The sequence below is a fragment of the Syngnathus typhle genome, linkage group LG10, assembly GCF_033458585.1.
Source record: "Syngnathus typhle isolate RoL2023-S1 ecotype Sweden linkage group LG10, RoL_Styp_1.0, whole genome shotgun sequence".
In the NCBI taxonomy this organism is placed as follows: Eukaryota; Metazoa; Chordata; class Actinopteri; order Syngnathiformes; family Syngnathidae; genus Syngnathus; species Syngnathus typhle.
The window spans coordinates 12,543,970-12,608,902 of NC_083747.1; the positions used below are offsets into that span (position 1 = coordinate 12,543,970).

The 64,933-nt window shown below is 46.7% G+C and overlaps 3 protein-coding genes across 10 annotated transcripts; 2 read left to right on the top strand and 1 right to left on the bottom strand.

Moving 5' to 3' along the window:
• The first annotated feature begins 8,518 nt into the window (after positions 1-8,518).
• cadm4 (cell adhesion molecule 4) lies at positions 8,519-42,695 on the top strand. 7 transcript variants are annotated; one of them, XM_061289445.1, is made up of 10 exons: positions 8,526-9,611; positions 14,612-14,758; positions 17,480-17,767; positions 17,842-18,003; positions 19,127-19,217; positions 24,604-24,776; positions 32,291-32,374; positions 35,215-35,343; positions 36,426-36,501; positions 36,647-38,172. In XM_061289445.1, exons 1-9 carry the CDS (start codon positions 9,521-9,523, stop codon positions 36,464-36,466), a joined length of 1,206 nt encoding a protein of 401 aa, XP_061145429.1. In that variant the 5' UTR covers positions 8,526-9,520; the 3' UTR covers positions 36,467-36,501; positions 36,647-38,172. The 7 variants fall into 7 exon arrangements, with proteins under 7 accessions (XP_061145431.1, XP_061145426.1, XP_061145428.1 ...); XM_061289441.1 differs by lacking the exon at positions 36,426-36,501 and having other exon boundaries at positions 8,701-8,903; positions 9,458-9,611; XM_061289442.1 differs by lacking the exons at positions 36,426-36,501; positions 36,647-38,172 and adding an exon at positions 39,305-42,695 and having other exon boundaries at positions 8,525-9,611.
• A 171-nt stretch (positions 42,696-42,866) lies between these two features.
• On the bottom strand, positions 42,867-46,367 carry LOC133161171 (adenosine receptor A1-like). 2 transcript variants are annotated; one of them, XM_061289451.1, is made up of 3 exons: positions 46,256-46,367; positions 45,041-45,380; positions 42,867-44,510 (listed from the first exon to the last, which is right to left on the bottom strand). In XM_061289451.1, exons 2-3 carry the CDS (start codon positions 45,376-45,378, stop codon positions 43,712-43,714), a joined length of 1,137 nt encoding a protein of 378 aa, XP_061145435.1. In that variant the 5' UTR covers positions 45,379-45,380; positions 46,256-46,367; the 3' UTR covers positions 42,867-43,711. The 2 variants fall into 2 exon arrangements, with proteins under 2 accessions (XP_061145435.1, XP_061145434.1); XM_061289450.1 differs by having other exon boundaries at positions 46,109-46,279.
• A 5,751-nt stretch (positions 46,368-52,118) lies between these two features.
• rps19 (ribosomal protein S19) lies at positions 52,119-55,089 on the top strand. Its single transcript, XM_061289680.1, has 6 exons — positions 52,119-52,204; positions 52,844-52,914; positions 53,055-53,155; positions 53,671-53,854; positions 54,000-54,054; positions 55,037-55,089. The coding sequence occupies exons 2-6, from the start codon at positions 52,844-52,846 to the stop codon at positions 55,064-55,066; spliced, it is 441 nt and encodes a 146-aa protein (XP_061145664.1). The 5' UTR covers positions 52,119-52,204; the 3' UTR covers positions 55,067-55,089.
• The last annotated feature ends 9,844 nt before the right edge of the window (positions 55,090-64,933 follow it).

Sequence of the window (64,933 nt, forward strand, 5' to 3'; positions counted from 1 at the left end):
CAAGTGAACTGTGATCAAACCAGACACCTTATGTCTCAGGGCGTTCCGTTACTCAAGTGATGTGGCAAGTTGCTCGTCATAGAAATAAACGCAACGACCCGACATAATCCACAGTTTAAAAAAAGTGTGTAGCGTCGTCGCCATGCAAAGGAGCACTAAGAGTCGTTTGCTCCTAAGCTGCGGTGACAGCAGCTCTTGTTAAGTGAGCAGCCTGCGGGTAGACTCAGCCAGAGGTACTGTCAGCAAGAAAAAGAAGAGGGGGGGAGCGTAGAGGGGGGAAAGGTCATGGTGGATAAAAACAGATCCATGTCAGGGTCACTCTGTTGCTACCTTGAACGCACCATCTGCTGCCCCATACTGATGAATGCTGACGTGTGTGCGTGTTGCATGCTGCGTGCGTGTGTTCATGTGTTTGTGTGCGTGTGTGCGTTTTCTGGCGTCACAGGCAGAGGAGGATAAAAGAGCGTCCTTCCTCTCTTCTCACGCTCCCTTGAGGAAAGCAAATGTCGTCTGACGAGAGGAGATGCTCACTCCACAACAAATCAGACTGGCTTTCGTCTTTGATTGCTTCTAATACGCTTCTTTTGTCTCTTGAAGATATAATTGAGCATCAAAGTATTGGCCCGCTGCAAAGCAGAAACTCCAATGTCAACTATCAGTCAGATAAGTCACACAATTTTAGACCTTTTCATGGAAATATGACCTATATGACATTGCCATTCTAACTTATTTGAAGTAACACTTGCCTGGTCAAAGCTATCGTATCAATGTATATCTCCTATATTCAAATTAGATTTTTGAGGCCCCTCGACAGGGAAAACATCCATGACCACAAATTCAAAATTCAATCAAGCAACACGTCTTAGTTAAATGACAGAAAACTTGGAACTTGGCGCACAGCGTTAATTTCACACTAGTGTGCATGCATTTAATTAGAACAGCTTCAGCGATCCGTCATTGTGTTCACTGGACCTCAAAATAGGAGAAATATGGCAACTACATGAGGGTACTTGGGGACAAAAGTTATGAAAAATAAAATCTTGAAATCCTCTTGATAACGGCAACTAATACGAGCGCCAACAAGGACCAACTGCTACCTAACGTAGTTTCGCAACACAGTGTCTTGATGGTCGTCAGAGATTTTTGCAACGTAGCAACAGCTAACAAACCATGTCGAGTGCTGTGGCGGTTGTGAAAGCATCATATAATTAAAGCTGAGTTGACATTTTTTCTCAAAACTTTTAAACACAACCGCTATGTCGGCCAGTGTTTATGAATTACAATCATTTGCATCCATGTTTGAATGCAAAGCATCACCATTAAATAGTCTCATCCCGTTTGCGCCTCATTTATTCATCCAAAACTCATCCGAAGATTTCTGCAATTAAAACGTTGCTGCTGATGCCGGCATGCGTTGCTCCCGACAAGGAAGCAAGAGAGAGAGAGAGAGAGACAGAGAGAGATTTAGTTCCTAACAGATGATAACTTTGAGTTTGTTGACATCTTTGACATTGTAGACAAAGCAGGAAAGTCACTACGGTGCTAACAGCCTAATAAAGCACTCATAAAGAGCTCATAAAGCACTTCATCCACAGCTAGCGTACCTGCATCATGTTTAATATGCAGCCGGAGTCGGCGAGGCTGCTCGGCGAGCCAAAAGAATGGCAAAGAGTTTGCCAGATAGCGGGCGCGCCCAAGCAAATCAAAGGAAAACGAAGTGCATTTGCATATTCAGATCAGCCCTTCCACTCAGCCCGTCTAATTATTTCATCTCCGTTTTTCACGCGCTGTACAATGCAAAGCAGCGGGCCGTGAGGAAAGTTTTCCCGTCCTTGCCGTTATCGCTCTCTCACGCTCTGCTCTACGTGACCCCCTCCCCGCCGCGGCCGCTCTGCATTATCCGGGTCATTACCATAGCGCTTTTTTCTCCTTTTTTTCTGTCCACTTGTTCGCATAGCTTGCCTTCCTTTCTGTGGCCTCATACAGAGCCAACAGAGTAGTTGGACCTGGTTTGATTCTGCTTGTTGCCAAGTGGTGGAAACGCGTCACGCCTTCCAGGTTTTGCGCCACATCTATTTCAGACTTTCAGCAGGTCCACATTTCCCTGCGACGCTCGTTCGTTTATGGCGTCCACTGGCCTTGCTGCCAGCTGGGCCTTTTTCTACCACACATCTTTTTTCCCAGGTCTCGATGTGTGCTGTGGCATAAAAGCTTGTTATGAGCTTCAGGTGTTAATTGGCTGTGAGGCAGCGCGTTAATATTCTCCTTGCAAAGCCCGCAAGCAGCAGCGGCGGCAAACTGATGAGTGCGGGGTTTCGCTCCACAGGAGAAGAGCGAGCGAGAGAAACAAAAGTGCAAAGGCCCCGTGTAAGGTCACAGCTGGCGAGGAGCAGATTAGGGGGAGAATAAAAAGAGGAAGAGACGGACAGGTCTGGAGGGGAGGAAAGAAAAATGTGATTAAAAAAAGCAAATAAATAAAAGATGTCTGCTGAGGCTCTTGGTGAGAGAGGAGATGATATCGGGCCAGAGCGAAATGGCCACTTTTGTTGAACGTTTGTGTGTTGGCAAGGTGGAGAGGTTCAATCGTTCCGCTTTCCCATGACATGATCCACAACGGAAAAGCGCTTCATTTTATTAATTCCTGGCACATCCAAAACATTCATGCACAAGGTGGTGTGTTTTTTTCTGACTGGGGGGATTAAAGGAAGAAAAAGCATACAGAATGATGCGGAAACGTTCCGCTGCTTTTGTTTTTCTTCCCATTTCCAAAAGCAGACGTTGCACTTTGAACGAAACTCTCGCCCTGTTTACTTCTGGCGGACGATATTTGAGGGTTTCCAAAGTTGAAGGCAAAACAAATAGGATGCTTAGCAAATTTCTTAGGCCAGACGATCATCGTTAAGAGATCTCCCAGCGCTGCAAACTGCTTTAATGGGGATTCTCCCAAATTCAGCATGCTCTACTTTTTACCCTTTTGAACGGTAATGAGGCCCAGTGGTTCTCAAAGTTTTACATCAAGTAGCAGCTAAAGTAATAACACCATTATGACCACCATTAAAATACAGCAGTGAAGTGTCAATCAAAAATGAGACAAAGATTTTGAGTCTTAAAATTTGATTGGAAGCCATTTTTATAGTGTGCCCACTTTTCACACAGCACAGAAAGAAAAGAATGTGCAAAGTAAAACTTAGATTGAAATTTCAAACTTCAAAGTTAAACACAAATATTTGTGGGGAACCTGACATCTGTTGAGACAACTCCTTTTCCAATAATCAGCAAATATTGAGGAAATCAGTGAAAAACTGTTGATTGACACTTATAGTTGGTGTTAACTGTCAAAGTAAACATAAAAAAAGAGCTACATTACATGTTACATTTTTCAAAAGCAAACTATGGTGACTTACAAACAGCCACCGCTAGCTTAATGCTAACACATAATGGAAAATCCCACTGTTAAGCTAATGGTTAGCAGTGATGATTGTGGTTGTACAACAACTCAGTAACTGATATTTAAACACAACCAGTGAAGCAAGCTATGTAGACAGATAATGTAAAACTACTTCCAGGCAAATATTCTTTATCCTCTTAACAAAAAAGAAAAGACTAAAATTACAGCTACTTCTTGAGGTGTAGACAAAATCTAGTTTTATTGGAAAAGGGAAAGTTGTTTTGCTATACGAGTGTTCGGAGTTAGGATTGTGACACAACAAAATAAATCCTGATATCAACACACCCGTATTAAAAAAAATAAAAATTGACGTCAGCGGTCCTGGAGAGGTAGCATGCTAGTTGAGGAAATAAGTGATGCTCCCAGAACGTGTTAGAACAGTGTGTGGAATGACAGCGCCCGCCGCAAAAGCGGTTAGCAGCATGTAGCACTGTTCGATTTCATTCGGTGGAGAAGCCAAGATGTCGTCTGTCACCTCCTGAGAGCTGTCATGTAATATATAAAATATGGCGCTAGCTAGCTCAAGCTGTGTAGACTTAGCTTTCTTCCACGGCGAGTGCGTTTAAGTGCGTAGCCCGCCCGCCCGCGGCTTTCCTCATTTGAGCAAACACAGAGACCTGTGGCAGCCTTTTACACCCATTTATATTGTTCACACAGATCAGTGGCCACCATCGCGCACGCGCGTACTAGCTCAGCAGGGCTAATAAATAAGTTTTTTCCTCAAGGTGGGGCGACCGCTCATAAATTGCCCAGCGGGAACATGCACGGAGGCCCTCCACCAAACACGACGGGCAATCTGTCGAAGTGCTTTGCTTTCAAAGAGGACAAACTCACGTATGCCGTTTTTTTCCCACTGACTGTAAGCTGCATTTGTAGGAGAACTTCCAGCATTCCCTCAAGTACATTCTTTGAGCAAAATTGTTTACTGGCAACCAAGTTTGATCATTTTGAGAAATTTGCCATGAAAATAAAGGATGTGAGAGGACCTTCTTCAGTCATTTAAACATCTCCAGTCTTTGCTTTTTTTTTCCCCACGTTAGCACAGAAAAAAAAGATCAAGCTGAATTAGTCGCGTGGATAAATCAAAGGGTGGCTCCGGCTCATGTTGGCTTCTGGTGGCACAGAGACAGAAAAACAGTGATGGATTTTCTGCATGAAGGCGCGTGCGTTTATCTAGGGTCTTGCTTGCTACTCCTAAATGAATGAAGCCAACACGAGGCAATCCTTTCAAGTGTAATAATAAGCTTGGGGTGACAAAATCTTTCAAACATTGCCTCGTGTCACGATAGCGTGTTGGATGCTAAATTGCGCCCGCCTTCATGCCGGCCTTGGGAGGAATGAGCTAAAATTGGCGCCCAACCCCCCCATGGCCGCCCCTTTTCCATAATTGTCACGTTTGATGTATGATGGGACGGGTCTAATAATAGGAAGCCCACAATGGCTATCGTCAATTCTTCACGCCTTTACTTCCGCTCCGCAGAACACGAGCAAAGCTGGTGCCAAGCCCGTCGAGCTCCAAAGAGAGAATTTAATCTCCTGCCTTATTGTAGACACACAAAAGAAGGTGAATCAGAGCTGGATGAAGACCAGGATAATCACTCGTACGCTCAAGTTTAAATTCTAATATCCGGCCCGGGGAAGAAGGAAGCAAAAAAAAAAAAGTTTAAGTCGGCCGAAGCGTCTGCCCGAATGTAGCCAAACATATCGATCAACGTGACCGGGAATGAGCCAGCGGCGCTGAGGAGCTGCGACTTTTCTAATTAGTGAGTTCACAGCAAATCCGCTCGGATTAGCCCGGCTCCGGGGTGGCGATTAACAGCGAGTCGGCCGCAAATCCCCCAAAATGAGCGAGAGATGGTGGACACGCATCTGCCGAGAAGGCAGAGCCTCCGCTCCCAATGTTGACCAAAATGTCTCCTTGCTTAAGTGTGGCTTAATGGGAGGATGAGGCGCTTCTCGGGAGGGTTGAGCAGGATTTTGTGCTAAAACATATTGTCAGTAGCACAAAGGCCACGCTATGTTATTATTATTAAATATAAGACGTCAAAGTTGGTGTGCTGCACTTTGTAATAAAACTAGAAATGACGTTTGTTTGATAAATATTAGTGATTCTGAATGCCACTTTTTCCAGTCCGGTAGTCGTACAAGCACTCACCGATACTGAGTGCCGATACCGCTAGAATTTTGTAAAAATGCATTTTCATTTAACACAACGACAAAAAACAAAGAACAAAGTTAATCATGTGCCAAACCTCCGTGATATACGTAGCACCAACTACTGCAGAGGAGGACTTATGCACTCCTGTCAGATTTTGTTTGCCTCAAGTAGCTGTGGCTGCCATTGGTAGCCTCCACAATACCGATACCTTAAAATAGGGCTGATCTTGGCTTGCATTACAAGAATAAATACAAATAAATTGTAATTATTAATTTACTTAGAGGAAATAATATCAGTAAAATTCATTATTATTATCACCAGGATTAGGAAGAAGTGGGGGGGGGGGGCATCGCTAGAGCACATCAGTTGTAAAGCACGCTAATACGCCGATGCCGCAGAGACGTCCTTGGGGGGGAATCTTTGATTTATCTAAACCTTGCCGCAACACATGGCCTCCCTCACACTTTGCCAGCTAATACACCCTCAAGACGCCACGCATGCTCACGCACTCGTACGTCCTCCGGGAAGGGAAAAGGATTCCAAGAAGCGCCTACAGGACAAAAAGAAATTTAATCTTGGATAAGCCCCCCCACCCCTCAACAGCACCAGCGTCCCCCCCTAGATAGAAACTCTACATTAGCGCTCTGCCTCTGGTTCACAGCTATCCCCCCCCCCCCCCCACACACACACACACTTTGGCCACATTCCCTTAGCATCTTTCCCTCTTTTTCTTAGCTCACTCCCCCTGACTCATCCTTAGCTAGCATCATCGTCCATCTGTTCCGGCGGTGGCCCGCAGTGTAAACATCTCTCATGTTTTCCTGCTTCCCTCATCGGAGTGTTTTGATGGCATCGCTCTTAAACGCCGGTGCCTCCTCGTTCGGCATGCCGGAGCAGGCAGGGATCCTCGTAAGACTGCCGGAGTGCTTCATATTTTGCGCACGCAGCCGACATAAGCCCCTCAAGTGCTTTGGCAACACTTATCCCAGCGTGGCAACATGGAGCCCATTAAAAGTTGGATTTGAACGAGGGGACGCGGGCAAGAAAGTAAGAGCAATTAAGGTGAGAGGCCACTGGGACTGGCGACAAAATTTGCCATTACTTTGCAACATCCACTGACGCAAAAAATAAAAAATAAAGATGGCAAACATATGTCACCATGTTGCCTGATTTGCTGGAAAACTCAAGTATTCATGTATATCACAAAAGTCTTTTGCGTCCTCTTGGTGCCTCAATAAAGTTAAAATGAGTTGAGGAGCTTCATCTGGACAAAAGTAGTCATTTGTCACCATCTTGGTGTCCAATAAAGTTTTTGTCGATGCTGTCACGTTGCGCCGTCTCTCTGCCGCCCTTGTTTTTAAGATCCCAGTCAACAGTACACACAAATCTATTGCCTTCTTGCTCTCCCCTGCAATTAATTGCAACTGCGGCGCTTTATTAAAAGGCGGCAGATAAAAACGTTTGACTTTATTGGACTTAATCATGGCGCACGTGTTTGTTCCTCATGCGCCCGCCAATCGGTCCACAATGAGAGGCGGTGTTGTAACTGTGTTGTTGTCTTTTAACGGGACAATGAAAGTCACCAGCCTGGCCTGCCTAGCTGGCTGGCGTCCATTGCTGGCTTTGTTCCGCCCGCTTTTGTTGTCGATTGCTGTAATGATTGGGGGGGTACACAGTTTGAGCTGTCGATGATAACTAGCTTCTCATTGTACTCATTTGATTATTGTTATTCATCTCATGTTTGGGTTCACTTACCAGTCTGTTTATTTTGTTATTATTTCAGTCCTCTGCATGGCGAGTGGCCAATGACTGACAGTCAACTATGCACTAGTCTGAAAAAAAAGTCTGTTTTTTGTTATTATTATGGTCCTCTGCATGGCTAGTGGCCAATGACTGCTTGGGCATCACTGACTCAAAATATCTTAAAAAATAGTTATTTACAGGGGGTCCTCGGTGTACGACGGCCTCGAGTTGTTATTTCGTGTTTACAACACACGTCTCATAGATTGTTATTTTATTTGTATTATTTTTCTGTATTTCATCTCATATATTTAAAGCCGGGCGGCTCGGTGGAGCACTGGTTAGCACGTCCGCCTCACAGTTTGGAGGGTGCGGGCTCGATTCCACTTCCGGCCCTCCCTGTGTGGAGTTTGTATGTTCTCCCCGTGCCTGCGTGGGTTTCCTCAGAGAAACCTCCCACCTCCTAGAGATGGGAGCCTCATGCATGGAAGGCTGATTGAGCATTCCAAATTGCCCGTAGGTGTGAATGCAGATGGTTGTCTGTCTCGGTGTGCCCTGGAATTGGCTGGCGACCAGTTCAGGGTGTCACCCGCCTACTGCCCAATGACTGCTGGGATAGGCTCCAGCATGCCTGAGACCTCCGTGGGGACAAGCGGTTCAGAAGATAGATGGATGGATATTTAAAATATTTTTTTCTGAGCGGTTTTGCACCGTTAGTGTCGTAAAGCCGTTGGAAGATTCGTAACGCGCGCCGAAAGAACACACCACAAGAAAGGCTGTGGACCGAGGAAGACGGCATTATTGTTTGCCTTTCATTATGGCTCCCAAGCAAGAAAAGGAAGGCCATCACCATGGAAGCGAAATTAGACATTGTAAAGTGATATAAAATGGGAGAAACATCGACAAATACGACTGTAGGGGTCTCTAAGTCATCGATTTCCAACAATGATGGGTGCCTAGGGACTGTAACTCCCACGATGAAGAGGGTCTCACTATAATGCTGAACTTTGAGTTTTGGAGACAGCCCACCACACAAATGAGGCTGTTTGTTGTCAGCTGCGGACGGCGCGCATCCCTGCCGGCGTCCGACAGAAAGAGGCACTGTTGACGCCTCTGTGGGCAAAAAGAGTGAAAGGGCTAAACAGTGGCCGATTGGCGCCCAGCTTCAGTCAACACTGGACACTCGGTCGGACGCGCACACACGGCGCCACTGTTTGCCGACCTGAAAGGCGAGCATTGTTGCATGGTCGCAAACACACACCGTCGACACTTCAACCTTCACAACAGTATGCAAAATATGCAGATGCCGAGCCCACGCTGGCACGTGGATTCGAGGCCGGCCGGGGTTATATAAACAAGTCGCCAGGCAGATAACGGCCAGATGGATACGATGAGCTGCGACGTCAGGAATATCGCTGCGTTTGGATATTAACGGGCCAAAAGTACAGCCAAGACGCCATTCGCCGCATGGACCGGCGGATAGGAAGCAAGATCGGCTTGACTATTTGAAGGGATCCGTTTGAAGTTTTGCTTTTCTTGCGACTCAGCATTTTACAAGTGAGCTCGACCATTTTGCAGGTTGTGGTCAGTTTGAGCTCGTGGTATTTGCGGCCGTCATCCGTCTGAGGTTTATTCCACCTGCTGTTTTACAAGACAAACTCGGAACGGTCTGCTCCAGAGATTTCTGCTCTTCCGCCCCGAATCGGATTTGCTTTAACCTTGCACTCTCCGCAAATGAGCCGCGGCGAGACGCCGTGTCTCAAGAGACGTTAGCGCCTCAAAGCAACGGCGAGACCCTTGCAGACCTCCATTGGAAAAACGGGGCTCGCGGCCCAGATTCTTCCGGCCTCCGCCAGAATGTTGCACACTGCCATCTCAGCACAGGCTGAAGTGCCATTTCGAGTCAAGAGTTGCGTTTGATGGCATAAAAAAAAAAAAACCACACAACAAAATTCAGTTGGCGCAGCTGTGTCACTTTGACATTGTTTGGACGCGTACTAAGCATCAAAGCGCCTCGCTCACCTCCTGGCGAGCTACTTTTTGTGAGCGCGGCAGTGCTGCTGAGTGTAAATTCGTGAATTTGTTGCTTTTTTTGTGCGTCGACTTGTTAGTCTACAGCAGAGCGGGCAGGCTCAGAGAGGAGCCATTGATTCCAAAGTGCGCATCAAATCACAATGACGCCCGTTCGGAGCTCTGTCTTCTGCCGCCGCCTGGCCCCCCTGTCGCTGGCCCTGGTCCTGGTCCCGCTCCTTCTGGGCTTAGCTCGTAAGTTTCACACGCACACACATGCGTCCCTATTGGAATAGACGAGCGCTATTGATTCTGCAAGGGGTCATTATGCGGCAAACGGGCCGGGGGAAGCGGCCACGTAATGCTGGCACGTACGTCTTCGATCCGTAGTAAGGCCTGGCTCGTACTGGAGCGGCCAATGTGTAATTACCGCCGGCCGAACTTTTATTTGCTTGGCTATGAATGTTGCTCTGCAGCAGGTATTGATAAAGTTCATCAATTTTATTTTATTTTTTTTCCAGACAAGTAGTTGCTATCATTCCAATTACATTTTGGTGGAGTGGAAAAACTTTTGGGCTCAAGTCCTGCACTTAATCTTTTTTACTTTCTTTTTTAAACCAACAGACACCAACAACATTCATAGCACGCAAATGCGACACGGGCCCGGTCAAAACCGAGATGAAACCCGGGCGCGCTCGGCTGTTTGTGCTAATCACCCGTCGACTGGGGTGAGCGTTTCATTTTGGTGCCGCAGATTAAATTTTACACCCTATTAGCTATTATACCCCTTGGTCACAGATGTTCACATATTGATTTGGTAGGTAACCAAGTGTCAAAGCCCTCAGCTGGGGCATCACTAAAGACAGCTATTCAAAACTCAAATTTCTCGCAAGAGATCATTATTATTTATGTCCTACAGATATTCTATCTTTGTTGGTTTAGCTCAATGCTAACGAACCATAGCACGGTGCTATAACCCTGAAAGCAAGAGACTGGAGCACAAACAGCAAAAAACATAACAAGAAATTCTTCACTGAGGCCTACCTGTTTTTATTTTTTGTGACCTTTATAGTTTGCTAGTGTGCTGTGAGCAAATGCAATCAACAGAAGGACATTGTCTGGCATTGTATAGATGGAGCCACGGCAGGCGTCGGGCGCTACGTGCGTGCCGAAGCTCGTTTGTTGGCAAAAATGCCAGCTTTGTGTTTGCCCTTCAAACGTGAACAGAACTCGATTTGTGCAATGGCATTCGGGGAATGCGACCAAACAATGTTAGTGCTGTAATACCATTGATGTCAAGTGGGTCCAAAGTCCACACATTCATCCATTGACCGCTGATTATCCGGTTCGGACTTTCGGGGTGAGTTGGAATCGCTCCCAAGCGGAAGGCTCTGGGCTGGACTGGATGTCAGTCACACGTGTGGGCGAGTTCCGGTAAAGGAAGTTGGAGAGAACCCACGCAAGAACTGACCCAATGCAGATTCAAACTTGGGGAGGACTGATGCAATTTAGGAGAGCGACTAAAAGAAAATGCTTTTAGTCACACGTGAGCAGAAACAATTTGATTCAGCTGATTCGCTTTGCTGTCTTGCTGGAGTCTGAGTGTTTAGAGAGGTTGTGCTTGTTGCAGATTAAGATGGGGGGGGCGAGAGGAGAGCTGCGTTACGAGGCCAGCGCAGAGCATGAAGATGAAAGCGGGATGGGCTGGGAAAAAAGAAGGCAGAAATACACTCGTTTTGTTCCGTCCTCTTGTCCCGTTCGCTCCTCTGTGCTCCTTCCTTCCGCTCTCCCGGCTCGCTGTGCGAGCGCGGCGATTATGCCACAGACTTGAGCTGCAGAACAAATCACGTTTAGCGTGAGCACAAGGCAGGCAGGCAGGCAATGATGCCCACTTGGTCCCTCACTTGCACCAGAAATGAACCAGCTAGGGAGAGGAAGGTGCGAAATAAAATGTGGGACCCATAGGAAGGCGTCTCTGCTTTTGCAATATGAATTGTTGTTAATTCTTTGTGCTTGTCAATTTTGGACCCACGTTTACCTAACTCCACTTCCAAGCTAGCTGTCCCAATACGTTTGACCACAACATGTTTTTAGATGCCTTTAATGGAGGAAATTCTGCGCTAAAAGTGCGGTTCTGGTCGGTGGGTTGGGTGGCGTTGAGGAGAGCCGAGAGTACGACAAAAGAATGAAAAATGTGTTAAGGGTGATGTTTTATTTATAGAGGGAGCCCCCCCCCCCTCACACACACTTTCCGACACCTTTCTTTGCTCTGCATTTGATTGGCAGAGTCTCCCCAAAGGAAGGAAAATGAGATGTGCGATGGCATAATAATTTTCGATGGGAGATGAGGCTGTGCCGTGCTGCCTGCATGAAAAAGATGTAAACTGTCATTAACCTGGAGCAAGCCTTCATTTTTGCGCTCCTGCCACTAAAGTGTTGGCTTGGCTCGCTTCGCTGACTCAAGGGATGACAGGAAAATTGGCCCTTTGGATGGAACCCCCCCCCTACATGGGTCTGACCAGGCTCTGCTATTGTTTGAAATTAAGAGCGGTAATAACACAAAGGGGCGCGCATTGTCGTCCCCTCTGCATCGATTCTCTTGTAAATCCTCGGCCCGCCCGCCGAGGCGACACGAGCTCCTGGCCAGCCTCCAGTGGAAAGATAATGAGAGATAATGAATAGAAAGGTAGCGCCGGTAGTGGGGGAGTGGGGTGCAACCCCCCGCCCCCCCTCCCTTCCTGAAGGGTTCATTTGGGACGCTCTGACGCAGCACATCTCTTATGTTGGCGCACTCTCAAGGAGGGAACCAGGCGAGGCGGTCACTCAGCTGGCTAACTCAGGAGACGGCTTCTAAAATTTACTGACACTGAACGGGCCAGCTGGCCACCGCCCAAATCCCCCCCAGGCCGCTTCCACATCTCAGCATCCCTCCATCATCCTGCAGCATCATCATTGTGTAAGCCACTTCTACAAGTCCGCTATTGGCTGTGCTGAAGATTTTATTAAATGGGGCTTAATATCACTTTGGCGCCATCTGGTGGCAGTTTAGGGCAAATAGCTATGTTGAAATGATTTAAAGCGCTCCATTTGGAGAGGCCATCGCTCTGTCAGGTGGAAAAGTAGTGCTTTGACACCTTGTCTCATCTGGTTTTCTTCCCACAGATGTTTCAACTGATGGTTGTATCGTGATACGACTCGTATCGTTACCCGCGCGTCATATGAGTTAGCCCAGTATTTTGTCCGAGTCGGAGAGCTGACATTTTGCCAGGTTCCTGGAACGCCCTAGTTATTTCTTCCCTTCTGTGCTTTGGAAAATCCCATGCATTTGATTTTGCCCCGCCAATAGATTTGACTGCACAGCCTGAAGGAATGAGCTTGTTAACATGCAGAGGCTCCAATAAGGAAATAAAAATAACATTATACAAGCCGCTGTACTAGATGCCGATGTATGCAATATCCTGCAGCATCGGCTCCAGAGATAGCCGTGCACAAATACTGCAGATATAAATAACACATCTTGAGCAGACTTTTATAGATACATAGAGATATTCGCTAACTATAAGCTAGCCAATCAGTTTGGTGGAGCATTTTGTTTTGACTTGTGAGCAAATACTTGAGATACGAGTTATTCGATTTGAAAGCCAAATATATAATATTTCATCGTTGTTGAGTTGTATCTGTTTTGCAATGAACCATTTTGAATCTTTTTGTCATCTTCCATCCCTGCTTTGCTTAATTTGTCAGGGTGTGAAGAATAATAGCTGCATTTATCCTTCAGCGTGCTGCTGATTAAAAATTATTTTGCCTTGGCTGAGGTTCTATTGAGTGACGTGCACTGGTTATTACCCGCAGGAAAGAACTTTTGTGTTTGTATTGCCGCTGTCAAGAAAGACGTTTTTTGGCGGCATTTCAGACAGGGTGAAATACCGCCCCCACTGGGCCGGAGGGAGAACCACATTGACGTTCTCTTTTTGGCTTGTGCAGTATTTTGTGAGAGGGGCGCATTTCATGGGAGGTCAGATTAATAGCCTGTGTCGTATGGGCCGCTTCCCTCCATCTTTCCTTCTTCTTCTCTTCGCTGGCGCTCCATCTATCGCTGCGCCTGATCACAAACTCATGATGTTTGATTTGGAAGCGCCGCTTGTTAAACTAAAGTGCTGTGCCAGCTGCTTTTAGCCACGCCGGCGCGAGGCATGTCACTTATATATTACCCGCCGCCAGCCTCCGATGCCACCAGCTGCATTATTGAACCCCCATCCGTCGCTTTCTATGAGCGTCTGATTGCGTTTCCTGCTCGGAGCGCATACGTAGCCCCGCCTCCGCGCCGCACCTGTGTTTGGGTGAAACGTCGCCTCTCTTCATTCATGCGCTTTGTTTATTCCGTATATCCGGTCACCTTGTGATCTTTGTCTGACAGGCGAGTTTAAGAAATATTTGTTTGCGTGAACAATTTGATTTGTGGTGTTGTGTTTCTCCTCTTGAAATAAACAAAGCCTCTTTGATTGATTCGCAAACCCTCTTAAGTCCCAATTAGAATCATTTATTTCCCTGTGTTTGATAAATAAAAATACTAAAAAATACTAGATGGCTATCCTTTTGTATCTTGAAACTGCGGCATCTAGTTTTGCTCATGAGAGCGGAAAAGGAATGGTGGCAGTCTGCTCTCCATCTTTTCATGAAATGTTGTTTCATTTTTACATCACACAAGCTTTCACCGCGCTTGCAAATCACTAGCGGGCGTGATCATTCGCTGAACAAAAATACCCTTGTTCAAATGCTAAAGAAAATTGTCGACGTTTGGAAATGTCAGCGGATTGCAGACCACTCACAAACATTCCTCTGATGAAAAGCATGTAGTATCCATTTTTATTTATCTGGGCGTGCACAAATCATTTTCAAACCGTAATTAACCAGTGCTGCTGTTACTCTACTTTATAAAAAGAAATTGCCGGAACCTTTTCATATGCATCCAGGTGCGATAATTTGCCGGCATTCGTAATGCCGTCTGTCACAAACGGGCTGCCTAGAAATAGCTGGCATCGTATCGATGAACAGTTGTCACACGACGACTGGCGTTTTCCTTTCGCAGCAAAGTCACGACGAACTTTAACGGACATTAGAACAGTATTGAAGAATCACCGTTCCATATCATATTTTTAACCGCACATGAGCGATTTTATTTGTCAAAGGCTCCGTTGAAATAGAAGGGAGTGGACAGTGAACTTATTCTTGCTCTTGTCTGTCTTCTCTTCTAGCATGTTGCCAGGCGGTGCAGGCGGAGAACGTCACGGTCCTAGAGGGCGGGACAGCCCAGATTTCCTGCCGCCTCCAGAACTACGACGGATCCATTGTGGTCATCCAGAACCCGCGTCGGCAGACGCTCTTCTTCAACGGCACGCGGGGTGCGTCTTTGTTATGCTCTGTCAGGTCACGCTCCGAGTGGTTGCGTCACATCGAGTCGCTGCATTGGTAAAATACATTGCCCCGCAATTTCTTTTTCACTTTTTTAGCAGTTGAAACAAATAGCAGGTCTGCGCTCGAGTGCGTGCACATCGCAAATGGCTTCACTTTTTCCCTCATTACAAAGATAAGCAACGAGTTAATTGAGGTGACTGTTTTATTTCGCAGCCAGCCAAACGACGCGAGTGCTTTTCAAAGGACGGCGGCTGCGCCGTTAACCCGCGATGATGAGTTGAGGAAGCGCCGCGGCTCTTTATTAGAACGCGGCCTTGCTGTTATGCTCAAATTGTTATGTGACCGCTGTTGGATTCCGTCAAGAGCCCCGGGCTCGGTAAACAGCGCTTTTCCCCTTTAATCACTTCTTCTCAGCAAGCTAATGTCGCCTCTGAGCCACTGCGGACGTGCATGGGCAAAATGATGATCCAAGCTGGAGGCCCGCAGTGCCTCGCGCGTTACCCGCCGTTCGCATTAAATGTCATTTGGTATATTATTTCTGTTAAAATCATCTTTCATCCCCAAACTGACCAGATTTGTATCACCATTTGCGTTTGTCATTTCGGCTTGAGGCGAAATTTCGGACAAATCTTTATATTGCGTGATCTTTCTTGAAAGGGTTTTTAATGTTTAATGCGGAGAAGTAATTGAATTGCCAAATGAATGTATATTCGTGAGTTTCTCTTGAATGGTTGCATGTTTTGTGCTGTTCCATCACATTGCGGCCGAACCCTAATCTTTCGCTCACCTTTCACATTTTAAAAATCGAAGTGAATGACCTTGATTTAGTACGTTATTGCATGGTTATGTTACGTCGCGTCGTTATCTTGGGCACATTTTGCAGTGTTGTTAAACCTGTTTTAGCTTAATGCTAACAAACCATGCAAACTGTCCCTCGTAAGCCCATCTACTGGAGCATGTGTTAATTTTTTTTAGCACTCTTAGCACTTTGTATGGGAAACAAGGAGAAAACGTTTTCATTCAACGCGCAATTCTTGGCAACGTATCGCATTTCTGGGTGTTTTCATATTCTTGCTCTCTCCCAATTTGTGTCTCATTCAAGTGCTTGTAGCGTGGTTGGGGTAAGTGGCTCCACGTCCTTGCCGGTAATGCGGCTGTTAAGTGAATTAACGCTGAAGACTCTCAGCGCGAGAACATGAATGCCAGACATTAAAACCCTCTGACGGCCCGAATGGACACTTCTCGCTTCCGCTAATCTTCCACAATTACACGTGTTGCACCGGCGCCTCTGACTTGTTGATATTTAGCATCCTGTCCGTGAAGTTGACAAGGCACTTTTTGGGTAAACCTCAACATGAGAGTTTAAGGGGAGCTGAGCCGCCGGTGAGCGGGTGGACTCGTAGCCTTCGGAGAGCAAAGCCTCGTCGAAGCAAGGAAGGCCGCTAAAGGATTTAAGAAGCGGGTCGGCGAAGGTGAAGCGAGGGAACGGATAACGAGGGGCTGACGGGAAATGATCGCGGTTATGCTCGCCAACGAGCCTCGTTGGGGAAGTTTGCCAGCGACGTGAAAGGCATCCCAACGAGTCCGCCGCAGGCTGTCCGGCCGTCCATCTGCCGCACCGCGCTGCGGGCCGTCGAGTGTGCTTAACTGTCCAAATAAGAGCGTTAAATTACACCTCCTACTTTACAAGCCAGCTAGCGAGCAGCGGCTGTGACGCTTCTTTCGTTTCCAAATTTTATGAGACGGGAGGGCAAATGGCTGCCGCAACGTGGCGAAGCCGACCGAACGGACACTACTCAGCATGCAAATGAGGCCCGACCGGAAAGACCGACGCTGACTCGGGCGGGAGTGTGACATTTAGTTGCCATTTAGCTTTTTGCTAACAACTGCTGCGTTTCCAGCAAGTCGTCCACTTAGGTCCACCTCAGTGTAACAAAAAAAGAAACTTCACTGTCAGGATGTGCGCTACATTTATTCTCGTGTCCTGCACTTAATGCTCGGCCTCATCTTGGACGTGAGTGGACCTCTTGGTGTGTCCTGGGTCCTTGGTCTTCTCCGTTTGGACGCTCCCAGAACTTGGAAACATTGTTTGCCGCCCAAGTGAAGCGCTTGGTTGAAATAGTCCATCCTCTTGGTCTCCATTTCTGTATTATTTTGCGTCTCTTCGCCTGCCACATTACCAAGCTTGATTAGTTTATTTTCCTTGCCCCGGCTTCTTCTCGCGCATACAAAAAGCAATATGTTCATGTTGGCGGCGGCGTGACGAATGCGGCTGCGAAGAATGCTCGGCGGCGGCGCGGCGGGAGACGCTGTCCCCCGAAGCTGAAATAAAGGCGGGTAGGGGTGGGGGGCAAGATGGAGCTGTCAATATCCAATCATCCCAAGGTATTTACGTGACTGTCGTCATCGAGCCACTGCCGCTCGCCTTTTGTCGTTGCCAGCCGCTTTTTGTCGTCTGCCCAACAAAAAGAAAATTGTTGCAAATTTGCCGCCTCTAATTTTCTTTTATCGGCGCCTTGTTTTCCCATTGTTCCGCCTTCAATGGCGCCGTTTAACCTGCTTCCAACTTTCCGAAAAGGTGTTGATTCACCCCAAAAAGTTGACAAATCGATCAAAAAGACATTGAAAGTGAGCCGCTAATTCCACCGACTGATGACTTTCCAAGTTCCTTGCTATTGTAATTAATAATTTGCCTCTCGGTGGTCCAGCCCTGAAGGACGACCGCTTTCAGATGGTGTTGTTCACGCCACGGCTGGTGCGCATCACACTGACCAACGTGAGCGTCTCGGACGAGGGCGGCTACTTCTGCCAGCTCTACACGGACGCCACGCACCACCAGGTGGCCACTCTGGCCGTCCTGGTGCCCCCGGAGACGCCGGCAGTGGAGGTCAAGCAGGAGGCGGTGGAGGGCGGCGAGGTGGAGCTCAGCTGCGTGTCGGCGCGCAGCAAGCCCGCCGCCGCCCTGCGCTGGATGCGCAACGGCCGCGAGATTCCAGGTAGGTAAAAGCTCCGGCGGACCGTGTCGTGTTTTTACACGTTGTACGTGAAGGCGCTCTCGGCTCTCCGACAGGCGTGGTCTCACAGCAGGACAACGGCAAGACGGTCAGCGTGTCCAGCACCATCCGCATCCCGGTGGAGAGGAAGGACAACGGGGCGGCTTTGAGCTGCGAGGCGCTCCACCCGGCGCTGACCAACCAAAAGAGAATCCGACATTACCGCCTGGATGTCTTCTGTGAGTTTGGCCACAGCAGACAGTTTGCTTCTGAAATCTATAAGATCCACCCTGTGATCAGTCGGTGCTATCCACCCTGTGATCAGTCGTTGCTAACAGAGATGTCCACCCTGTCGGATGGATATAATACGTATGTCGGAGAGCTCGCATATTTTGCTTTTTGCATTTCTCTTGAATTATTTTGAATTGAACATTGATGTTGCCGACCATTTTGACAATGTTCTCTTTCAAAGCATCGATTCGCTCATTTGCGTTGCGACGCCGCCACCGATGGTCATTTGTGTCAAGCTCGGATGCCTCGTTTGTGGTGGTTACAATGTAGCCAGTTCAAAGGCAAGGCGGGATCGTCTGCGCCCAAGCGGCTCTCATTAAAAGCCGATTCGTAGGGACGTTGTCGAGCGGGGAGCTTTCCTCTGCGGTTGAAACGCTCATAACATCAGACAATCAATAATCGGCTTTGAATAATTACACACTCTCATTATATCAAGGCAAATTGTACATGTGTGTTCATAAATTCCGAATGCCAGACAAGAAGGCCTCCATTCATATCTATAAGTTGCTTTTAGAGTCCCTCTAATGCAATTTTTTGATCTGCCGTGCTTGACATTTATTTTGTAGGTCGGATGTCGTGATGCACAGTGGGCCAAGCAGTTTTACTGTGACTCAGGATTATTTTCTAGGATCAATAAAAAAAAAATTCAAGCAGGAAAACAAATACACGAAGCGAGATGATAAAGGTTGCCGGAAAGCATCCGACATAGCTCACAGCCCAGGCAAAGGTTCTTTGTCCCCTGCAAAGAACTTTGAATATTACTGCTGCACTGTCAAGCTGAGAGAGGAGCTGCACAGTATGTTTTGACACACAAAAAAAGCCTAGAAACAACAGCAGGGAGTTGTCTCTAAGGCCAGTGTGTGTGTGTGTTTACCAGTGAATGCAAATATGCATTGATAGTATTTCATGTCGCTCCATGATAAACAATATTTATTATCGAAATAGGGAATAGCACAACATCTTTGCTTGTTGCTTGTCAGGCCGTCGCTGTGGAAACTGACGGCAAAGACGCAAGCTGCATTTTGTTTACCTTGTTCTCACTTTTCCTTTTTTTATTTTCTTTCCTCGCAGTCGCGCCGACCGTGAGGATCGTCCCTCCCACCGGCATCTTGCGAGAGGGCGACTCGCTGAGCCTGTCCTGCTCGGTGGTCGCCAACCCTCTGTAAGTTCTCCCCAGTGCGCCGTAGCACGTGGATCCAGCAAACTCCAGTTTTGCCTTGACTCCTTGTCCAAGGTGCCATTAATGAACTTTAGGCACTAATGTTCAAATAATTACTCTTGTGGCCCGGCCCGCCGTGACACTTGAGAGGAGGCTGCTGTGCCTTTGGGACTGGCCGTGATCGGCGTATTGACTTAAAGCCTTGGCTTAAGCTGCAACAGAAGCTCGTTGCAAGTGTGTGATAGGCGGGCGGCCTGTTACACACACACACACACCCATTACAACCCTCAGTGACAACCCGTTCAATCCCTGTCAAGTTTTAAAGACCAATTAGGTGTTGAGGAATTAGAAGAGGACAGTGATGTCATTCTGCTTGACTGGCTTCATTTTAGTTGCATGCATGTCAGGTGTCACATGTCTTTTTTGGTGACCCGACTGAAGTGTCGTGATTAGACCGAAAAAGTTTTTCTGGCATGTGTGTGCGCGCGGCCAAATCGGCAAAGTTTAATTAAACTTTGTGAGGGATTGGAGCTTTGGCTGCAATCTGTGCATGCCAGCGCAAGCCATGACACGCAGCCAGGCGCGGCTTTGTTCGGCAGGGTGTTGCTGTAATCCTCACACCTCCCGCGTGCGTGTGCGCCCGCGTGTGCCGAGATCTCTTTGCGCGTCCGTGTGTGTAGCTCGAGTACGCACATTGGATGCAATCGAGTCGACATTTCTCCGCCAACGGTGTAATTTTCTCATTGTCACGTCACATCTGACTATCTCGTGACATCATCATCGGCAGTCACTCGGAACGAGTATGACGGTCTTCTTTTCAGGGTCGTCTACTTGTGGGTCCGCAGGTGGGCGTAGAGGCCGATCCGGGATCCACATATTTTTGTGCAGTGTGGGCAGGGGAAAGTGGCGGTGGGTTGTGGTCGTGCTGGAGCCAGTTTTTGTCTTTCCTTTCGGAGTTGTCGTTTGGTTTCTGCGACACGGCGGAGTTCCTTTTCGTGATGTGCTGCACCTTCTTGCACCGCTGCCCTCCAGCAGTTCCTGTTCAAGGCGATGCGCTCCCAGTCCCGAGATGTTATTTGGAATTTCTTGAGATTGGTCTTGAGGTTGTCCTTAAAACGTTTCTTTTGCCCGCCCGGGGCTCGCGGACCTCTCTCCAGCTGGGAGTATAACATCTGTTTGGGGAGGCGGGTGTCAGCCATGCGGATGAGATGTCCTGTCCATCGGAGTTGGTGCTGCATTATTAAGGTGGTGATGCTCGGTATCCTGGCTTCCTCCAGAACGCTGATGTTTGTGCGTCTGTCCTCCCATTTGATCCGGAGTATTTTCCTCAAGGTTCTCTGGTGGTGTTGTTCAAGAGCTCTTAGGTGCCTGCTGTAGGTTGTCCATGACTCTGCCCCGTAAAGTAAGGTGGGGAGAACCACAGCTTTGTAAACCAGGAGCTTGGTGTCAACCCGGAGGTCTCGGTCTTCGAAGACTCTTTTCCGGAGTCTGGCATACGCTCCACTGGCACAGCTCAGGCGATGGTTGACCTCGGAGTCAATGTCCGCTTTGGAGGAGAGAAAACAGCCGAGGTAGGGGAAATGGTGAACATAATCAAGTGCAGTGTTGTCCACATTTATGATGGGCGGAGTAGATGGCTGGTTGGGTGGGGGTTGATGTAGCACCTGGGTCTTCTTGATGTTCACGGTCAGACCCAGGGCTCTGTATGCCTTAGCAAAGGAGTTCAGGATGCCCTGGAGGTCTTCTGCAGAGTGTGCTGCTATGACATTATCGTCTGCATACTGGAGCTCCACGACCGTGGTGGTTCTGATCTTGGTTTTGGCTTTGAACCTGTTAAGGTTGAAGAGCCTGCCATCAGTCCTGTACCATATTGGGATTCCGTGTGGTAGTTCTTTGTTGATGAGGTGGAGTATGGCGGCAATGAAGACAGAGAACAGGGTGGGTGCAATAATGCATCCCTGTTTGACCCCTGTCTCTACAGTGAAAGGCTCAGTCAAAGAGCTGTTATTGAGCACTGTGGCTGTCATTCCGTCATGTAATAAACGCAGTATTCTGACGTATTTGTCCGGGCAACCATACCTCAGAAGGATGCTCCATAGGGCCTGGCGATCCACCGTGTCAAAGGCTTTTGTAAGGTCTATGAAAGCCATGAACAAAGGCTGTTTATGCTCACGGCATTTCTCCTGGAGTTGGCGTGCTGTAAAAATCATGTCTGCAGTGCCTCTAGATGGGCGAAAACCGCACTGCGATTCTGGGAGAATTTCCTCAGACAGTGGCAGTAGGCGATTGGCAAGAACACGAGCAAGTACTTTGCCAACTGTTGAAAGGAGCGAGATGCCCCTATAGTTTCCGCAATCCGCTTTGTCCCCTTTCTTGAAAATGGTCACTATCAGAGCATCCCTGTGCTCCGAGGGGAGTACTTCTTTTTCCCAGACCTTCAGAAAGAGGGAATGGAGGTGGCGCTGGAGCTCTAGTCCACCTTCCTTTAGGACCTCAGCTGGGATCCCATCTGGCCCAGAGGCCTTGTTGTTCTTCAGGCTCCTGATGGCATCTTGGACCTCTACTAAAGTGGGAGGTTCACCCATGTCTTCCCTGATGGGACTCTGAGGGATGTGACTGAGGAAATCTGACTGAGTTGTGCTGTCACGGTTGAGGAGTTCCTGAAAGTGCTCTCTCCACCGGTTGTTTATGGACTCATTGTCCTTCAACAGCTCCTGCCCGTCTTTAGAGCGTAGGGGGTTTTGGCCGCGATGGCTTGGGCCGTAGACAGCCTTAGTAGCGCTGAAAAAGCCTCTGGTGTCACCAGAGTCTGCCAAACTCTGGATTTCCAGTGCCCTTTCTGTCCACCAGGAGTTTTTAATCTGTCTCACCCGGCTCTGGACGTCAGCCTTGGCTTTGGAGTGGGCCTGTCTCTTTGCTGTGCAGGTGATGTCATTTTGCCAGACACGAAAGGTTTCCCTTTTCTTGGAGATGAGCTGTTCTATCTCTGTGTCGTTCTCATCAAACCAGTCCTGATGCTTTCTGGCCTTGTACCCGAGAGTGGCACGGCAGGTGTCGAGGATGGAAGACTTGAGCAGGCTCCAGTGTTTTTCGATGTCCTCAGGGTATTCCTGAATGAGGCTTTCTCCAAGAGAGGCCTGAAACAGCTGCAGGGTGGCAGTGTTGTTCAGGGCCTCGAGGTTTAGTCTCTGCCGGCTCAGCTTCTTTTGGAGTCTCCTCTTCCTCTTGAGTCTGATGGACATCGTGGATCGTATCAGGCGGTGATCTGTCCAGCAGGCCTCTGAATCCATCATGGCTTTTGTGATGGTCACGTCGCGCTGATCCCTGGCTCTGACAATGACATAGTCAATAAGATGCCATTGTTTAGAGCGAGGGTGTCTCCATGAACCCTTGAGTTTGTTCTTCTGGCGAAAGATGGTATTTGTGATGGTAAGGTCATATTGAGCACATTTGCTAAGAAGCAAAACCCCGTTGGAGTTGATGTTTCCAATGCCTTCCTTTCCAATGGTGCCCTTCCAGAGGTGGTGGTCCCGGCCCACTCTGGCATTGAAATCTCCCAGTATAATAATCTTGTCCTCTTTGGGGATTTTTGACAATACATCATCCAGACAGGCATAGAAGGCCTCTTTTTTGTCCTCATCGGAAGCAAGGGTAGGTGCATAAGCACTAAGAACTGTTGCCGTCTGGTTGTTGACCAGCACCAGACGGAGGGTCATCAGGCGCTCACTGATTCCCACAGGGAGTTCAGAGAGCTGACTGATCAGTTGGTTCTTGATGGCAAAACCAACCCCATGGATCCTAGGCTCATCTGTGGCCTTTCCTTTCCAAAAGAAAGTGTATCCACCCTTTTCCTCCTTCAGATGACCTTCCTCTGCCCGCCGGGTTTCTGAAAGAGCAGCTATGTCAATCCGGCATCTTCTCAGTTCCCTGGCAATGATGGCGGTTCTCCTCTCCGGCCTATCACTGGTTACACTGTCCATTAGTGTGCGCACATTCCATGCTCCAAAATTCATGTTTTTGTGGTTTCGACCGCATATTGGTGATCCCTCTGAACGCGGTAATCCAGTCGGGAGGTTTGAGGCAGGCTATGTTTAGGGCACCTTTTCTAGCCCCTTCCCCATCAGGGGTGAGCAGAGTGGATCCTAAAAAGGGCTGCTCAGTCGTGGATGCAGCTACCGAAGAGCTCTATCTGCCTCGGTCCAGGAGCCCAACGATCATCTAACATCCACCGCCTGATGTGCCAGCTTGTGACTAGGGGCTTCCAGACTTCACAATCCTGCCCCCGTTGCCACTTACTGGTCGCCACAGGACTTTAATCCGGGATGTAAGGTGGATTCCCTGAAAAAGACGCCTGTGCGTGACTTTGTTTAAAGTGGGGAGACTGGTGCACAGACAGTCACCACACTGTCCTTGACAGATCGGGGTCAGAGTCCAGTGGCAAGGAGACCAAGACGACTGGTGACCCTTTTCTGCTGCAGCCTTCATCCGCCTTCCCAGCCGTTGTGACGCCACCCCTCAGGTCAGCCATCATCCTCCGCCTGGTCCACCGTTGAGGTCTTCACTATTTACCCATAGCTGGAGCTGTTTACCCACAGCCGGGACAGTGGTTGATGGGCAGTAGGGCGTGTCCACACACCGGTGGGCCTACATGCCACATCTCTGGGGCCCACTGCTGCTCCGAGATCCTGCACAACTTAGCCTGGGACCGCAAGGTGCCAGTTACCGTGTGTGGCCACGAGGAGGCGTGTGCAAGTCTTGGCAATGGAGAGGCTGTGTACCGGCTGAGGAGACTTACACACTCGGCTCCTCTTTTCACCCCCGGAAACAGAGGGCTAGCCGGTGGCGGTAGCTGAAAGCAGAAAAGTGGCAAGCAGAGGCAGCATGCAGCATGCACAAACTACAGGCACTACTACTCCAACACTACTGCACTGACGCATCACACGCCCTGTGCGCTGATGGAACACACACACTCTCGTGACACTTGATTAATCGCAGGCAGTTTGCAGTAGGTGCTGCTGTTTTGGTTAGCAGAGGTCGGCATCTAACCTAAGATCATTACAGTTACTAAATTTTTTTTTTCCGGATAGGAAAATGAGAGGCAGGCAGCGCATCAGCCTCTCACTCAAGAGGTTTTTGGTTCGAATCTCTGAATGCTAAAATGCTAGCTGCTCAAGTGAAAGGTTGAGCCTGTTTTCACAGGAGTACTTAGGGTACATTTTATGAAGAAAGAGCACTCGTGGTATCAATACATGTTATCGGTGAGTTAACTCATAATGAACATTGCTATCCTTTTTATTTTGAAATACAAACCTTGCAAAAAATGCTCCTAAAATTTAGACAGTTTGACTTTTTTTGTTATTTCAAAGTGTCCTGTCACCTTCCCCTGCAGGCCGAGGGCCATCCAGTGGTCCAAGATCAACGACACCTTGCCCGAGCGGGCTGAGATCTCCGGGCCCACCTTTCAGATTTCCCGCCTGAGCCAGTCGCACAACGGCACGTACTTGTGTCAGGCGCAGAACAACTACGGGCGAGCCGCCGATCACTACACCCTGCTGGTCTACGGTCAGTCCGCCGTGTTCAAATCTGACGCCGTGATTGCGAGCCCGTCCGTACAATAGGCCGTTTTTTCATTGTGTGTCATTGTGTTTCCATGCTATTTGTATTGATCCTTTCTTGCCGCTATTGTGTCGATTCTCCATGCGGGACAATAGACGTATTAAAATCCCGCCGCTGTCTTTCAGTTTTATTTGCTTTTCTTTATTTGTTTCACAGCGGGAACATCCTGCTAAACGTTTTTGACTCTCCAGTCAGATTATTGCTGTTTGGGTCTTCTTTTGTGACTTGCTTGTTTCTTTTCATATGAAGAAAAGCCAACACAGAGCAATCAAAGAACAAGACAAAAAGGCAGAAATGCGTATGCATTTACGAGTCTGTTCCATTTTACATGATGACAACAACCAAACATCTGTTGGAGTCACAGAGGAGGGTGGGGTCACGGGGGAGGCAGATTTTGGTTGCTTGCCTTTCAGAAGTTTTCAGATTCACCGCTGACTGAATTCTTCATGAGGGCTGACCTGAATAGACGGCGGCGAGGCTCAAAGGTGATGATGATGTTGACGCGTGCAGTATCATCTGTTGTTTTCAAGAAAAGGAGAGTCGTGGTGGGCGTCTTTTCATGTGGATTCTCGGGGAGGGGGTGAAAAAGTGAGAACAGATGAGTAATTTGTGTTGGATTTCTACAGAAGGATCGCCCATTTTGTGGCTCGGTAGTGTTACATGATGGCGACTCCTCCAGGTAGAGCATTTTTTCAATTTTTTATATTTGACGCAGAGATGTGATTAACTCATTCCCTGCCACTGACTTTTATTTAAAAAAAAAAAAACGGTTACACTGCCTTTTATCAAATTATATCAAAAAGACTCCGTCATTATCTAAAACTGTTTACTTTCTAAGATTAAAAAAAAGAGAAACGCACTCAAGTGTGTAGCCCCGGCTCTCCGATTTCAGCTAGCCTGCCCCCTGCTGGCTGTCCGTGTCACCGGCGGCACCTAACACATTCGAAGCAATCGAGGGCAAAAAGAGCCTGTGGAACATTTTCAGCTTGGCGCCGCTCCTCATCTACCCAACATGCTCTCCCACACACACACACACACACACACACACACACACACACACACAGGCTTGGCATCAAACGCCACACATAATGGAGGCCTTCCACAAGCGCTGGGGGTGGCAACAGTGACAAGATGAAAGGTGTCGCCTCAACCCGCTTTGACTCCAGCCTCCCACTCTTGCCCGAGAAGGTTAGACATGTTGAGCTTTGATGCCGCCTCAGCCACACTGCCTTTTCCTTTGCTTTCATTTCATCATTTGTCATCTCCATGTGGGAGCCACGTACACTTCATTAATTTGATTCCGCCGATATGATCAAATAGATGACATAAGCCGCGGCTCCTCCAGTTTTCCAGCCGCCGTGCCGTCTGCTTCGCTCTACTTGGGGATGTGTCGTACTCAGCCGGCAGGCACATTCTTCTCGCGCATTGTACTTCATTCAGCCGTTGTACCAATCCAAGCAAGACTCAAAAGTGCTTTTGAATTTCGTGCAGATGGGAGAAAAACGGTAAAAACTTTGTGAAGGTAGTTGAAGGTGAAATTCTGCAGCCAATTCAATCTTATTCTCAGTTTCCAGATGAATGAATCCAATTGTGAATGTCTTTTTTAGTAACGAGAGAACAGAGCCTTGGGGAACTGTTAAATAGCTTCAAAGGACAAAAAGAATATGTTTGCTAAACCAGTTTTTCAATTTTTTAACACGTATATATTGAGTTCCGACTCTTGCATTGCGTTTGTATCCGTTTGAGGTTTAATTCTGTATTTCGCTCAAAAACATCGTGCATATTTGACAAAGTGCTGTGGGGATGAGTTGCTCATTAGTTATGGACCTCTCAATGACACACTTCACCATTCACATCTTGCAGAAAGTCAGACGGACGTTAAAAGTGCGCTTTTGTGAAGGTTGGGAGATCAAACGGGCTCATTGTAATTGAAATGGCTAATAGTTGATATTGGAGAGATTACGTGCGGCTCAAACTTTTATGTTCATAACAGAGGTCGGACGTTGTGGAACTTTCTTTTGTGAGGTGGTGACTTATTGGAGGGCCGTGCTCGTTTCGGTGCAAGGCATCCGTAAGCTAGCTGGCGGCTAGGGCCTCTCATGATGGCACTGAATGACTCTGTGAGATGGACTCCAGCCAGCGAACGAGAATTAGGGATGATAAATAGCAAAGCTTTCACGCATGATGATCAGACCGAAATGGAAGCCAGGGAAGGTGGACAGAGCGTCAAGCCTTCCACTTTCTAAAAGCTCCTTTCAGGTGGGGAGGGGGGCAGGGCAAGCAAGGGGTACGTTCATTTTACAATGTCTGGCTTGAGCGTCTTTGCCGTTTCTTGTCCTTGGCAGAGGGCGCCCGAGCAGGAATCAAATGGTTCGAGATGAGCAGTTTTATCCCACACTTGTAAAGACAGAGACCAGCTGCAGTAAAAAAAAAAGAAAAGAAAGAGCAGAAGCCCGCAGGACTCAAGGGAAGAGGGCGTAAAATACGCGGAAGGTGTTAACAAGGTGCACCGAATGAAGGCTTCTCCGATTGGATGGCGGCGGGAAAGTTACGGCTCTTTGCCCAAATCCCCGCGGCCCTCTTCTGACTGCCCGAGACGGCTGGAGAAGACTCGCTCAGTGTTGGAAAAGTCATAAAGTGTGAAATAAGATAGCTCAAGCCCACCGAGTCCAGTGGCTGTAAATTAAAGGCTGAGATTTACATGCAAGCAGGAGCCGCTACTCATCATTTATGGGAGCATAAACAAGAAAGCAGACAAAAATGGCCGCCAGCTCACATTCTGCAGGAAGGGCGGGAGGGGATTTTTTTTTCTCTTTTCCAAAAAGTATTTTTTCATGTAATACAGAGAGAGAATGAGCTGGCGATGCAGAGAGAAACAAAAGGATTACAAGACATCCACTTGTAAAAGTCTGATGACTCTGTTTAAAGGGAATTTAATCCTAATGTCATAATAATCATAATTATAATGTAAATCCTTCATATCTTAAATCATTGTTGAAAGTCTAGAGCTGTCAAACTTAATTAATTGAGCAATAATCAAATAATTGTTTTGAGTCATTTTATTTTTTACTAACAATTGTTTATGATTCCCCCCAATTAGCAAGTAAACAAAGTCTATTTTTGCAAAGATGTCGCCTAAAAAGTGTACTTTTCCCTCCACTCTCCTGGGAAGAAAAAGGCCCCTGCTATGCGAGCGTGACGGAAAGCCTTCTTCGCATCTTCCGAAAGAGCATTGCGGTTGTAAGAATGATGCATTCTCACTTGAAACGTCACTTGGAGCCTTCCGTCTCCATTGCCTCCACCCGTGACTCCTCACCTCATTTTCACCTTCCGTCCACTTCGCCTTCCTCCCGTGACTCCAAGTCCCACGGCCTTTCGAGCGTTTATCACCTCACCGGCAGCCCCACCCTCACCCCTTCTCGGTTCACCTGCAGTTCAATCCCTTTAGCGCTGGCGGCGAGCTCTTGTGGAGGAAGGCAGGGGGTGAAGAAAGTACAAGGGGGAGGGGGAGGGGGTGACGGAGGTGAATCGTAGGTTAACGCGTGTCACTTGAATTGAATCCCCAGAGCAGGGATGGCGGCCACACTTGGAGTGGCCCCCGATTCATTTTTGGAGCAGAAAATGATTACGATAGCTGAGCAGCTTTGAGTTGCAATAAGCGTGTTCGCCACTAGATGGCAGATGAAAATTGTCTATTTCAAGTAAAATGGGAAACTGTTTGTTGAATTTAAAGCCATAAAAGATTTCAACTTACGTGGCCACGACATGAATGATCTCGAAAGCGATGATAGCATTTTGCATTTCTTTGCTCTTGTTTCCACAAGAAGCGTTGACAGTTTGTTTGAAGAGCAGAAAGGAGTTTGAAGAAGCTATTTTTGTGCCCCCCCAATAGCAATGAAAAAAAATTGTGGCCCCTGTTATCATTTAAAAGTTGCCTGATTCTGCCCTAGAGGAAATCCTCGGTTGCGCTGGAGGAGGAGTGGAGAGGCAGGGGCCGGGAGGGGACTTGAAGATGGGGAGAAAAAGGGAGAGCGAGACGTTTGCTTGCAGGTGCAGTGAGACTGCAGGTGTTCTTTCTCATCTCCCTCCACGCTCGTTATTTATTTCAAAGTTAGCGAGAACGACCGAGAAAGTGAAATAGTGGCCGTCTGCGGCCGGCGTTAAACTGCGGGCGAAAGGCGGCGGCCAATTTATGGGCAGCTGCCTGCGGCGCTGTCACCTCATGAAGGGAAAATGGGAGATTAAATCTCACAGACGCAGAAGAAAAGGTGAGCACTGCCAAACGGAAAGAGACGAGGGCGCTTTGACGGAGCTGCTCTGCAGTTGGGCTGGTGTGCAGCCATCCCCATGCATTAATTACTAGATCATTTATTGTTTTATTTTGTTTTCTAGGATATAGAGAAGCCTTGAGATACATACAAATTTGATATCTTCCACGTATCACTAGATAATCTCAAATCATCTTTTCTCATTGAAATGAATGGAAACGACCTTTGTTCCAGTCCCGCAAAAAATGTGAATAAAATAGTTTTATTTTTAAAACATACAGTAATGCGATAATTAAATCAAATTGAAAAATATGGCATTCATTCTTGGCCGAGGATAAATTATACATACCTCCGAGTCTTCAATTATCTGTTTGCATCTGTTTAAATATGTGTTGCTTAAAGAGCCAAAGCAATGTGATTGTTGCTCATTGTGAGAATCGGAGACTTTGCAGTTGTTCTAAAACGGGCGAGGCACCCTAAACGACACACGGGCATCCTCTGCAAAGAAGCAGTGATTTTACTGCTGCCTCCTACGTGTTTTTTCCCCTCCCTGCATCTTGCCAATTGTGAGCACCACTCATCACATGCATTCCCATCGGGCATAAATCAAATAACAAGTAACGCTACCGCTTTTCTATTGCGCTTTAAGGTAACCACACAATATAGAAAGAGTTTTCCACAATGCGGCACAGTTCTGCGCCAGTGCAAACTGCAACTCGAATAATAATCATATTTTTACATTAACGGTGAAGGCTGAATTTCAGAACGAGCTCCTGTATTTGACCTCATTAGTTCCAGCCCGTGTACTTAATGAAGCTTCTACTCAGTGAACACAAACACGCACATACACACACCGAAAAACATATTACACACAAAAACACACACACACAAACAGAGCCATCTTCAATTGTTTCCTTTCTGTGCGACTGTTGTTGGGAACAAAACACGATTCTGTACGTTTACGCGTTGAACGCAACACCGCATGTGTGCGCGGTGGCCGTCGGTCAGAGAATGTGCTGATTGTGTGACGAAAAGCCCGAAGGGCTCCTTTATGTAATTGAACAGAGCTGCTGCACTCAGATGGATGGCCAAGCCAATAAAAGCCCATTAGAATTGAATTGGGGGCGGGATACGAGCCATTATATGGACGGACTGTATGCGAGCTGCATGCAGACCGGCGTTTGTGCATAAAAAACAGAGGTTGCCTTTTATTCTTTGTGGCCAGTGCACCTTTAATGTGTCTTCCAATTGGTTTTCCAATTTGACTTTCTTGAGGGAAGAAAGGCAATTTTTATAAAGACGATTCCCTCATTTTGTGTTGTTATGAACCGACGTCGTTAAAATATCCCGCAGGCATAAAACCGAGATTGTCTCTGTGCTCGTCAACATGTTTACTGACCTCACACGCCCTCCGGATTGAAGCGTTGTCATCCGGGGAGTCGCCATGTATGCATTAGTTTTGTTATTTTAATTTGACAAACGTCCGGGGAGACGGCAAAGATTCTGAAAAGGCTATTTAGAGAGAAGACGAGCGCCGTGCAAGAGCAGAAAAGATGGCGAGGAATATGACGCGACTGGGGATTAGTTCGGGTCTCTTTGGCCATTGTAATGAGCCAATGGGATAATTGGATTGGAGAAAAAAAAAAAACGCAATTTCACGAAAACTCCCGCCGGCGAAACGTAATGGCAACAGTGACCGATTCCGTCATGCTTTCCCATAAGGGTGTCTCAATTCAGTGCAGCCCATCTGGCCAGAGTTTGCTTTCTTAAACTTGGTCTGTTCAGTTTTGGCTCATTCGTAAACAAATAGCATGTGTTTTGTTTTTGTGACATTAAGGACTACTTACCGTCTGCAAATCCTGGTTTCTGACGCTTCGAAGTTCGCTAATTGTTGTTAATTCATTAATAAAAATTGAGAAAAGCAATGGACTGAAACAACTGCCGTGTGGCTCCCCCGCAATCGACTAATTTGACCTCTGGACTTCCATTCTTTAAAACTGTCTGTTTTGTGTGGGGTCGCAGACGTGCAGGTGGCACGCGGGGCAGCGGCTGAATGAAGCACTCGATCCAAAATGTCAGATGCAGTATCCTCGAGCGAGTGAGACGTCATTATCGCCGAGTGCCGCTGCATCCATGGCTGGCACGCGCCTGATTGGCAGCCGCACGCCTTTAACGCGGAACAATACGAGGCAGAAGAACACGACAGCTTGCCGAGCATTCTCCTTAATTAAGCTGAAGAGAGACGGACGGGGAAGCAACGTCCAAGGACGCACAGAAAAGCTTTAACTGGTGGGAAAGAAAAATGATTAGGTCACCGGTGCTAAAAGGAATTAATCTGCGTCCAGTTAATTAGCGCTACAACCTTGATCATTAATCTCGGCCTTTGCACTGGTGTGTCCAACGTGCACACGCAGTCGCGTCAAAGCACCTATTTACTCCTCTGCTCTTTACTGCGTTCCTTTTCACATCAAACACTTTAGCATGACAAAGTGTACATTTGTTTTTAAGAATGAAAATGTGACGCAGGAGGATGAGGAGGGAGGACGGCTGCAAGCGTTAGTGCTGACAAGAGACGAGTGCAGAAAGAGATTGATGATCTCAGGGCCGGCGGGAGAAAGAGAGGAGAGACAGCCCAGTACTTAACAATAAATTAACTCCCGACTAGAAAGTACACTGCTGCATGTTGCTATGCAGCTTGGGGGCGGGGGTTAATTCCAACGCTCTCCGTTTGGCTTCGGAAACGGTTTTGGAAATAAATGTAGCCCAGAATTTACCCACCCTACCGCAATTCACAGGTAAGGTTTGAGGTTTCTCATGTTTTTGTCCATTGTGCCCCCTCTCGCCGAATGTCAGCTATTGTTTTGACACTGATATCGACTTTCATAGCTCTCGGGGTGCCTGGCTTGGAAACGAGACAATACTCGCATTTTGTTGTTTTGATGGGAAAGGCATCTGTCATGGACGATGCCTGCGTCTCTCCGGCCCGTTGTTGCAATGTCGCCAGTGTGCCGGCGCGTTTCGGTCGGGCTTTGTGGCCTCAAAATTGATTCCAACATCTGTCGTGTGTCTCAAGCGGTTGGACAATACTTGCATCATCATCATGCCGAAGCACAATTTGTGACCTCACATACTACGTGTTTATTATGTCGTCATGTATTTTGTCCCCGTGTGTGTGTCCATGTGTGTGCATAGATAATGTCTCACCCCCAAGCATGGCCCTTCTCACTCCCGTTTCCCATCCCAACATCACCCCACCCCTCCCGCTGGACCCCATAGGTAACGCACCAGCATTTTTTTTTAAAAACTGCTGACCTTCATCTCAATTTTGTTCTCCTCTGGTGTCTTCCACTTTTGTCTCTGGTGGGCTTCTCATCTTTGTTTCCCTCTGGTGTCTTCCACTTATGTCTCTGGTGGACACACACACACACAAATGTTGCCATTGTTGTGCTGCAACCTTCCTTTGTGGCATATTTACAGCAGCTCGCATACCCGCCAAAGCTCGCCACACAATTGACCGCTCCCGCTTCCTCGCTTATCACTGCCCGCACATTTTACCTACTCAGCATTTGTGCATATAAAGCTCATGTGTGTGTGTGTGTATGGGTAGTTCGCCGCCTGGCGCGCCATCTGCACAAATGGGAAGGCCTGAAAGCCGCCCATGAGAGAATGGAACATAGAAACCACAGCAAAGGATCAAGACGGATGAGCGATGCAGGTGGATGTCTGAGCATATTATCCCAGCAGAGTGTGACAGCTGCAGAAAGGGCTTTGGCACTCATCTGACTGCTCGTAAAAGACTTTCGGCATATTAAATGAATGGAGCCGCAGTACCGGTAGCTGTTCTTTGTCGAAGATAAAAAAATATATATGCCATACATATATATATATATATATATATGCCCGTGAACGATCTCGGTGTATGGTAGATTAAAAAAATTTGAGCGTATGGACTCGTACTGCACATTCTGTAGCATACTGCTTTTTTAATTCACTTTAAAAAAAAAAAAAAATTGTGTGTGTATTTTTTTTTGTAATGTATTTGATTTTATTCATTCATTTTGACTTTCAATGTATTTTGTTTATAAGTGCTTTTGAATGTTGTACTTTAGAATCAATCAATAATTTTACACAAATATTGAGAAATTGGATAATGCCGGTTAGGAATCTTTGCAATTTGCTGCGTGTGCTTGTTCAGCGTCCAGTCGTGCGTTTAGCACATCCATCCAGCTACTTGCCAACGTCTTCCCTCGCAGGTGGACGCTTATGGCCCGCTAGCTTGCGTGCGATTGTGTAAATGTCAAAGAGAGTCGCGGGAAATGAAGCTGCGGCGCTAACACAGCGGCTCGTCGATGCCGGTGCTCGGAAAAACGAACTCGTTGGCTTTACGGCGGTCGTCGCCGGCAGAGATCGTCGCCCGGCGGCAGATTAAAGGAAATAAACGAGAGCAGTGGCGCTTGAACCTTTACATTAAATGCCACAAAATAAAATACTTTGCTCTTCATGCTGAGCCACATTTAAATATTAGATCTTGCGCCTAGCGGATTTGTTCTTCCGAACTCTTTAAAAATGATTGTTTTGTTTTCATCTCGCTTCTCTTTCTTACGGTCGTTGAAAAAAATGGATGGAGTTTTTGACTGTCTGGAACGGATGAATGACATTTTGAATGACATTTAACTGGAGAAAATTGAGTCATGATATTTGTAGTTTCACGGCTGAGCTTGAACTGTGCAGTGAAAAAAGGACAGATACACATTTGAGTTTGGTGGTCTGCGCTCCCTGCGACATTCGAATCTTGGGGTGTCCTCAATGTTCCCCATTAGGGCTCGTAGATTGCATGTGCTTCAACTCGTAGCAAGCAGAATGTTCTTAAAAAAGGCAGATGCCAGCGATGAAACCAAATGCCAGCACATTGTGCTTGCTGTTTTACTACTTTATCTTATCTCAAGTGGTTGGTTCCGATTCCCGGGCGGCCGGCGGCGAGAGGAGAAGGTGGAAAAACACCGTCAAATATTCCATCCATCCACCCATCCATTTTCTGTACCGCTTAGTCCCCACTGGGGTCGCGGGCGTGCTGGAGCCTATCCCAGCCGTCATCGGGCAGTAGGCGGGGGACACCCTGAACCGGTTGCCAGCCAATCGCAGGGCACACACAGACAAACAACCATTTGCACTCGCACTCACACCTAGGGACAATTTGGAGTGTTCAATCGGCCTACCAAGCATGTTTTTGGGATGTGGGAGGAAACCGGAGTGCCCGGAGAAAACCCACGCGGGCCCGGGGAGAACATGCAAACTCCACACAGGGAGGGCCGGAGGTGGAATCGAACCCGCACCCTCCTAACTGTGAGGCGGACGTGCTACCCAAGTGCGCCACCGAGCCGCCTCCGTCAAATATTCCCCTCATTCAAAATGCATTGCGCTCTCTTCCCAGGTGCTCGGTTGGAATCTTTTTTTTTTTCACGCTCTTGCTTTATTCACTGTCCTGATTTCTCAGCCGTTCTGTCAGCGAGGGTGCGGCTGGGGGAGTGATGAGAGGTGATAATGTAACTCGGGTGCAAGATATTGACTTTTTATCTCACATCTGCCCACGCCGGCCGCCGCCTACCTCCCTTTCTTCTTCCCATCGCTCACTTTTATCACTTCTTTTTTCTGCCCGCCCTCCACTCTGAAAACTTGCCCTTGTTTATACAGCTTGTGGAATGTTAATAGCATGATAAAATGTTCTTCCACAGCAGCTAAAGCACTACTGGTCTTAAGTTACACAACTACAGTAAAATAAACATCATGAGCTAATTCAAGCTAGACAATCACCGCTAGTTAGAAAGAATTCGGTGGTCGGGATTGCGGGAGGATAGGCACAGTGTTCTTTCCCCCGAATTGCAATAAGAACATTGTCAGTATCAACCGACACCGTTGCTCAAAACGCAGAGCGGCTAGCGCTTTAGCCAGTTAGCAGCCAGCCATGGTTGCGTTCTCATTCGCTTACTTCCAAGTCACTCAACAGCTCAGCCTGTCTTATAAAGTAACAAACATTAAAAAAGTAAAAAAAAGTTTTTCAGGAAATCACTGGGGTCCCGCAAAAAAGAATACAAATACAAAATGTTGTCTTTGTTTAGATCCCGGCGCAGTGGTGGAGACTCACAGCGCGGTTCCCTACGCGGTGATCGGCGGCGTGTTGGCCCTGCTGGTTTTCACCGTCATCTGCGTGCTCATCGTGACCATCTGGTGCTCCGTGCGCCAGAAAGGTAAAACGTGCTCCGACACGCCAAAATGTGCATAAAATGTTCTGAACCATTCAAATAAATTTACTGAAACAAGGTTAAATAGATTGGAAATAAACTCCACCAAGTTGAGGTTCACGTGTTGGTTGGCTCGACGTTTCACTTTTCGGCCCCTTTGCAAAATGAATTGCAAAAGGCCCTTAAAGTGATGAGTGGCTCCTGGCGTAGCCAAGTGATGAATAACCTTGGACGGGAACGGAAGAATTCGCTCGCTCGCTCTCGCTCTGCGTTTTATGACGATATGCTAGTCTATTAAGGCCCATCCATTAAAATGAAACTCCCCATCTTTCTAAGTGGCCACCTAACTCCTCCCCCAACGTTGGCAGCCTTCGACCATGCCCGGCGGCCGCCAAGTAAGAAATGATCGAACCGCACGAGCTGCCAGTTTGCCTTCGGCCTCGCCGGCAATCGCCATTCGTTCTCGACTATTACCACCAATCAATTTCCAAGCCGTTCAGGCTTTTGTCTTGACTGTCAGCCGATTCCGTTAAGATTGTCGATACACAGGAGGGTGACGTGCACGCTCGTGTGTAGGCACATTATGGAAAATTGACTTTTTTCATGGCTTGTGTATTCATTATCGACTCTCTTGACTTGTCAGTTGTGCAATTACACAACCATATGAAAGTTTATCTCAGCTGACCTATTTCAAAAAACGTGACGTTGTCTAATTTAGGCACGTTTAAAATCTGACTTTGAAAATGTTAGTATTTTACCAAAGAGCTTGAGAACACTTGCTTACTCACGAAGCCCTAACTCTGCCCCCTTTTGGCATGGTCACGAAAGCTGCGATTTCATTTTGCACGACAGTAGAACACGAAAGTGTTTCTAACCAGTGTGGATGTTAATTGATAACCGTGCTGCCATTCTTCCTCCTTTTGAGCTTTTTATGACGACACCTTGCTTTGACATTCTGAGGAACTGCACAATGTGCCGACGTGTTTGCAGGCGACCCCTGAGCTAACCTTCCTTCCGATCTCTCTGCTCTTGTCTTTTGCTCCCCCTCTTGGCCCCTTTCCTTGGCACGCTTGCTTTTCATTGTGAAGGCTCGTACCGCACCCGAGAGCCCATTCTCGCTTGGTACTGACCCGAGCCGCTCAAACTAATCAATTAACCCGCCAGGTACAAAAAGCGTCCGCAACAGGAGCTCGGCTTTGACTTGGACCCAAGGCCGCTCGCTGCATGTGCTGTCGGCGTGACGCTTCGCTGCCTAACCGACCCTCTCCCGCCCCCTCCCCTCTCTCTCTCTCCTCTCTCTCTCGCTCAGGCTCCTACCTTACCCATGAGGCCAGTGGCTTGGACGAGCACGGCGAAGTACAGGAGGCCTTCCTCAACGGCAACGATGCCAGCCAGGGCAAGAAGGAGTACCTACTGTAGCCTCTTCGTTGACCTCTGACCTGTGCCCCCTTCTTTCCTTTTCCGCCCAATCACACTTTATACACAAACACAACACACAACACGCACACTTTGGAAAACGATCACCAAAACCCTTACGCCCGCGACCCAACGGAGGCATTTATGGCCACACAATATACTTAATGTCCATGCGAGACGGTTAAAAAAAAAGCAAACAAAAGGTGTTTTTTTTCACTGATGGATGCAGGAAATGTGAAACGAAATAATGAGGAAGATAAGTGCTGTTATTTCGTGGTGTTAAAGGCGTTCCCTATTGCACAGTATTTGATGAGTTGACCAGAATGCATCAATGGCGAGAAATGTTCTCAGATCTAAAATTACAGAGAAAGAACAGTCGTCATAGGGGGAGTTTTTGTAGGTACACGCAAGCTCAAGTGCTGTCCACCAATGGAAAAAAATAATAATAATTGTGGGCCATTTTTTCCCTACTCACTCAGAGCTAGGCCGTTCCTCTGGTCGTCATGACAACAAGTCAGATTAGCCATTGGCCTGGTGATGTAGGGACGGGGTCACTTGCATGAGGCGGGGCCACCTCCATCCGAATGGGCTGATTTTAGCAGGACAAGAATTAGGGTGTGTGAGGTCGTGTCATTCTTGACCTTTGACAAAGAGAAAACTGTTTCAAATTTAAATCCTGTATTATTGACATTTTGAAGTCTCTCCGTTTCCTCCTTTTTGCTCAGTCTTGTTTAACTCTCCTGCCGGTGGGGTTAAGTGATTTCCTTTCTTTGACGCACGAGGCAAAGGCAAGTTGTTTTCGCCTTTGAGTTGCCTCCCTCCCTCTCTGTCATTGCATCCTTTCTATCTCGCCGGCCTCCTTCTCGTCTCCTCCGCTTTTGTCGGCGCGCTAAAATGAAAGGCTTAACGTCGAGCCACGTTCCTGCCAAGACCAAAAGGAAAAGGACTCGCCAGCACATTAAAGGAAAGCTTAATTATTTGCTAATGTCATTAAGAGGATCAAAAAGGTTTAGAAATCTTAATGAGAAGGGCGAGAACAAAAAGGCGGTATGGCGAAACGCTGAATGAGACAATTAAAAAAAATTTGAACGCGAACACGCACACACACACAAGCGCGCTCACACACACATGTAAACATATTGACAAAGCGAGTATACATATCTTTGAATTCCTTTGTACAAAACAAAACAGCAGACGCGTAAATTAAACTTTTAAGAGAGAAGAAACTGTTTACTATTGCATTATGAAACTATACTATACTAACACTGAATATTAGCCGATAGAGGTGCAAAGCCAAACAAACTACTGTCCAGTGAACTTTAAAGGGAAAAAAAATAAAAAAACAATAACAAAAAAAAATGTCTTTATCAAAGACCTACAACGGCGTATTAGGGCCCCACTGATAAGAAAAATATAATTCAGTCAGAGCGTTGCTAGATAAATGTCACACTTTTTGTATAACTTTTTCTTAACGAGATACATAATTATGGTCCAGTCACGCTTAGGTTCCTGTGGGAATTTTCAAAATAACATCTTAAAATTGTGACTTGAAACCTCAAAAAATATCATAATAGAAATAATCATCATAAAGTTTTTCTCCTAATTGTCAGTTTTGATTCTCATTAATTTATTATTTTATTTTTTAGACAATTTTTAGTAAGAAATCAATCCTGAAGGTGAACTTTTTTTATTGTAACATTTTGTTTATTCTCATAGAACTTTTTGCAAAATAACACCTTTTCACGTGATATATTTTTTTATTATGGCATGTGCATTTCCTGAAAAAATAAGTATTCTTTTCTCATATTATGTATTACAATGTTATTTGTGTAAAATCCACTCTTTTTCTTTTAATCTAAATGTGACACTTTGTTAAAATATTAATTTTCTGGTAATGACACCCATTAAAGTTATGATTCCTGACATGACATTTTTTTATTCTTAAAGAAATGTGGAAAAATACGAGTTACAACATTTCTATTTTTTTAATTCTGAAAGATAGAGATTTTTTCTCTCCCCACACAGCGTTGCAACGTTTGTCTCTTTTTTTTAGTGTGGCCCTAATACTCCCGCGTAGAACCAGCGGTCTTAATGAGTTTTTTTTTAATTAATTATTCTTGTTTGAAAAAATATGATTGTTGTTCCTGTTCCTGTTACTATTCTTATTATTGACGTTGTTATTATGACAATTGTAAATGTTCAAAGAAATGTGCACTTCTTCTCATGCTTTGTTTTGAATTCTACTGTAGAGCAGTTGTTGTCTTCTTTTATGCCACAATTTCCCATCGACTTTTCCTCTCCTCTTCCCGGTATCTCTCTCCCTCCCTCCCTTCTTCTCTCCTCCTTCTGTGCCCGGTTGTCGCCTCTCCTTCCTTTTCACTGTTTATTTTCGTGTCCACGTGTCATTGTTGATATATAGCTAACTATTTCTTTATAGAGGAAAGCTACAAAGCACGAAAAAAATAAAAATAAAAAAAAGACTAAAAAAAATAACCTTGTTTTTTACAATTGTGTTTGTTGATTCTACTAGCACATACAATGGAATTCGCAGGTGCTGTTTTTCCACGGCGAGAAAAGACAACAAGAGACGGAGCATGTGATGAAATCGATGGGGAAGGCTGAAGATAGACGCTGAAGCTACTTGAATGCGGCGAGTAAACAAAGCAGATGGAAGCGAGGTGCCGCTAATGAATCATAAAGATAAGAAAAGAAGATTTGGAGGAAAAAAAACTGAGAATACATCTGAGCTATTTAAGTTGTGGTGCGCGCGATCGATAGCCGATAGTGTCAAGAAGCACTTGACGCATCTGCCTCACGCGGGGCTACATTTCAAAGCGGCCTGAGGTCGCTGGGGCGACGGATCAATGGCGAGCCTTCTGTCATAAGGATTGTGACGCGTCAATCACGGTAACGGACGCCGGCGGCATGACTTGGCATGGCCGAGACGGGCGTTTCTGCACTTCATGATGTTTTTTTGAAAGGAGCCAATCCTTTCAGGACTGATTGGTGTGATGGATGATTCATCAAAAGACAAATATTGGTCATTCATTTGTCTTCAGACCTCAAATGTCTGTTGTGTTTCCATTTGGCAACTTTAAAAATCTCCATCACTACTACTGCCAAAAGTCAAGAACAGATGACAAAGTTGCCAAAATGATCGGTCTACACCGGCAGCCGCTAATCCCTCAGGATAATCTCTTGGACCTCATATAACCAGCACGGTGGTCAAAAGGTTGATTGAGTTGTTGCTTGAAGAAGATCCAAGTGAAGAAGAGTATTTAGCTATAGGGTGACCAGATTCGGGGGGTTTTGAGGAAGCGGGGGGTAGGGGGGGCTGTTTTACACGTTAGGCACTTTTCATACAGCACTCAGCTTCATGTGCATGCATGGCGAAAGCATGCAAATGATTTTGTTTTAAATTCCTCCGTAAAGGTGCATTTTTGTTTCGGCATTGTCTCCATTCGCTGGCAAGGACTCGCTTATTTCCTCCTCATGCACGCACACACCCACACGCACAAACACACACATGTACACACGAGTGGCTAGATTTGAGGAGAAAGGTGACTGAAATGGAACTGAGTGGCAATTCTATTGACCATGTGCCGTACATGCGAGGCAGTCGAACAAAATCCCGGACAGTTTTTTAAATGCGTGCGTCATTCTCGTGGATTCTGACAAAAAGGCCTTTCGCGCGCCTTTGGAGATAGTCGTCAAGCTTTTAGACAAGATTGACCCGCGGCGAGGTGAGCGGCGTGGACATCGACGAGTCAAATCGATAGACGTGAACGAGCCTGACGGGAAGCAAAGTTTATGGCATCCGGAGAACAGGTCGCAATGCGGACGATAACGACAACATTAAGTCAATGAATGTCTCTTTCGCTCCCGATTGCGCAGACGTTTACGACCGTCGTATTTCATCTGTACGGGTTGCGCTAAACACGGCCGATGTCTTGATGTGTTTGCTTTCCAGTCGGACGCGGTGCATGGAAAGCGCAGGCTGTCTGATTACGGCGCCGGGGCCACGCTTGGCTGTTTAGTGTCATCGACGCGAGTGTGTTGAAGCATAATCAGGAAGCCGAGCGCTTTCAAAGCAGACGGAACAATTGACGGAGAAACCGGAACAATCCATACTTTGAAACTCTTTCACCCGCGCAGAGGTAGCTCCAAACAGTCGACTCGGGGGATCGGGGAGAAAGTGCACTTTAAGCGAGAGCTACCGCCAACGATCAACCACCAAATATCAAGTATGACAAGACATTTTCCACAAATCTTATTACTTGTAAAAGCAGCCAAAAGCACTTTCTGTAGCGTCCTTATTTGGGTCAAATGTGAGCTGGAGGCGACTGTTGGCCTTCTTCTAAAGTTTAGAATCTAAACGGAAGAGGTAAAAGAACTTTTGCCAGAAGTACAATCAAGATTTTGCCGTGCTGGTATTTATTCATTTTGCATATTAATAGTTACAATTAGTAAGTGTAACAAATGTTTAGAAGGGTTGAAGGAATGGGGTCGAAATACAAAAAGTCCTGCCTAGCTACAAAAACAGATATGCTCAAACCTCATTGAATAAAGTACATGAGCAGACAAGTATATTCACATAATAAAGCAATTAAAGAAATATTTTAAGCATATAATTATACCTACACACCAAATCAATAAAGAAGACATAACTAGACTTTTTTGATAGGTGGTAATGACAAAAGTTTTTATAACTTTATGATCTGATATATATTTCTGAGCACTTTGAAATTACAAATGTTTTTTTATATATTACCTGAATAGCTTAATGACCCTTAAGGAACTGTTTAATGCATGCCTGATGATTTTCTAAATCACGGACATTGCCAAAGTCGTCTAAAATTGTTCAGTACTTGATTGTATCTTATGTTTTGACTAATGCTAGACGGCAGTTTTCGATTACTACTGAACGTTCTGGACAGAGGGAAATATTTTGCCTAACAAAGAAAAGATATGGTTGGAAGCATGAGTACTAAGAATATGATGACGTAAGCAAGTACCGTAATTTTCGGACAATAAGTCGCACCAGCCATAAAATGCCCAAAAAAGTGAAAAAAACATATATATGTATATAAATCGCTGAGTATAAGTCGCCCCCCCACCCAAACTATGAAAAAAAACACGACTTATAGTCCGAAAATTACGGTACATGGAGTATCAAAAGAACAAACAAACAAAAACATGGTAAGTGGTGAGTACAAACTTTGCATAGTCAGGGAACATTAATAAATTGATGATGTCACAGCCAAAAGCTCACATAATTCCGTACAGAATGACAAAATTGAAAGAATGACGAATGGATGAGGTGCGACAGTGTATGTGCAAGAATGGAGCAGAATGTTTACAGGAAGGTCACTTGGAGATAAAACCAGCAGGTGCCAGAGGGAGACAGCCAAGAACCCGGCCAAAGATGATCAGACAACAGCCCCCACACACACCAAATCGCCCATAATCAGCACCCACCCCCACGGAACCAGCTCTCACCGAACCAGCACCCACTCCCATGGAATCAAAATCTCCTGCGAACTTGCCCCACCCCAAAGACTCATCACCCATCAAACTCGGCCCACACCGGCATGTGCAACTGAATATAAGCTGACCAAAGAACCTTGAACGTTGCCTTTTCGGAATGGAGACTTTCTGCTCTTGAAAGGCCCAGCGCTGTATTGTACTTTCCTGAAAACAGAGGTTTCTTAACAAGAATTGTGATTGAACTCAACCAACCTGTGTAAGTCTAATTTCCGCTTCAGTGTCTTTGCATTTTCCTAAATCTGAAGAAATTAAACGAGCACGCAGTGAGTAAATTGGATAACAGGTGATTGGCAATGGCTTTTGCCGTGAGGCGCAGATAGCGGCGCTCCCTAAATTGTGGACAAAATCCAACAGGGTGAAAAACATGCTGTAAATAAATAAATCACATAAAAATTTCATTTGATTAAAGTTATTTAGTTCATTTCTGCTGTCTGAAATGACGCCTCTCTGTGCTAACATTTCTTTTCACGTCGTACTCGGTGTGACTGTGAGAATGAAAAAGATGAAACAAATTCCATTTTCACTCCATTGTGGAAATGTGACACTGAAAATAAATGCACAATACGAAGGGAAAACAATTGAATTTAATAAGATCGACACAGAAGATCGACGTGACAAGGGGAGGAAAAATACAATTTGAAGCAGCACAAGTCAAGATGAGAATAATATTCTGTTGCACATCAATGGCGGTTGGAGATGAACAATGCAATTAGTGGGAGCCAGGCCGTCTTATTTTTTTCATGACAAGAAAGCGACGCTTTGTATTTACAAGTGTAATCAAAACAACCACCAAGATTGTGTCAAAAGCAGGTTAATTATGTTCCCCTCCTTTGTAATGCGGTGACGTCCTCGCTGGACCAAAGTGTTATTAGCTAGCCAATGTTTAATTAAACACCGTCACTCATATGTTTATTACGGCTGGCTGTCTTGGCAGAAACTTGAAACGAGCCGTGGGGGGAAAATAGAGGGGGGGGAAAAACCCAGGATGGGCTGCGACAGCAAAAGTGACATCTGTGATTGCCGGCATCATCGGGAGGATTAATTTTCTAGCTGACATTTGGCGTGGGCGACGATAATGAAGTGGCCTTTTCAGTTGCAAGCTACTCTGAGCATCTGTGCACGAGGTTAATGATTAGCTAAAAAAAAAAACACACAAACTAATAGCGTATTGCTTTGTTTACTCTTTGAGAGCCTTCAAAGTCAATGAAGTTGCAAAGAGGGGACTGTTTCAGCCATCTGGTGATGATGAAACATTATAGACACATGTTTACATTGAGAAAAAAAAACTGGCCAATTACAACATGTTTCCACCATGAGGATAATTCAATATTCAAATGGACGAAGGAGCCTCTAGATTTCAGAGTTCTGGGCAAACTTTTTCTCAAGGGCATTATTGAATATGCTTTGGATGTCAGACCTCAGGGCAGACTTTAGCTTTCAGGGAGTTTTTAGCCGAGACCCATGAAGCGGCGCGTGCTGCTTCACACAAGGCCTTCTGAACCGTCTTCCCTGTGGGCGGTGGAGGAGCAGAGAGGGCAAAGGTTGCACCCTGCTCACCCTCTCGTTTCTCGGGGGGAGTGAAGAGAACCTGGGGCACCAGGCCATACAGCTGGAAGAAGAAAACAGCCATGGCGTGAAGCCAGGAGGGCACGGCGGCGCCAGGGGCGAAGAGCAAGACAGCGTGGATGATTTGGAGCGGCAAGCAGAGCACAACTAAGAAGGAGACGGACAGAGCCAGACGGCGCGGCCTCAATGAGGCGTCCGACTGCTTGACGTTTTTGCATTTAAGATCGACATAAAGAAACAACAGGAGAAGCAAGGGTAGCGTGAACACGGCCGTTCCGTGGACATAGACCAAGAATTGGGGGCTGAGGATGGTGTCAGGGGCGCAAACACCCCAGTGGCTGCTGTGAATCTCGGCATAGGTGAAATTACGCAAGTCCTCCACGTAAAACTTGGACAGGAAGCCTCCGTACGGAAGGTACTTCCCGATGACCATCCGCTGCTGGGCGTATTTAGAGAGAGCGGGCGGCGGCGTGGTTCGGTTGCCGTCCGAACCGAGACTGGCCGTGTGCTGATCTTGGCCCTTCCTGCCCCACCCGTCGAGGACCTCGGAGTCAATGAACTGGCCGAACGATGTCAGGACAGAAGCCATCCAGCACAGAAGCGCAACGCACAAGGCGCGCTGACGGGTCACCAGAGCCGAGTACCTGAAACGCACATCAATCCATACGTATCGTCTGCAGACCAACCGAGACCTCAGACACAAGATCTGCTTTCGGTAGTCAAACACCAAACAATCACCTCAAGCATTTGTCGCATCTCCAAACTTATTCAAGGAATTCCATTTGACACAATAATCAAATGATAACAGTTCTTGTCAATTAAAAACGCATGTTGCTGTCAATCAAAGCTCTTTGTTGCCTTTTCATATTGACTTACCTTTCTTCTGAGCTTGCGGGTCAAGCAAAAAAAAAGTCTCATTCGTGCTGAGCAGTCTGTTTTGATGTAACGAGGTCCCGCATGACGCATTCTGGCATGTTTACAGCCCTTTATGTTTCACTTTTATATCGATTTTCTCCGTTTACTGCAGAGGGCAGCTTGAGGGAGTGTTTGTCGACTGCAGCCTCCCAGACGCTCCGTTTTTGCCCGTCCACAAAGGCGGTAACGGGCAGCGTTTATCGCTTAATGAACGTTTGTGGGTAAATTGATTAGCAGGTGCCGTTTGCAAAGGACTCACCTGCCGGGCCAGCGATGCTGCAGGTGGCAGTCCAGCGTGAGCAGCAACAGCAGGCACACAGTGAACTGCCTCACCAGCAGGGGGCAGCACACCAGGGTGATGCAAGTATACAAGCACTGCGGGGTCCTCAAGTTGAGGAAGACAATGACAGGGATCTCCAGCGCGCCCCCAATGGCGCCCACCCAGCCCAAGCACAGGCCGAGGCAGCGGGCCACACTGCCGCCCCAGGGTCCGGCAGCCCGGCTCCCGCCCAGCGCCATGCATAGCCTCACGCTCGCCACAATGGTGCTCAATGACACCATGCACTGGCAAAACGAGTACAGCCACAAAAATTCCATACCTGCGGGGGAACAGGAAAAACATTTCAAGAGGTCCGGCTGGGGGCAGGCAAACTGGCAGAGATATTTCGAATGCTCCTCGCGGAGAGCTTGAAACGAGGCCAGCGAAAAGGTCAGACAAGTGAGCCGCTGAGGATGTGAGGGCCATGCAAACGTTCAATTTTCCCATTACACAGACACCAGGTCGCCCAATTGTGCAAATGACATTAGTATTAGCATTAGCATTGCTAACACTCTAGTGCCCTCCCTCCGACCCGCAAATTGTATTGGATGATTGGCAGTTCATTCTCACACATAATGAAGCAGCAGCCTCACACCAACCCCAATGTCGGGCTTGCCGATATGCCACCTGTCCATTCTCATGACTTGACCTTCAGTCAGCGTTTGGCGTTGCCAGTCACTCTCCGTTAATAACGCTCATCAAATTAGCTCCTCCAACCATTCAACGTGCACTTGTCTCATGAAATCAACCGCGCGCGCGCGCGTGCGTGCGTGTGTGTGTGTGATCGGCTGCCTTGATGTATATATTAAGATCAGCTGACTTGTGGCTGCTCCGGGCACCAAAATGGAAAAGGTGTACGTTACCTGTTGCGGCGGGCGACAAGTAGCGATTAACTTAACCAGACGTGTCCCTTTCACGGCCGTTCCGTCCCCCCCTCACTGACACCTCTAACTGTGTGACATACTAAAGCTGATTTATAAACCTCACGCCGCCTCATATCTCTCTCACCTTTCTGTGCAAACATATCAATTGTGTAAATGTTGTATCATGGCCGCCCTTTCTGTCCGAGATGTGCAAAGGGCAACGCCGCCACCTCTGCCAGCCGGTGAAATATGTAAATGAGACGCTCGCACAGCACACAAAGTGGAAGCTAACCGTTATCACCACGCCGAGTGCTTTTGGAAGTGCATCTGACTTGGAGCTGATAAAGATGATGAAGGCTGTTGTTGTAAATGACCGTGAGACAGGCGCACCAAATGAAATAGGCCTCTCCCGGAAGGATGGTGGCCCCCCTTGGGCTTTGGCCTTGTAGAAACTGGATGTCCTCTCGGTTTGGGTCTTTGAAGTTGAAGCTTTAATAACTTTCATTTACAGTTACAGGTAGTACAACATTGACTCCTCGCTCGTTCTGTTTAACTATAACTCTCCCGCTCTCTGTGTCACGCCCTCTCACTTCCTCCGTGTCTTAAAGGGGTAGTGTCTAATTATCACGACACTACATCTCTCCTTTTCTTTTAAATGAAATGTCTTTCCTTAGTTTCAGCTTACTTACCCTGACAGAATGTACAATTGAAATAAAGTGGTTTCCAAAATACAGTCATGTAAAATTGTGATTCCGTATTATACTATGAATTCAAAATCAGATATACAAACACTTTAACAAATAACTAAGCTTAACATCTCTGAGCAGTACTGAACACACATTACTCTTGTGTCGATAACAAACATAACGGTGGCGAGAATTTGTCAGTGTCTCATCACTCTATGTAGCCTTTGCTATATCTCAGTGATGAGTCTTTGAGGCGGTCGTCTGTTTACCCTCACAGGGCGTCGCCTCCTGGTTTCAAGGTTAACGTGTTCAGGATCACCTGCTTGTCCATTAACACTGTCGTCATCACAGTTATCACCGTCTCGTGTTGTGAATGGGACTTCCGGTCTGTGCTTCAAGAGTTTGAAGTGCGATCTATGTCTTGTGAGTCTGTGGTCATGTCTCTGTGCAGTGACCATTGTTCCTTTCACTGTGATGACTTTGTAGGGGTTTGGGTTGAAGGGTGTCACAAGTTTTCCTGTCTTCCTCTGTTGTATTAGGACAACATCACCCTCCTTGAGCACCGAGTGTGACGCGTTTCTCCTTTCGTCCGCATACTCCTTCATTCTGTCCTTCCTCAAACCATCTGTCCGACGGAGACCATCATCACTGGGGGGATGGGAGATGGACGGTAGCTTTATATTTATGGGGCGACCATAGAACACCTCAGCCGGAGGCCGGTTGGTGGTATGATGAGGTGTCGCACTGTAGTTCCTGAGGAACTTGTATAGCTCTTGTTTCCACGGCTTGCCTTCCAGCGTAGCTGTGTGGATCGCTTTGGTCAGAGTCCTGTTGAATCTTTCAACTGCAGCGTTGGCCTGTGGCCAGTAGGGGGTTATCTTTCTGTGGTGGAATCCAAGGTATCTTGCAAAGTCCGAAAAGTCCTTGCTTGAGAATGGGGGCCCGTTATCGCTTTTCACCACTTTTGGAATTCCCACTGTTGAAAATATTTTGTCCATGACGGGGATGAGTTTGCATGCCGATGTGGATGGCAAAATCTCCACAAAGGGAAATCTTGAATACTCATCTATGAGGACGAACAGGTAGTCACCTGAAGGAAAGGGGCCACAGAAGTCCACCGCAACATCCTCCCAAGGCCCCTGTGGGAGTTCAGACATTTGCAGCGGTTGATGCTCAGTCTTGGGCGTGGATGATTGACAAGGAAGGCAGCGGGATATCAGTTCCTCGGTTTGTTTGTCTATCTTCGGAAACCAGACTTTCTCTCGGAGTAGCTGCTTAGTCTTGACAATGCCTTGATGTCCCTCATGAGCAAGTGCGAGTGCTCTGGATTGCAGGGTCACAGGCATGACGAGTCTGGTGCCCTTAAGAACGAGGCTGCCTCCATCCACCGTCGTAAGTTCTTCCCTAATGTTGTAAAATGTCCTCAGAGTTGATTGATCAAATTGCGTGGCGTTGTCATGCAGGCCGTCCCAGTTACCTGAGTGAATAATTCCTACAACATGTTGTAACAGTGGATCACCTCGAGTCTCCCGTTTCACTTCCTCCAGTGTCATCGCTTTGGGTACCGCATGCGCAGCAATGAAAGAGACATGCATTTCAGTGTCCACGTCATCTGTGATACTGGGCGTGTGGAGCGTTTGTGGGTGGCGTGACATGTAGTCTGCCGGGTTTGATTTTCCAGGTTTGTGAACAACTTCGAACTTGTAAGGTTGCAGTCTGAGGGCCCACCTTTCAATCCTAGCGGGAGGCTTGGACTTTGGGTTGTTGAAGATGAGCTCCAGCGGTTTGTGGTCTGTGATCATAACAAATTCAGCTCCATATAGGTATAAATGAAAATGCTCACAACTCCAAACAATAGCCAGCGCCTCTCGTTCGGTTTGAGAATATCGCTGTTCCACTGGGGTCAGAGCTCTACTTGCATAGGCTACGACGTATGTTTTGTTGTCCACCCTGTCAGTCTGTGCCAGGATTGCACCGAGACCAACTGGACTTGCGTCCACAATGACCTTTGTCCTTCTCTCGGGGTGAAAGTAGCTCATGACCGGACTGCTGATCAACCTGTCTCTTAGTCGATTGAGGGCCTCCGTATGTTCCGTCTTCCATGACCACTCTGTGTCCTTCTTTGTGAGCTCGCGCAGCGGTTGGGTAATTGAGGAGAAGTCCGGGATGAAACGAGCGCTGTAGTTAGCCATCCCCAGCAGGCTGCGGACCTCACTCGGATCCTGAGGGAGTGGCATGTGTGTGATGGCTTGTATTTTCTTCGGGTCAGGTGAGATGCCGTCCTTTGAGAAGATGTAGCCATAAAATTCCAGAGACGTCTTGTGGAACTCACACTTATCTCGATTAATTGTGAGATTGTTTTCATGGAGTCTTTCGAAGACTTCTTCCAGGGAGCGGTCATGCTCTGCAGGGGTGGTTCCAAAAATGATGATGTCGTCGCTGAAATTTCTGACTCCCCGTATTCCATGGAGCACATTTTGGATCGTGTGTTGGAAGACCTCTGCTGCTGAAGAGATTCCAAAAATGAGGCGTGTGTACCGTCTCAGTCCAACATGCGTTGAGAAAGTAGTGATGTATCTGGACTCAGGTGCTAGTTCAAGTTGGTGATATCCTGCATTGAGGTCCAGCTTCGAGAACATGGTGGCGCCGTTGAGATCATGCACGATGTCATCTACCGTAGGTGATATGTGTCTCTCCCTCTGGACAGCTTTATTCGGCAGGCGCATGTCTATGCAGAGGCGTAGTCTCTCCGGGTTTTTTGGTTTCGGTGACGCCACAATGGGTGACACCCACGGTGTTGGGCCTTCTACTTTTTCGATTATGCCTTGGTCCTCCAAGCTTTGTAATTCCTCCTCCACTTTCTTCCTCGTGTGAAAGGGAATACGACGGTGGGGCTGGACAACTGGTTGCACACTCGGGTCTATGTGCAATTTGACTTGGAAGTTTTTAAGTTTCCCCACGCCAGAGGTGAGCCTTGGATATTGTTGGAACAGCTGATCTGCTTTAGACATGTCCTGTGGCACGGTGTGGTTGGAGAGCACCACATGTATGAGGCCCAGTTTAGTTGCAGTGTCATGTCCCAGCAGTGAGCCGTGGTTTCCATCAACAACGTAGAACGCTGCCCGAGCTGTTCTCCCATTGGCAGAGACCGTTGAGGTGACCTTACCACGAAGGGAAAGGGGAACGTTTGTACCATAAGGGTATATCCTTTTGCCTGACTGCTCGAGTTTGAGTTTCGTTCTCAACGCGCCGTAGGCTCTTCGATCCAGGAGATTAGCTGAGGCTCCCGAATCAACAAGAACATCAATGCATTCACCAGCTATCATGACTGACCTCACTGGTGGTTTTCTCCCCTCCGCAGCTTCAGTGACAAAGATGTACTCATCATCCGCGCTCGAGTCATCAGCCGCGAGATGATTGATGGGAGCGGTGTCAGCACCGTCGGCAACAATAGATTTAACTTGTCTGCGCCTGTTAGGCCACGACACCTCTCGTGTGCTCTGTGCCGGTTCCATTTTCTGGCCATGTTGACGGTGTCTCACCTTTATGCCAGGGCCGGAGAGACAGCAGCGGGCGAAGTGGTTGAATCTTCCACACGTCCGACACTGTAGACCTTTCGCTGGACATGCTGCCTGACCACCCTGATGAGGAAACGCACCTCCACAATTCCTACATTTCATCCCTGGCTGATCCCTACGGTCCATGTTTTCCATACGGTGTTCAGAGGTGGACCATCCTCTGCGTCTTGAATTGAGCATGGCTGCAACATGTCCAGTATCTTGATTGTTTTCCATGCCAGACGCCTGAAGTTCCGATGTCTCGAAAGCTCGGGCCAGATCCAATAGACCTTTCAGAGTCATGTCCGGGTCCCTCAGTGCCCTCCTCCTGAGACGTGATGATGTGCAGCAGAGTATTATCTGAGACTTAATTTCCTTGTCTACATTAGTGAATTCACAATTCTGAGATAGCTGTCTCAGTCTGGTGTGAAAAGCATCAACAGTTTCACCTGGGTTTTGTTTCGATTGTCTAAACACGTAGATTTCATATTCTACATTATGACTTGGACTGAAATATTCGGTGAGTAGTTGTACTGCCTTATCAAAATCACCTGGTTGGCCTCTTTCAGGAAAAGTCTCAAAGATATCCTGCACTTGTTCCCCAGCGTAGTACAGAAGCATAGCCTTTTTTCTTGTTTTATCAGTTATGGCAGCCGCCGTGAGAAATGTCTCAAATCTCCTCATCCACTTCGTCCATTTCAGGGAAAGGGAAGCCGGCTCTGCATGTACATCAAAAAGGGGAAATGCGGGTAAACCAGCCACACCAGCCATCGTTACAATAGGTTTTGTTCGACAGCGTTTTCTTTTCCTTTCCACAGGAATACCACTGTCCACGTGTGTGCGTAGCCGTTGCTAGCCCCGATCCAGCAGGCAAACCGTTGTGAGCGGTAGAAACTCCGTCGCGGGGATCCGTTCACGTCAGTCGCGCAATATCCTCGTCGCCATTGTAGAAACTGGATGTCCTCTCGGTTTGGGTCTTTGAAGTTGAAGCTTTAATAACTTTCATTTACAGTTACAGGTAGTACAACATTGACTCCTCGCTCGTTCTGTTTAACTATAACTCTCCCGCTCTCTGTGTCACGCCCTCTCACTTCCTCCGTGTCTTAAAGGGGTAGTGTCTAATTATCACGACACTACAGGCCTGACATCATCCGCATGATTCCGTGTGATCTGAGACAGCTCGTTCAATAATACATTACATGTAACAACGCAAAGGCAAGAAATTAGAAACCGACAAGCAGGCACCAAAGCCGGCAGATGAGAATACGAACATGAGTCGAGAAGGGAGTTTTGTGCTCAAACCGTTACTCTGTTGTTTTTGTTTGAATATGCAGATTGGTTTTAATGGGCTGGAGGGAGGACCGACCGATTCCGGCTTTGACTATTCACCCATGCAAAGAAATGTATTTCTAAATCATTCTCCACTTGAATGGCTGAAGGCAGGCCCCAGGCAGCAATAGCGAACAATTTGGATGCCCCCGAAAATTAATTTTTCGACTGGAAGTGGAGGGGTTGTGGTCGCAACTTATTCTGAATTCAAATTTATGCCCATCGATCACAGCGGGACGCCCTTTTGACATGAGCCTTCATCTACATTTGATGACTGAAAAAATTTGGTGCAGGGTGCAAAGTTTAAGATTTCACATACATTTAAAATATTTTTTCCTTCTTATCTTGAATCATTTCCTTATAAATGTAGTTATAATATTCATTACGAATTAGCGACAATTAAAAAGAAAATCGGAATGTTATTTTAAAATAAAAATAAGCTTTTTTATGAGAGGCACAAAAAATCTATCATCCTTCCCATGTCTTCATTTTTCCCAGACCATATTTGTAAATGTGCGGCAATTTTATACACCTTTTATCTTTTTTTGTTTGAACGTTTTTTAGTAAACGGACGTCAACGTGTTCTCGCGATACGCAGCGAGAGTTGCCCCTGATAACACGCGTGGGAAACCCCGTCGCAGCCTCTTCCCTTCACTGTCCACAAGCAAGGTACATGCGTGCTCTGTGTTACTTATTTTATTACCTTTATTTTAGTCCATTTTAACCCCGCGTAAAAAGCAAGTCTTCGGACGTAACTAATTTCCTCAAATTGAGCCTCGGTGTATGATAAGAGCGTGAATAAATTGAAGCGTTCGCTTAGTAGCTGTGCTATGCGCATCGTCTCCTCCGTGGCTATGCTAATAATGGCGGCTCCCGTGCCGCCTCGTTGTGGCCTGCTAGCTCGTCTCCAGTTTACTTTCGCCTCGTCCGCGCCTGCTGTTTTCATTATGTCTGTTTGGTAAGGTCAGTTTGAGTAGTGCCTATCAGCTGAAGCGGTCTTTTTCGCGGCGTGGTAATGAATAATGTGGGGGCGCACCATCCTAACAAGCTACATGTGATGCTAATGCCGGTGCCGTGCTTGAAGCAAAAACGCACGTTTACCTTTGATATTTATGCTGGCACTTTTGTATTGTAAGGAATTAGTACACGTAGAATGAGTGAAGCATGGAAAATGAGCACACGCGCCCTCATTTCAGAGTTACCCGTGGCTGACAGTCAAATATACGTTTGCACTTAAGTTTCCGAGCAAAATGCCCCCTCTCGTATTTTTATTTTAATAACATTAGTTTATTTATTTTGTTATTAAAGATGCCAGGTGTCACGGTGAAAGACGTCAACCAGCAGGAGTTCGTCACTGCACTGGCTGCCTTCCTGAAGAAGTAAGCAACTCGTGTATTCCCCTTAAATCCATTGGAGCTTGTATGCTTCCTTTAAAATTAGACCTAAGTGCTTGGAATCATGTTGCGCATTCGAAAGACCACGTGTTGTAAACAAACGTGATTTATATTGTTTTTATTAGGTCAGGGAAGCTGAAGGTGCCTGACTGGGTGGACCTCGTCAAACTGGGCAAACACAAGGAGTTGGCCCCCTGTGACGAGAACTGGTTCTACATCAGAGCTGGTAGGTGACGTGCGATATGCTTTGTTAACTTTTTGCTTCTGCTAGATGGATGGATGGATATCTATCTATCTATCTATCTATCTATCTATCTATCTATCTATCTATCTATCTATCTATCTATCTATCTATCTATCCATCCTCGGGCAAAATTGAGCTGCCGTAAAATGTGTTTACTTAGTTGCAGGGTGTCACTGAACCTCTGGATGAAGGATCGAGTGTTAAAAATGAGCAGAAATTTAAAACCCAAAAAATCTGTCTATCCTTGCAATTAGAATTTGTACTTCGGCTCAGAATTAAAACAGGATAAATATTTCTGCTGCACTGTGTCCTATCCCAGAGTTCCCTGGTTCCAATTATACCTTCATATCATTCATCATGGTTACCATGGTAATCAATCCAGGGTGCGCAACAGCGACTGAGTCTCCTTCCAGGCTAGCCGTTAACACCTCAGCGTCTATATATCGGTTTAAGATTGTGTAGTCTCGTATTCTCATGCTTTGCCTCTGCTCACATAGCCTCCACAGTTCGTCACCTGTACCTCCGAGGGGGGGCCGGTGTGGGCTCCATGACCAAAATCTATGGTGGCCGCAATAGGAACGGCGTTTGTCCCGCCCACTACAGCGTTGGATCCAAGAACGTGGCCCGCAAAGTGCTGCAGGCACTTGAGCTTCTCAAGATGATTGAGAAGGACCCCAATGGGTAAGAGTTGCTACGTATACTCAACACGGTGCTTTTATCATTATTTTTGTAGCATATGCTTAATGGCCAAGTTGTCTGCTGTTGAGGTTGAACTGTCTTTTTTTCTTTTCTTTTTTTGCGCTGACATTTTTATCTTTTCTTCCAGTGGTCGCAGACTAACCTCCCAGGGAACCAGAGACCTGGACAGAATTGCCGGCCAGGTGAGCAGCCATGTTCTCATTTTCCTCCTTGCATTTGATATGTCAGAATTAGAGGTTTGCGAGGAGCTCCTTCCTGGTTTCGAGTCACAAATCAAAGCAGCGGAACAAAACCGCCGCTAAGCCTCGGCATCCGTTGATTGCACCATTTGGCACGTCTAAACAGCCGCCGGCCAAGGTTACTGCAAGGTTATTTTCTCAAAATGCTTCAAAAGCAATGTCTTCATTTATAAGTGCGGTCGCTTTAGAGATGCCACAAGTGCAACCGATTGCTGATGCAGATTTGTGCCGTTTTTGTTTGCCGCAATTGATTGTTTAGCCTCGCTTGTGTTTGGAAATAGGTTGCGCTCGATTTTGTCTAAGCGTCTGAGGAATCTCATTTTCCATGCCATGTATCTCGTTTATTAGAGCACTTGTCCTTGAGCAAATGTTACCTGTCAGCCGAGTGAGTTGTGTCTAAGACTTCTTGATTCCCTGAAGCGCCTCGCCCTCGGGTCTTGTCAAGAAAGGGGGGCCAAGTGCCGCTATAGTAATCCAAGGGTAAAAGGGGTAAACATTAGGAGGGGATTTCATGCTTGACAGGATGTCCGTATGGCGCCTTCGCCTTGTTTACCCATGCTAATGAGCAGACGAGCACACCCCGCCCCCGCACAAATTGGCAGGAAGCGTGTTGCAGGGCCCCTTGTAAATCAGAACTCCGCCACCCACACGTGTATCATGTCGCCCAATGCCTTTTCACTCGTCATCACCTTCGACGCTGCTTTAGTAGCGAGCACTCAAGGTCCCACAGCATTGTTCTGTTTGGAATGCGTTCTCGTGCTCGCTCATCGAGTGAGATGAATGGAACGTAAAAGAGCTGGGTGGCATAATTTGCTCCATTCAGGCCCCCCCCCCCCCCCCCCCCCATGCAATTGGATGAATTTTCATTAGCAATTGCTGGCGTTGCTGCGAAAGACACTTGACGCTTTGTTTCTCTTCCCTTCAGGTTGCAGCCGCAAACAAGAAAACTGTTTAAATAAATCTTTTGGAGAAATTAAACTGTCGTGCCTTTTTTTTTTCCAAGTAGACATTGATGCTGTTTAAACCTTTGTTGCCTAGATGTCTTTCCTTATTGCCCATTGTTTGCAAACTACATGAGATCTGCCTCGATCCCGGGCAGAACATGATCCAAATTGAGACAAACACTAATTGCAGTGTCCCCTCATTTTGAAACAAGATGTATCTACCTTCTTGGAAGTCAATCCGTCAGAATGATGCCACGAGAGGCATTTTACTGACCACCGCTTTTTTCTTTCCCCTCGACTAATGGTTTGCGACTTGGCTGCCATCTGTAGAACACAAAAAGTACTGCAGCGGTAGCCAGAGTAGTATTGGGCAGCATCACACTTGGGTAGAGATCTTTATTATGGCGTCATTGAGGCAGGAGAGTTTATTTCATTGACCAAAATTAGAAGAATATAAAAGTTGATTGCGGCCTTGACTTTGCCGCATGCTCAGTTTAGTTAAGTGAAGGTCTACATGTGCATGGAAGATTGGCTCAACTGTTACCAAGAGAAGTTTTAATACCGTATACAGTATTCAAGGGTATGCTAATTAACAGTTCACACTACTGTATCCTGATTTTGGTCGTCACTTGGGGGGACGGGGGCTGAAACGGTTGAGATAACTGGCCAATTAAAACGGGACCGCGGACCGGGCCGTGGGTCACTTGGTACCGGGCCGCACAGAAACCCCCCTTTTTTTTTATAGCGACAATCAATTTGGGTCAAGACGCTCGTCCCGGTCACGTGACATGTTTACCCAGTCGAGCCCGCAAAGCCAGCAAAAAATTTATTATGAAAACTTAACAAATTTGGAAATTCTTTCCCAGTTACATCCGTCGGTTCAAGTCAAGAGGCTCGTCTCGGTCACGTGACATGTCACCTCAGTCGAGCCCGCGAAGCAAGCAAATATGAGCAAGAAACATGTTTGGAAAGCTTTTTCGGAAAGGGGAAAAAGCCCAATGAGGAGACTGAAGAAGAAGAGGCTACGACTTCTAAGAAAAAGAAAGCTGCATATTAAAGAACATTTCTGGATTCTTGCTTGAAATATGGATTTATCGCCACAGGTGACTCTGATGCGCCAAGCCCACTGCATAATATGCGGCGACAGGCTAGCTAACAAGGCAATGAAACCATCAAAACTGCTTCGGCACATGGAGACCAAGCATCCTGTATTAAAAGACAAATCTTAACCACTTCGGTTGTCATCGTCTCCGATTACGCCTAGATGGGACCGGCTCGTTTGAGAAACAAGCTCAGTGCTCACTAATTCAACGTAATGAGTTTTATTTAAAAAAAAAAAAAAGTTTGGGACCACTGAATTAAAAGGTCAATACCGTGTGCTTGCAATTCCCCGCCAGAGAGCGCCAGAGGACCGAATATCTAGATACAAACTGAAACCGTCTTTTTTTCATTTAAAATGCGCAATTTCCTTTTCTAACAATCAAAGCACTTCAATGAAATGGCTCGCGCAATCTCTTGGTATTACTCACGCGCAGTGCTTTTATTGTTGCTGCCTCAGGGATGTTTCAGTGTGAAATAAAATGTGAAGCGCTAATTGCTGCTAAAAGATATAACATTTGTGCACTGTTTCAATTTGACCCAGCTTGGCTTCAAGATTTTCATCCCTCAGAAGAGAGGAATAGTTTTCACCCATCAACACGTATCCATCTTTCAGCTCATATTACTCAGAAACAATCTTTCTCAGGCCTTGACCTCTGCTGGAGTGTCCGCCCGCTCCCTTGTTTGAGGTGGCCACCAGCTGTTTTGTTGCACCTGAACCCGACTGTGCAGGACCATCCTTTAGCCCAGTGGTCCCCAACCTTTTTTGCGCCACGGACCGGTTACATGTCAGAAATATTTTCGCGGCATTTATATAAATAAATAATATATTTATAATAAATATATAAATACGATGAAATAAAATGATACGACTGACATAAAAACAAGTACAAATGACAAAAATAAAACTCACCATTACGTTGAATTAGTGGGAGCACTGAGTTTGTTTCTCAGAAACGAGCCGGTCCCACCTAGACGTAATCGGAGACAATGACACCCGAAGTGATTAAGGTTTGTCTTTTATTGCAGGATGCTTGGTCTCCATGTGTTGAAGCAGTTTTGAATGCTTCATTGCCTGGTTAGTTAGCCTGTCGCCACATATTAGCTTTGCGGGCTCGACTGGGGAAACATGTCACGTGACCGGGACGAGTTTCTTGACCTGAATTAATTGATCGTCGATAATTCTTTTTTTTCTGTGCGGCTTTGCGGCCCGGTACCAAGTGACCTACGGACCGGTACCGGTCCGCGGCCCGGTGGTTGGGGACCACTGCTTTAGCGTCACCCTGTAATTTGTCGCCAAGATGGATAACTACGTCCTTCAGTGTTTGGGAGAAATGTGCGGAATCCGCCACTCAATGTAATTGTGTTTGCTTGTGCATGTCTGCGCAGGCTCCACATGAACTAGTTCCACTTGGAAAAGCACACAGTCGTGTCCAAGTGTTTGGCTTACGCCGTTTTTATTCTCGGCTCGAACAAGCTGTGTGTGGAATGGATGCAGACATGCCTCACGCCTCCCCCAGGCGGTGAACAGCAGATAGCGAAGAAATGCCTCTCCTGCTCAAGTCCCTCCAAAATAGAACCACTATCAGAGGAGCTCACACACACACACACATGGACAGACTTTTCATCAAGCCAAAGCTCGGTGCCTTGTGGCATCCCATGCATTTGGGATGAGGTGTACCTTTGGAAAGTTTTCCCAGCTTTCCTCGTTTCCAAATGCCACTCCTGAATCAGGTGCGGGATTAACTGAGATCATTTCCCTAACTGAGATCATTTTCCTCACCACAGATGATGTTTTTGTACAAGCTCTGAGCTTGAATTACTGGCTCCTACGTCCTTAACAACAAAACTTGGATACAGTTGAATGAATTACTGAATTAAATCAGTGCTAAGATAACAGATGTGATGCATTGTTGAAAAAAATGACATCGCTGCAATGAAAACCACTTTCACAGTTGTGTTGTTTTTATGTTAACTTAATAAAAACGCCGAAACAACAGCGATGATTTCAGATGGTCTTGTGTCGTGACAAAGTCAGACGGCTAGCTAGGAGTCACTTTGTAATACATCATCTTCAAAATGGCGAATACCTTTTTCTTTTTTCATTTTATTGCCGCACTTGGGCTGAAAGCAGGTGTTGGCAACATGCCGCTTGCACCGATGTCCCGCAGCTGGCGCGTGTGTGTGTGTGTGGGGGGGGGTTAAGTCTTGATTCCAAATGGCCTCCACCTGTCAGGCGGCGCTGATGCGGCACACAACACATGCTGTCCTCAAAGACAACCACACTCGGCACCGTGCACACGTGCCACTGTGTCTGCATGCTCAAATCCGAGCTTTCAAGTCTTCCTGACTTTGAAGCAGTGGCCCGAGCTTTTTTTTCCTGCACATGATAAAAGGTGCAGCATTGTGAAGGAGGTGCAGGTGCTTGACAGTGTGAGACGAGGAAGTGTGTTGAGATCTCGTGTTGTGTGTGTGTGTGCGTCTGTGTGTGTCCATGCTTTTGTTCAATTTACCTGAAAACAAAAACATTATAAACAAAATGCTGGCAGTATCTCAACGTCATTAAAGGGCATTTGCGATTTTATCAACAAACTTGAAGTGGACCTCCATTTGTTTAGACAAAGTCACAGAAACTAAAATATGTTTTTGCTTTTCAGGTTTTGGGATGTTTGAACTTCTGGCCTGGATGGGAAGTCGGCGTCAGCATCAAACTTTGAGTGAACAGTTGAAGCTTCACTGTGATTACCTTGTGACCTGCTAACATGCTTCTTAATTGAGTTTGGCTTCCTTTGGTTGGGGGAAAGGGAGGGGGGGACTGCACTAGTTTCAATGCTTTCACTTCTTCCCTAGCAATGCATTTGATTTGCCATGGGGGATGTGCGAGTACCTGACCCAGTTGGCGTGTGCGTTGACTCTCTCGCTGCAGCAGCTTCTCTTGCACTAGACTAGACATTTTTTGGTACGCGCTTTTGTCTTGGTGAATACGTTCGTATCGCAATGTGTGAATTCTGGTTTCTCTATACGTGTGGCCGCACAGGGCAGAAATGCCCCGCCTCATCTGTCCGACTCTTTCCAACCTGTTTTTTTTTCTTGTATTAGGTGACCTAACCTTGGACTTTTTCAACGGGCTTTTGTTTGTCAGGAGATATGTTATCTGTTATCCGTCAGCGTTTCAATAGCTCGCTGTTTGCCTCGTGCACACGTGTGTCTGGCAGAGAGCAAAAACTGGGCGCGCTTTTGAAAACGTTTTCTGTCGGCGCCTATTTGCAAGCACAATGAGACGAGGTGAACCTGCGTCGGGGAAATTGAATTAAGGACGACCACTTTCAAAACGGACATCAACATTGTGTCGCGACTCGCTCGGTGCGTTTGAAGAGTAAACAGGATGCGGTCGCTAATGCATGAGTCTGTTTTGATGTCGTCCAGAGCACAGAGTTACAGGAAAACAATGCCTTGCGGATCCATTGGGGTTTCTTTTGGCTAATTTCAGTCGTCAACCTCTGTAGCTAAACTGATTGTCGGGAAGAAAATGTTCCGTCACGCGACCCTGAAGCACCAAAATATTTCTGGTCAAGCCTGTTTTGGTGAACTGTGGCTGAGGTTTGGTTTGTTCCGGCAGCTACTGTAGCTCTCCAGTCTGGCCTTGTGTGCTTTCCGGATGGAGAAATTGTTCTCTTGGTGTCTGGCTGTCTCCTTTTCTCTTCTAATGATTTCATATTTCTCATTTTCCGTTGTGCCGATTGGGCTCTACCTCCCACCCTGCTGAGCTCCGTCTCAGCTGTGTGCCGCAGCTGAGGTCAACGGCCGCACATCTCATGAATAGAAAGATCTCCAAAGTGGCTGACAAAATGGAGTGCTAAAGTAACGTTCATTTCAATATTTTGATTGCCGCAGTGCGCATATTTCTTCAAAAAGGCTTCGTCTTGAATTGGATTTCCAGTATGAGGACTTTCCTGAAGATACTTGGCTTCAAATAGGAACATTTTTATATCTTGGGAAATACTCGAGAGATATTGAGCCTGACCTTAAGGGCTGAACTTCCCTTCTTTCTTTGACGCTCACTCTCCCCACTTTTGTTGCTTTCTAAGTGTGCTTCCTGCTTTCTGGCCCTTTTAGCCCCCATCAAGCAAGCGGCCATGCTCCTTATCTGTCCTGTCCCTCTCCCCGGTGGACCGCCCAGCGCTCCGTATGCACGATTCAGGCGTGTAATCGCTCCTTTCTCCCCTTTTTGGATTTCCATTTCAATCACGCGTACACAGCTGGAAGTGAGGCTGTTGCGCATGCAGATGAGAATTAAAAAATAAAAGCGGCAGAAGACCGGCAGGCCAGAGAGGGACAAATTATGCTGTGATGTAAAGCAAGTGTTGCTAACAGGCATAAATCGTTGCCTTCCGCTTGATTAGCGTTTGGCCTCACACGGAGCACACAGAGAACGCCGGAATTTTTTTTTTTAAGGTCAGAGGACCACAGCAGACTTGATACTGAGTGAAAAAGCAATGGAAGAGTGCAAGAAGTACTCAAACGAGAAAACAAATGGGGGAAAACACATTGGATTTGTCTCAGTTCAACTTAAGATGAATTACACACATAATTATCTTTGATTAAAAAAAGGAGGAGGTCGGAAAACAAGTACTGAACAATCTTACTATAAGGGAGGGGCAGGGTTTGAGAAATAAGAACTCAGCAAACTGCCCTTAATACATGATAAGAACAATTAATGTGGAGTTTAAAATCCTAAATATTCTACTCAAAATTGCCGCTTGATTTATCGGCAACAGACAGCGAGAACAATTTTATAAGTCACCCAAAAAATGCTTCTGCAATGAGCTCTCACTTCCCCGCACACTGACTTGCGGCATTTCAAGTGATGACTCAGGCAGATCACAGGCCGTCTCTGTTCATCTTTGGCCGCGCTCCAACACTTTCTCGCTTTTGCCCCCAGATGACAAAGCATGACTCCATCAGAGAGCATGTGACTTTTGCGACCCGACTCGTGGCATCAGATTTACGCCAAGCGGGCGCAGCTGAGTCACCTTTGTTTTTCGGTAAATTGTCCGCTCCATTATGGGCAGCGTGGATTCAAACACACTCATGCTAATTGGTGTTATTGTGGTAGGAGGCCCCTAATGTGCTCCACTGTGCAGCCAGCCACTCAAGTTGCAAGCGAAGCCCATTTAGGGGAAAAAAAAACATCTGCTGCCAATTGATTATCATAACAGATATTGATTGGAATGGACGAGCACAGCGGTAGAAGTCATTTGCTCACAGCGAGTCAATGAGGTGGCAGGAATTGTGTTGGCCACTTCATCTGCTTATTAAATCTTTAATGCCATTGTCACCGGCCACTCCTGGGGATGCTTTTGTTTTTGGTAAACCTCAAAACGGGGGCGGCCAAAAATAAACACACAATTCTGATGATTAAAGGCTTTGGCTGTGTTTCGCCAAGCCGTCGTCGTTGCTCATTGGCCAGCACAGAACTGTCCTTACTGTTGAGATTTCCGTCGGTGCTTTGGCGACATGAGAAAAGGGCCTATTAGCATATTGCGTGGAGTGCGGTCTCGGGGGACCCCCTTCTCCCGGCCGCTGTGATGGGGGGCCCCTGCATTAGTAGAGACGTTCATGCAGATGGCTCCCGTGCAGTGGGCACACAAGCACAGGTGGGCAGGACAGATATGAGAAAGACGCTCAAATGGAGGCGGAGTCACACATCCATCACACGGCTGAATGGATTGTTACCACTCATTAGTTTTATCTGGGACAAGGGAAGGAGCAGCACCATGCCCTTTCGAGTGAAGTCAGAACAGTTGAATCGCATTCCATTTATTTTTCTAACTCGTATGTTTTGATAAAGTAACAACCAACAATTGCATTTCCATTCCTTTCAATGTGGAAAATGAAACTCACATGTCAAGGCTCCACTGTACCATTTGCTTCTCCACAGCTATTAGAACATTTTAATCTCAGTCGGGTGGACAGGAAAAAAACAGCTGCAAGAGGCTCGCTGAAAGTTGATGAATATTCTACAAAACTGTTTATGTATTCTCATTCAAACCCTGGCGTGTGTGCGTGTGTGTGTGTGCGCCCTCCCAGGAGTGCAGAGACAACGGCAACCTTGAGTTGCGTAGGCATGATGGAGTCCACGCTAACGCGCACACACAAATCTGACTTCCCCCGGCGGGCAGCAGGAGATAGCAAACGGGTCTGTTTGCGAAAAAGTGGCAAGCGCAGGCGTTGCACTTTGAAGGCAAAGAGCTGACTCCTAATTAATGAGTCTCCCAATGGCGCATTGACATGCATTTCACAAGATGAACGCAAGCCAAGCGAGCGGGTTGCAAGACGAGACGAAAACGAAACACGACGAGAAGCTTCAATTTGCATCCTTGTTAAATTGCTGCTTTTTACAACCTGACCTTGTGACCCCAGTGATGTCTTCTTTTGACATAATTTACATGCAGGCAATACATGAATGTGGGACAAATGTAAAATGAAAATATTTATAGTCAAACCTCAAAACATTAGACCCAAAACCTTTGTATCCCAAGTCCTCTTTCCCGATTGAAATAAATGGTAACGCCATTAATTGGTTCCAGCTTACTATGATTGCATCATTGAAAAGAATGCAAAAAACAGTTGCTACCTTGGACCTTTTCTGAGCAGAAAAAAAATCTGTCTTATCACACCCCTACAAGAAAGGATTTTTTGTCAGGTTTATCTTTTTGGCTGAAAGCAATAATTGGTGTTGAAGCTGGCTTTGACCTACCAAGTCTCAGGCTCAAAATCCGCCCGCTTAGCGGCATAAGATCAGCCATTTCAAGTCAATGAAAGTGAACAACAACAACAAAGCCATTTTGAGATTAATCACAATGCCTGAATTACATTACGGACACACTTGCTGGCTCCATTGATCGTCTCCCTGCCCACGATAATAGTGCTATTCCTCGAGACGAGGTGACTCAGAGTCTGCTGAAGTTAGTCAAGATTTGGCTGGTGCGATAAGAAAGAAGTGCTACACGCAGAGATTGGGCCTCAAGATACGAGTTTGGAAACTGAGCTACGCTTCCGGCATGCGTCTCTTCTTTTTGCCTGCAATGCGACAGGCAACCAGCTAATTTCGACGTTCCCTTTCAGTTTTCGTTCCCTTGTAGTTATTCCTTCGGGCTCGGCGTACTTTTGGAACGAAAGTCCTCCCCACCTCCTTCCTCCACGTTTAATCTGCTCTCTTCATTATTCTTTCATCACACGTCTCGCGCCTTTGTAGTGCCTCCGTGTCTGTTTGGTTTAAAGTCGTGGCTGCGGGCTGCCGCCGTCGATATTCTCCCTGCGTTCCGTGACATGGAGTAAAGCAGGGAGGGCGCTTGCGTGTCACATAAAAGGAACGATTTTAAGGTGACGCCGGATTGTTGCTGTTTTTCTGCAAGGTCTACCGCTTTTGCTTTTGTGCAACTTTTATCGTGAGCCGCATCAGCGCGTGCTTGTCGCCATTGCAATGTTAAAAATGCAGACGAGTCTCTTTGCTAGCCGGCTCCATTTGCTAGCTTTGATGGTATAGTTTTACGGATTGATCAAAAAAGTAAGACGAAATTCGAAGCTTCATCCAGACTTGATTTGACCTTTGAAGGTAGAAAATTTCAGATTCAGGTTAGCTATGTTTCCTGACTAAGGTGGGATCCTAGTCATAGTTGGGTCAGGCAATAAAACCCAAAGTAGGAATGTCATTTCTGTAGAACCGATGGGGCAGCCTCATGAAACTGAAAGCGGCTCTCTGCACTTCCAGCTACAATTTCATCTTCACTCTCTCCTTCCCGCTCACCTCTGTTATTCATTTGCCCCCCCCCCTTACAACGCAGCCCCATTAGGTAATGAAGCAACGCAGTAAATCACACTTAGTATGAGTACAGTGCTTATGTAAGAACGCCCTTGCTTGCTTCCTCCACCACATCAGCAAAGAAGACAAGGCCATGCGGTATGATGCAATGCCGAGGTTACAACAAAAACTAAGGAAGGACTTCCATCTTCCGTCTGAACAAGACAGATTCAGGACTGCTTGAGGGTCCATTCCATGGATGAGTGGGGAACGCTCCATTGTTCTCCCGCTGAGGAGCTTGACAATAGAAGAATCCAAATGAGAAATTTGTGGAAGGTGAAAGGCTCAACTGGTGAAGCAACTGCTGCCAGCGCTCTTGGCAGGCAAGCTAAGTATAGAACAGCTGTGGCTTGATATCAGAGCTCCACACGAGGTGCCTGTTGGAGGCAGGGGGCAAGTATCACCTCACCTCATGTAACGGGCCTGAAGAAATGTTAGCCAGCTGTTTTCTGAGGGGGGCAACCACGCTCGGAATGTACGTCAACTGCTGGTGGCAAGACAAACCCAATATTTGGGGCTGCTACTCGGGTCGCCCGTCTAGAAAATGCTCCCCACCACGCAACACTGAAGGAAAATGGCCGCTCCACAATAACAACACGCCTGCAGCATGGCCTGTAAATACCCAAAACAGATTGTGAGGGGATTTCGTGTCTCGGAATGATCGGTATGTCTGTGAGAAAGAGACGGCTTAACCTGCTCCCGACAAATTGTCCCCGCTTGCTTTGGAAATGGAAAGCACCTTTGCGTGTTGGCGGGGGGTCCACGACACAGGGCAGGAACTCATGCCCAGATTTCTGACATTAGGACCGATGCTTGGGGGTCATTCCATGGAATCTGTGCCGTTCGCGTCTCCAGGAAATAAAATTTGTAATACTATTTGTAAAAAATTTAAATTTTAAAAATTTGAATGATATTA

What these genes read in the sequence shown, in the direction of transcription:
- cadm4 (XM_061289440.1), top strand. Translation starts at nt 9,521, where the DNA reads ATGACGCCCGTTCGGAGCTCTGTCTTCTGCCGCCGCCTGGCCCCCCTG. An exon ending in CAACGGCCGCGAGATTCCAG is followed by an intron (nt 17,768 to 17,841) that starts GTAGGTAAAAGC and finishes GCTCTCCGACAG; the next exon opens with GCGTGGTCTCACAGCAGGAC. An exon ending in CTACACCCTGCTGGTCTACG is followed by an intron (nt 24,777 to 32,290) that starts GTCAGTCCGCCG and finishes GTGTGTGCATAG; the next exon opens with ATAATGTCTCACCCCCAAGC.
- LOC133161171 (XM_061289450.1), bottom strand. An exon ending in CAGCATCGCTGGCCCGGCAG is followed by an intron (nt 44,511 to 45,040) that starts GTGAGTCCTTTG and finishes TGTGCGTTTCAG; the next exon opens with GTACTCGGCTCTGGTGACCC.
- rps19 (XM_061289680.1), top strand. Translation starts at nt 52,844, where the DNA reads ATGCCAGGTGTCACGGTGAAAGACGTCAACCAGCAGGAGTTCGTCACT. An exon ending in CTGGCTGCCTTCCTGAAGAA is followed by an intron (nt 52,915 to 53,054) that starts GTAAGCAACTCG and finishes TGTTTTTATTAG; the next exon opens with GTCAGGGAAGCTGAAGGTGC. An exon ending in ATTGAGAAGGACCCCAATGG is followed by an intron (nt 53,855 to 53,999) that starts GTAAGAGTTGCT and finishes CTTTTCTTCCAG; the next exon opens with TGGTCGCAGACTAACCTCCC.